At 36.8% G+C, this 72,089-nt stretch overlaps 3 protein-coding genes across 3 annotated transcripts in view; 1 reads left to right on the top strand and 2 right to left on the bottom strand.

Moving 5' to 3' along the window:
- Nucleotides 1–940: 940 nt before the first annotated feature.
- Nucleotides 941–3,513, bottom strand: LOC113698219 (AAA-ATPase At3g50940-like). Its single transcript, XM_027217950.2, has 2 exons — nt 2,341–3,513; nt 941–1,754 (listed from the first exon to the last, which is right to left on the bottom strand). Exons 1-2 carry the CDS (start codon nt 3,358–3,360, stop codon nt 1,110–1,112), a joined length of 1,665 nt encoding a protein of 554 aa, XP_027073751.1. The 5' UTR covers nt 3,361–3,513; the 3' UTR covers nt 941–1,109.
- A 41,482-nt stretch (nt 3,514–44,995) lies between these two features.
- LOC140010650 (uncharacterized) lies at nt 44,996–51,688 on the top strand. Its single transcript, XM_072057957.1, has 2 exons — nt 44,996–46,548; nt 51,640–51,688. Exons 1-2 carry the CDS (start codon nt 44,996–44,998, stop codon nt 51,686–51,688), a joined length of 1,602 nt encoding a protein of 533 aa, XP_071914058.1.
- A 19,834-nt stretch (nt 51,689–71,522) lies between these two features.
- The window catches only part of LOC113699804 (uncharacterized), a 590-nt gene continuing 23 nt past the window's right edge, over nt 71,523–72,089 (bottom strand). The window contains exons 1-2 of the mRNA XM_027220152.1: nt 71,850–72,089; nt 71,523–71,742 (exon numbers count right to left, since the gene is read on the bottom strand). The exon at nt 71,850–72,089 is cut by the window's right edge and continues 23 nt beyond it. Of these exons, the coding sequence (XP_027075953.1) occupies nt 71,523–71,742; nt 71,850–72,089 (460 nt within the window). The remainder of the gene's footprint in view (nt 71,743–71,849) is intronic.

Genomic DNA, 72,089 nt, shown 5'->3' with positions numbered 1-72,089 from the left:
TAGAATATTCCCAAGTTTAACCTCTGCAGCATTAAAGAGTTGATTTCAACAAGCCAGATCGATGGAGTTTGAACTTTGATGTCGATTAAAAAGGTCCAAGGTGCTTCAAATATGAACGTCAAGAATCAAGAAAAATGATGCGGAGATTCACCAGAATTCTTGTTGGAACTTACATTTCCATCTACGAAGCTGAGGTGATGAGAACAGCTTCTTAAAGAAAAAGAAAATCAGTAAATTTCATGAAATGAAGCAGCAAAGGCAAAATCTCAACTAGTATTGCGATTTGACAAAGTAGATTTGTAGTAGACTTTCGGGAAATTATATGGAAATAGGTTTTTTTGTCAAGTATTAAACCACGGCTCTAGTTGTGAAAAGACTGAAGAAAAAATTGAGTACTAAGGAGTCAAGGACTGCAAGTCTCCTGAATACGGAGCCTTTCTCGACTACCTTCTCTGACATGCTTCTTATGGTTTTTTTCTTTTTTTGTTGCAACGGTAGAATTCCTATAAACTAATCTAGCCTAATGGAAGGGGGAGGAGGACTCGATGTGAATAGAGATTCTATTGAATAAAATTAATTAAGACTGCCATATATAGTAACAAATTGGTAGAAGACAAGAATTGAATCCTTAACCTTCCACACCGCCTTGACCACCAGGCCAAAGGCCTAGTGGCTCTTATGGTTTTTTTTCTTAGCCGCTATTTTTGTGACCATTTTGGCGACGGCAAAGTAAAGTTGACTTGAAATTGGAGTGACACCTAAATTAAAAGTTGAGTCAATGTGAGATTAAATTTCCTACGCTATTACAGATTTTGTTAGTTATGTGATTCACAATCGTTGTCATTGAGTAATATGTGGCAATTGTTTTCAAATGCTAATATGTGGGTTGCTATATATACTAATATAGAGAACTAATATCTGGCTTGTCATATAAAGAGAATTTTAATGTACCAAGTAGTTGTAATATACGAAATATTGCTTAAGCTTAGTTTAGCAACAAGAGACATGATAAGCTTGGTTTAGCACCAGGAGACATGATGTGCGAATTTTGTCATACTCCTCTCTACTCAGGTGCTCCCAGCTTTACGTCCCCCCTTTTCCCTTCAAATTCAGGTTAGGGAGAGATTCTCAGCAGAAGATCCTGAATCTATTTTTAGTACATGCGTCTCCTTTTTCTCCTGAAGCAATTGAGTCAAGCGTCTCAAAATAATATCAGCCTCGTTCTCCCTTATCACTTGGTCTTGAACTTCAGCAGGAGACACTTTATTCGTCTTTACCAGCTCTTTAATTGCTTGAAGGCCGATTACACTTGTCTTTCCCTCATTTCCACCTTCTTCCTCCGGCTCTTGGAGAACTGCAGATTTGGGTGCTTGTTGATTACTTTTATGGTTTTCAACTTGGACATTTTTCTTTTTTTCCTCGAGGAACTCAATCAGGCATGCTAGTACAATTTCAGGCTCACCATTCTTCAATAACTGCTCTCCTACTTCTGCAGGAGTCACCTTGGTGACTTTCAGCAGCTGCTCAACAGCCAAGAAGAGTGGATGATCTGTGATTCCAAGGTAATTGGAAGCAAGCAATTTGAAACCGCACAGGGTGCAATACGACATGTGAATATGCACATCCATACGACCAGGGCGCAATAAAGCCGGGTCTAGCTTATCTTTATGATTAGTTGTAAACACTATGATGCGCTCATCCCCACAGCTCGACCATAGTCCATCAATGAAGTTCAGTAATCCAGACAAGGTAACCTGGAAAGATGGTAAGTGAAAAAAGATTCTGCTGTGATAATCTAATTTCTCCATGGCTCTGATAAATATATGCAAGTGTCTAAGTCAGAGCCCAAGAGGCTGACAACGAATTCAGTTAAGTGCATGAGCTTCCTAAATTTTGAAGTTGTAAAGCAAATGACTGCATTCAGATCAGATGCACAAGCACGTTCGAATATACTGTGAATCTCCAAGACTCCAAGACTCCAACCTATGGTGCTTTACTAGCGAGAAAATGGAGACTGGAAATTGGGTACCTGGCATGGAGTTAAGACATACCGTTGTAGACGGAACTTGTTTAAACATTCAAATTAATCGCTTTAAACCGTGGTTATCACTTTCTGCCAACTTGATGATAACATAATATACTTGATAAAGTCTTCTGGTATATGGTATTTGCCAAAGCACTCTAGTTTGTCTACGTGGCAGAGTTCATGAAGCAATGTGAACTCACACAAAGGAGAAAGTCATGCAATGGGCAAAACTAAAACAGTGCCAAGATAAAACACAGTAACACACTGCAACGCTATGTTACTCCAAAACAGCACAGATCACATTGGACACTTACCCAGTTTTCTTGACCATATTGTTGAGGGAACATAGATGCACTTGATGCTTTTTTTGGTCGCTTCTCCGTGAGCTCAATCGAGCAATCAATGTCCTCCACCAGAAGTATCGACTGATTAGCTGTTGAAATCAGATGCCTTCTCAAATCAGAGTTGGTCCTGACATCAGTGAGCTCCAAGTCATAGATATCAAATTTTAAATAATTGGCCATGGCAGCAACCAAACTTGATTTCCCTGTTCCTGGTGGCCCAAACAGCAAATACCCCCTTTTCCATGCCTTCCCAGCTTTCCGATAAAGCTCTTTCCTTCGGACAAAATTCTCAAGATCATCGATAACCATCTTTTTAGCATCTGTATCCATTGCCAACGTGTCAAATGTGGCTGGATGATCAAGATCGACTGATTGCCACGGGTTGCCCCTATGTCCCATCATCCGATCGTTTCCCAACATAAACAATTTCAGTGTCTTCTTTTCAAGTTCAATAGCCTTAGATCTTTCCAAAACATAAGGCAAGTACTCGCCAATAACCTTATCCTTATGCTTCTTGTGAAAGATTAATTCATAATACCAGGGTTTGGATAACATAGTTGAATCATAGCCACCAGGCTGTGAAACGTATCTCGGTCGAATCTGCTTACAGGCCATCCTCCATTTTATCTGGAAGCCGTTAAATTTTTGGGTGAGTTCTTCATCGGTTTCCATGGAAATGTTGATTTTCTTTTCTTTTTGAGGCAGTGTGGCTCGAAACCTTTTAGTGGATGGACTTAGAATGGATCCCAAGTAAACTTCTGCGGCCTTGAAGAGTTGATTTTGGCCAAGACCATCGAATTCATCGATGACTAAGATGACTTCATTGGTGAATGCTGTGAAAAGGCGGTAAACATTGGTGAAGAAAAATTGTCTGAACTCGCGGGGAATGATCTCATTGGCGACGGACCTAATAAGCATGGCGGTGGCAGCTACAGAGGCTGCAGCAGAGATGATTGCTCTGGTTGATGGTATTTTGATGTTTGAAGGCATGGCTGCTGAAAAATTTTTGTCCTTCGGGGAGTTGTTTTTCAGGAGGTTAGACCAATGGGGTTTGATGAGGTTTAAGAGGGCTCGAGGTACTTCAACTATAAAAATCAAGAATCAAGGGAAAATGAAACTCTCAACTGGTACTACTAATGGATAACAAATTGAAGACTTTTGGTAGACTTATGGAAATGGGGTTTTCTCAGCAGATGTTTTTACCAGGACTCTCAAAGTCTGCTTCCCTTTCTGGACGACGTTTCTAATTAGCAACGCCTGTTTCTTCACTCAATTAAAGACTCCAGTCTTCAAGTGACATACCCCTCTTGAGGTTTTGTCCTTCTTTCCAAGAGGCCTTTTTCCCTGCACTACCAATTTGCTGTTTGTCTTGACACTCTACTTTTGTGACGTGAGAAAGAGAGGGAAGGATTCCATTCACCTCTTCATCAACGGAATCCACCTCTTCATCAACGGGGACATCTACCACCAGTCCAAAGAACTGGTGGCTAGACTTGGTGAGACGGGAGATTGAAGTTTTAAACCTTATCTTTCACCAATTATCATAATAAGTGGTTTCTTTAAAAAAATTTATATGGATGTATGGTGTATTTGTTTGATCTGATGGTGATTCAGTTTACTCTTCACGTAAATCTAGTTAAATTTTCTTTAAATAGATTATGATAGAGTAACATATAGATAAAGCGAGGATGATAAAAAAAAAAAATTGATGTGGACATCTACGGCTGGGATAAAGAAATGGAAACCAACGAGGGGCCGGGATGCTTTAAATGCAGGGCACTGACGAGGATTACATTATTGACTTGGAGTTAGGTATGGACGAATGGGTATGGCAGTACATTCTGCTCATTTTACTTTGTTTATTAGGAATTGCCCACAATAGGGACAAATCTTTACGGTCCTTCAGCAGCAACCTTTTGTAAAATGCACATGGATTCGTCCAGTCATTAAAGAAATTAATAGATAATAATGAAATCTTTTCTAAAATCAGGAGAAAAAAATGGAACACACGTGGAATTTGATCAACATCACACAGAATGTATCGTCACCATTTCCCTTGTCTTTTTCCTCCAACACCTCCACAAGTTTGCGATTCTTCAATGCATTATGAGAATCAGAATAATTAAAATTTTTTAATCCTAAATCCAATGGGAATTGTGTAAAATGACTCTAGACGAATACATGGTTTATCATCAAAAGGTTCAAAATGTCTGAGAGGACAAATGGTATTAATTCATTCATCAAACTCAATGGCCTCAAACCAAATATTTACTATTAGTGCTCAAACTTGACATCAAAAAAGCAATGCTACCCCTAAAAAAAAATGATGAATAGACATAAATGTCCATAGGTTCAAGTCGGATGTAGCACACATTTCTCTTCTTTCGCGCAAAGTTTCGGATCTATTCATTTGAAACAATTATATACATGATGATTCTAGATAAAAAGAAATGTTTTCGTATTTCAAATTATTTTTCTAAAAAGCACAACAAAATAATTAGTTTATCATACAATCAAATCTTATAATTTGAATATCCGAGAAATTTCTTTCCGAGATTTTTCAGTATCCAAGATCTTCTCAAGAGTGTTATTTTGCTGCATCCACATATTTCTTCGATTGGTTCTTCTATATAGTGTGATGAATAGCATCTAGAGAAAGAGCATGGAAATGAATTTAAAGAAACTTGGAATATTTTTTCTGTTTTAGTTGCAAATGCTATGAATTAATGAAAGATTTTTTTTTTAATGTGATGAATGCTCAAAACATACATGAAAACTTTGGGGGTCATTTCTTTATAAAACATGAAAAGTACATTTCCGTTAGAAATTTTAAAGATTAAATTGGGGAAGGGGGTATTCTCATCAACTTCAATGTTTTAAAAGGTTCATTTGTTGAAGTGCAATGATGGATGGGATAAAGTGAGAAAAATAAAATGTTAGGGCATGCAAAGCACACCAAACCTTAGTGGAAGCTGATGTGTTTCCTTCTCGAGAAGGTAAGACATCGTACAATTACGGCCAACAAGATTTGGTGAATGTTGCGATTGCTTCATTTCATCCTTGGTCATCAAATAGCAAGTTTCCATTTCCAAGATTTAACAAATAAACTAAACTAAACTATTTTTAAAATATTTTGACAAAAATAAATCCATATTTGACATCCATATTTGTTGTTATAAATCTTCGAGGAAATAGGATCACAGGATTCCACAGGTACTAAACACAACATTCCCTGGCCAATCCAATTCCAATGCCCATATGCGGATATCAATCACATTCATGCTTTTCCATCAAACTCATCGTTTCAAAACACGGTCCTTCTTCATGATACAAAATAACATGGCGGACACTTTACAGCAGTAGAAAAAAGAACGTGTGCTGTATGTATGTTTATTATAACGTAGACTTGTATTTATTCAGTTAATATGAATTAATTAAATTAAAAGACTAATTTTGAGATTCGAAACATTTTCTATTTTTAAGCATAGAAAAAATAAAGTCACATGAATATTGCTTGAAATGAGATCTTTTCATCAAACCTTTTACTATATGATAAGTATAATACAGCTTTGTGGAAGTGAATCACAAAATTCAGCCTTACAATTCCTATACGCGTACATTGTTGCTTAGACAAATTTTTAATTACCTGCCACTTCATGAGCGTCATTGATTATGCGAATCCAAGTAATGAGAAATCAACCTAAAGTGCCATATCACGTGATAGTTACAAATTCATGGCAAATGTACTAAGAAAAAGTCAAAACAAAAAGCCAACAGAATCTTATTTATTTTTTATGGGCACGTTGTTTCATTGAGATTAAAATATATCACTTTGGGTCTCCAAAATAATGCAACCTTTAGAATGCAACAATTGAGGGGCCAATTGTTGCTTAGATTTAGCTATCATTTTCTAATCATTATAAACCTTTACTGATCTTTCCTTATTGCGGCCATAACTTTGAGTCTAGTTTTTATAAAACTATGGGACTGAGCCGTGACCTCGGCTCAGAATCCAAAGGATTAGCACAAAAATACAGTCCAGGATGGCACCCCCAAAAATGAGCCCAAGGTAGTCGACTAATGTGACCTGATTGACATGACTTGATCCAATCTGATATATTAAGAGAAGGGGCAGGGACGCTCGTTAGAAGGACTGTTCCTAAATAGTGCATGGCCAAGATTTGATTTAAAAAAATTGTACGGTTCAAATCAATTCTTATACCTCATTTTTAACAACGTGTGTGGGATCCATAAAAATTTGTTCTAAAGTTACATGTTGTGCATACAACGTTACGCCGTGTGCAAATAAAGTTATACAGTGTGCAAAATGCACAAAATCGCTAGAAACTGCCCGTGATCCGATATATTAGGGTAATAAATGATGCTGAACTAGCCTATCCTACAAAATCAGCCTATATGCTTACTTTCCTACGAAGAGTGACTCTCGCTCTGATATAAATATCCTTCCTCCGCCTTCCCGTTCAAGTAATTGGATAATCCTAAACTCCTTTATTATCAAATTCAAACACACTACTCATAATTGAAAAGTTATACAATTTATTACAACAACACAAAGAATCACAAGAGAGAGAAAGATTATTTTTGCCTAATATCAGTCTTGAAAGCTTGTAATTAATACTGGCAAAAGTCTTTCTTCAAATTTGGAATTACTCCTTATACAGGTGCTAAAAGATGATGCTTTAATAGTTTTCAACGGTCAAGCATAAAATGCTCCAAAAACTAGTCATTTGGAATATTGGACGTTTGACAATTTAAAATCCATCCAACATTTGCGGTTGATAGTAGGTTGAGGAGTTTTGTTTACAAGCAATTGGACGCCTGATTCTTCATAATGTGTCTAATCGACAGAACGAATCAATCAGTTTCAACTATGATCAAATAGCAATGATTCAAAGCACTTCTTTTTACACTATTTTAGATTTCGAATTTTTCGGATAGTAGATAGGAGGTTACTACGTCCGACATGAGTGTCCGTTGGTTTGTCGTAATCTGTCGAACATCCAGCACTGATATTAAGCATCCCACGGTTTATAAAAACTTCAATTTCTTTTGTTTCGAAATTTTGTGCTTCCCAACTTGTTAATAACTTGCCTTTACACACTTTTTTACACAAAATCGTTAAGGCTAATCATTATTTGTTTTGTATAATCATTAAAACTAGGGATCAAGTTCAACATTCTTCTCTTTTTTATGATGACAAATCAAATGATGATTCATCTTGTAAAAAGAAATTGTGGAGAATGAACTCCCCCTCAACATGAGAAACATCATCAATTAAACTCAACATTCTTCTCCCCCTCAATTCAAGAATCATCAATTAAACTCAATATTCATCTCTCCCTTAATTCAAGAATTATCAATTAATCTCCCTTTTTGTCATCAATCAAAAAGAAAAATATCTGATATAGCAAGCCAACACAAATACAGTAAATGCACATCAAGTTATCAGCAATGCAGCAAGCTATTATCAAAAGTATCAACGTCAATGCATTAGCTCATCACCCAGTTAGCAATCATCAAAAGAACTAAGATATTAAGAAGGTACCAAGGTAGCATCAAGTTTGAAACAATTCATTAACACATCAGAAGAAATTAACAAAGGTACTCTGGAATGATCAATGCGTGCAACATCCTAAACTAAAAATGAGCCCCTCTATGATAACATGACTACATGTCCTAACAATATCTAAGATAGCGACTGGTGAAGAGGTCTTCACCGGACAAGTTGAAAGTATTCTTCTTCAGTCTCCTCATCTTTATTAGGATCAGCCAACTGCAACAGTTGGGTGGATGGACCCATAACATCACGAGAGGTACCGAGAGGTCCTTGTTGCTCCATTGGTGAAGGGATCAACTATGTGGGAACTTCTTCTTGCGGGTTACTTATCAATAGAGCCCGCATCCTTTAATATTGTTTTTCTTTTGCTTCAGTTGCATTACCAAGTGTAGACCATGCTCAAGGAAAGTCATGTGATTCTTCAAGTCATGCAAAAGGGCAATGATTTGGTCCAAAGAAGAAGGAGGTGGAGCTGTAGAACTAGGACCAATAGAAGGTGGAAGAGATAGAGTGGAAGTGTGAGGACATTTGGAGGGACAAGTGCAAGGGGAAGGGGAAAGTCGATCATGAGTTCGTTTAGATCGACCGTCAATCATAGCCTCTTTGTGGTACCATGACCCAACAAGGAATTTGAGATTTTTTCTTTTAAAATAGTTTTAGTGAAAAATGGGTGAACTTTTCTTTTGAAGGTTGGCTAATGGAAGGAGTGTTAAAATGTCAGAAAATCGAAATAAAAAATTTTGCATAAAGGAGTTTCCTACAAGAGTCTATGCCAACCTTATTTATAAAACGACATATAATGAATCCAAAATCAATCCTCAAATAGAACTACATTTACTAGTCATGTAAAAAATAGCCTTAAACTACATTTACTAGGTTTGGAGAGAGTAACTAAGGAAGCTAAAACTCACAAAATTATGTCCAAGAAGAGTTTTAAGAATTTGGGGGTTTAGGGCAAATCTCAATTTTTTTTTTTTTTTAAATTTTGGATGGTTTCGAATGAAATTTTATTGAGAAATGAGGTCTTGTAGATAGAGATTTGATTTTTTGAGAGCAATTTGAAGTAATTTTGAGTTTGAAGGGAATAATTGAAGTGAGGATTGGAGCTAGAGTTAGTCTTCCATCATTTGAAACTTTGAATGAAAAGAGAAGAAATGAACTTCCAAGAGCTTAAAAACATGTTTGTTTAGTGTTGGACATCTAACGAAGTAGTTGTGTGTCCGACACCTCCGTTCGACCCTGGAAACTTTGAAAAACATTTTAAAAGCTGTCGAACATTCGTTCATAATTGTTGGACGTCCAATAGATGTCGACACAGAAAAAATTAAGAAATTTTTTTCAAAAAGCTCAAATTTGATCTTAAATAAACAAATTGATTCAAAGGCAATGCTTTTGCAAAAATGTCTACTATTTGATCTTTCGAGTAAACATAATTTATTCAAATTTCTTGTCTTTGATAAAATGATACTTAATATCTATATGCTTGATTTTAGAATATTGAATGGGGTTTCCAGTCAAATTAATGGCACTATTTTTATCACGCAACTTAGGCACACAATCATATATCAAACCAAAATTAAGCAAAGTGTGTTTCACCGTCAACAATTGAGCATAACAAGCCCCAGTGGCAATATACTTGGCTTCCAACGTGGACTGCACTCTATTTCTTACCAAACCATGAAACTAAGCAATTATCAAAAAAATAACATGTACCACTAGTGCTCCTTCTATCTACTCTCCAGCCGACAAAATCCATATCGAAATAGCCAACTAAATCAACATTCTTAGACTTACGAAACCTTAAACCGTATTCCAAAGTTCCTTTCAAATATCTAAAAATTCTTTTGATGGCCATAAGATGGGATTCCTTGAGACATGATTGAAAACGAGCTCAAATACACACAACAAACATACTATCTAACCTACTTGCGATAAGATAAAATAAACTACCAATCATATCTCTATAACACTTTTCATCTATTTTAGTACATTGTCAAGTTTTGTGGACGTGCATACTTTGGAGTTCCCACCTGCCTTGATTCTTCCATCCCAAATAGGTTGAACAATTCCTTTGTGTACTTGGTTTGATTGATGAAAGTTTCCTCTTGAATTTGATGGATTTAGAGTCCAAGGAAGAAGTTCAACTCTCCCATCATACTCATCTCAAATTTCTTTTGCATTAGCATGGAAAAATCCTTGCACAAGCTTTCATTAGTATCACTAAAAATAATATCATCCACATAAATTTGTACAACTAAGAGATCATCCAAGCATGACTTTATAAATAGAGTAGTGTCAACATTTCTTCTATTAAAACTATTTTCAACTAGAAAATCACTTAACTTTTCATACCATACTCTAAGAGTTTGTTTTAAACTATATAAAACTTTAGAAAGTCTAAAAGCATGATTTGGAAATAATTTATTTTCAAACCTTGGTAATTGTTCAACATAAATTTCTTGATCAGTACCATTTAGAAATGCACTTTTAACATCCATTTGAAATAATTTGAAAATTTTGAAGCAAGTAAAAGCAAGAAACATTCTAATTGATTCTAATATATCTACAAAAACATTATATCAATTCCTTTTTCTTGAGCATACCCCTTAGCTACTTATCTATCCTTATTTCTAATAATTTTACCCTTATCATTTAATTTATTTTTAAAAACCCATTTAGTGCCAATTATAGTGTGATCTAGAGGTTTTTCAACTAAAGTTCATACTTTATTTCTTTTAAATTGATTAAGTTCCTTTTGTAAGGTTATAATCCAATTATCATCTTTCAAGGCCTCATTAACATTCTGAGATTTAAATCGTGAGATTAAAGCAAAATTATATAGCAATGGCCTAGTAAAGGAGAGAGATTTTACTCTTCCCGATGGATCACCTATAATAAACTCTTTTGGATGATTTCATGCAAACTTCCAAACTTTAGGAATTTCTTTAGGAGTTTCATCATCCTTCTTTTCGTCTTCTACTTCCATATTTTGTGAATTGTCCTCCTTTGATGTCTTTGCTTCATTTTCAGTGGACAATTCTTCAAGTTTTTGTTGCAAACCTACATCATCATCTCTACAAACATTTTTTGTAGCAATATCATTAGTTTCATCAAATGTAATATGAATAGGTTCCTCAATGACAAGTGTTCTTCTATTATAAAGTCTATAAACTTGTTTATCATTTGAATAATCTAGAAAAATGCCTTCATTCATTTTCTTATCAAACTTATCAAAGTGTTCTTTGATATTCAAAATAAAACATTTAAAATCAAATAGTTTAAAATATCCAACAATTGGTTTTTTACCAAAAGGAAGTTTATAAGAAGTTTTCTTTAAAACAAATTGTAAAAGCACTCTATTCATAGCATAACAAGTCGTATTAACTGCTTCGTCCCAAAAGTATTTTGGTAAATCACATTCATTAATCATGGTTCTAAGAGCTTTCTAAAGAGTTCTAATTTTTCTTTCAACAATATCATTTTGTTGAGGAACCTTAGCAGCCGAAAATTCATATGAAATACCATTATGGTCACAAAATTCAGAAAAATCACAATATTTGAATTAGATTCCATTGTCATTCCTAATTGTGAGAACTTGCAAAATCCCTCATAAAATTTCCTTTTATTTTGAATAAATTACTTTATAATATCTTTACTACTCATTTACTCCCTCAATAGTTGTAATAAATAATAGAATTAAGAGTTTTACCCTTAGTTTTATAGTTAGGATAAAATAGGGTTTTTGCGTATTTTGGTAGTGTGATTAATTGGTGAGGTGTGTGTACTAAATTTGGTGGTTAAGAGTGAGTTTTAGATAAGATAAAATGTGTGATTAGAAGTGTTAATAATAAGTTAGTGAATCATAAGTTAAAACCCTAGTACGCGCGAGTTAAGGAAAAACGGCTCCAACCGACGTGCACCGTTTGCTACCAATTGAATACACCACTTGAACACTACGTTATAACCTTAATCTTCTTGTTTTTAATTGAGCTAATTAGCCTTTAATTAACCCTTAAAGTGGCTGAAAATCTTGACCAAAAGAAAGAGGGATATTTTTTTTTGAGATTTAACCATGCGGCGACACTTGGCAGAAATCCAACCAACTTTGACTAAACCAATTTCCTTTCTTCTTATCTTTCCCTTGGCTTCATTTCTTCTCCATTTTCTTCTTGTTGGCCGAGAGTGAGAGGAAGGAAAAGAGAGAAGAAAGCTTGCAACCTTAACCCTTGAATCAAGCTTGTTTGAGTGAAATCAATAAAACCAAACCGATTAAACTTATCTCTTGGTGCTTGGAAGGCTTGGTGTGCTGAAATTTTGGGAAGATAGTGGTTTGTTTCTCACTGGCAAGAAGCTTTTGGAAGGTATAAGGCTTGAACTTGCTTTTCTCTTGTTTAATCTTGCTAAAGTTAGTGTAGAAGTTCTTAATCTTGGCTTGTTATGGTTGATTTTCTAGTTTTGATGGTAAGGTGGAATTTTCAGCTAGGGTTTGCAATTTTCAGTTTTGATTAATGTTGTTTATCTAGTATATGATGTTGATGAGCTTGGATATGGATTTGGGGTAGTGATTAAAGGCATGAATGTTACTTCTAAGCATTGAAACATCGAATTTCAGCTTAGCAAGAAGAATTCCAGCATTTGTAGTGATTCTGCCCTATTTTTGGACCCAAACTGACCTACATATTCATCTACAATAAAGGCCAAATCAGTTCTTTCTCAAAACATGAAATTTGTAGGGAATTGAGTTAAATTTCTACTCAGAAAATTTCAGCTCAATCGGATCACTGTAGCTTATGAAATGACTAAAATATCCCTGACTGCCCAAATACCCTGTTTAACCGACAGCTTTCTATTTTTTCTGAGATTTCAATTTTTGACCCTGAAAATGCGAGAACTGGGTGTCAATGTCTTCATAGAAAATGTAGGTCTATATCTTAGCTTCGAAACGCCATAAAATTTATCTTGATCCGATATACCTAGTTACAATTACGACCAAAACACTGAAGGATGACAAAACTGCCATTTATCAGTTCTTCTTTAAACTGGTTTCCAGCTTTGGTCCATGGTGATAACTTATTATTTGGTTTGTTTGGTTGGTTTTGAGGCCTTGAATAGATGAATGTTGTTGGTTATCACTTGTCGTTGGATTGGAGGGTTGTTGGCTTATGAATCCAAGTTGGACTTGGATGGGAAAAGTAAGAAAATAGGGGAAATGCTGCCCAAATTTCTATTACTTGCTCTTATGAATATTAGTGAGATGTAAGGTTTGATTTTAGGGTTAGTTGGATTTTAAGTTACATATGTATCCTTGAATGCACTTCAATAGTAGTATATGAGTTGTTTTTTTACCAGGATTTGGTATCAACTAAGATGAAAAGTGTTAGTTTTATCTCGAAAATTTTGAATTACATTTGCTCACGTCAATTTGGGATTGGTTATTCTTAGGGTTTGTCGGTGATCAAGGGCATCATCTGGAAGGAAACTTTTGATGTTATTTTGCTTACACTGTGAGGGTTCTTTGTATATTGTGCTTCCAATGACTATGTGGATTGTTGTGAATGTTTGCTTAAATGTTAAATATTTTCAATGATTATTAAATGAATTTTCGATAGGCAAGTGTGTACTTTATCGCACTCGACCTAAGTTAACATGAAATTTTCAATGATTAAATGCTACTTATGCATGAATGTAAGCTTTTTGGCTGAACTGGGCCCTTGCCCTTCGTTGCCAGCCAACTCGAGCCAGAAGCGGACTCGGTCAGGCGGCTGGTGACCCTGGGACAGTGTTTTGGTATACTCGAGTATGACCATGAAGGTTGGTGGAGAACTGGCCAGTGAATTGGCTAGTGGCGGGAAATGAAATCAATGAATGAATGTCAAGAACCCTGAAGGAGTTTTCACTTGCAAAAAAAAAAAAGAAATGTTTTCTAACATTGGAGGGATAAGGAAAATGGTTGGCGAATGAATGAACGAATGGCTCCACGTGAGCATGTATCCTTTTAATGAGTGTGTTCTCATTTCCTTTAGTTTTTGTTTCCTTACAGGGGATACGAGTGAGGGCGTGAGACTGGTACAGGCTAGCATAGTCTAGTTCTTGAATTTTTGCGATTGTACTCGCGCTAGTGCTTGGTTAGGGTTGAATGCATTTGGAATTCACAACTTTTGTTATATTTGGGATTGTATGAATGTTTGAAATAGAAATGAATGTAAGTATACGTTCCAAGTTTGGGGAACTGCGATTTCACTTATTCTAGCGAGAGTTGGGTAGATGGTCCGCTAAACCTTGGGGTATGCCCTAGGGAGAGGTGGGGTCGTCACATGGCAACTTTTTGCTTCCTTTTTGTTTTAGCTAATTTAAATCCCCCCAAAAACAATTGGTACTTCGTTTAGATTGTTTATAGGTCAAGATTCGTAGCTGAGCAAATTTCTTCTCCTTTTTTTTAATGCAACAGCCAAGTAATTCAGATTCAAGGAAAACTACAGTTTTGCACTTCTTACTTAACCTGATGAAGATGTAGTTCAAGGTTTCCAAAAGAATCCAAATTTTTGTTGCAAGTTATTCAAGATTTGTAGAGTGCAATCCAAGAAGTCATGAAACACATTGAAGTTCCCAAGATTTCCCAAAACAGCTCAAGAAAGTGTTCAAGTTTTCCAAATAAAGTTTCAAGAAGTTCAAGAACCTAGTTTTTTTGGTCTTCAAGAATTTCAAGATTGATATTTGTACAATCAAGAACTTTAAGAAAAACTACAATTTGATCTAAGAAATTCAAGAACAAGGTACCTATAGCTACACAAGTCATGAGTATTAAAAGTTGTGATAGAAACCCTAACTTGTTTCACAGATTTCTTCATAACAAGATACGAATATAAAATTTTTTTTTCAACTGAACCATGGAATTAAACAAACAAATTGACACACTTGGAACTCCAAAAAATGTGAAGAACAACGAAAAAATTAACACCAACAAATTTGGGCAGAAATTAATGACAACCCGAGATGCAACAAGGAACAACACCCTAATTACTCTTCTATAATTAACCACAGATTGACACCAAAAAATGCAGGAACAAACGCGAAAATATATTTTGGAAATTTTTTTAATTCAGATGAATAGTAATGCTATAGTATGATGAACAGTAATGCAATAGGAATCATAAGCAGTAATTGCTATAATACATGAACAGTACCCAAAATTTTTTTTTCTCGACTAAAATCCGAATCGAAAAATAGGAAATTACACAAAAACACAAGAAAAGAAAGGGATATAACCTGGTATTTGTCAACCCGCTCTGATGCCAGATGATACCAACTCCATCTGAGATGAAACCCGTATTTCATAAGCTCCGGATCTAGATGAGCAATACCTAAGGTTTGGCAGTGGAAAACTTAGATCCAATTAATTCTAGGAGTCACAAACATGTTGATACGATTTCAAACCGTAACTATTCGAATTAAAGAACCAAAGTTACAAGATAGATGGCACCACAATTCAATGTGATCTTGAATTGATAAATTGGTTTTGAACACCCAACACTCTCTAAGATGTTCAAGGGAACACTTCCAAGAAGCCAAGAGAAAACTCTCTCTCACACATGTGTTTGCTGAAAAAATACTTGTCTTCCCTTGATGAAAAACATTAATTTAACCCTTTTTATAGGGTTTTAAGACACCAAAATCGACTCAAACTAAGAAGCCCTAATGACAACTCACTGCCTTGTGTCTTCCCAAAGTTGGCTGACTTTAAAGCTCTTAAAAGAACTAGGAAAACCATGACTAAACAACTTAGAATTGACTCACTAACAAAGACTGCCAATCGAACTACAATATAAAACTTATAACAACTGACTAAGCTAGCGCGCCCACGCCTTCTCGGACGCAAGTTTTCTGGCCAATATCTTGATCAACCCGAATGACATTAACAATTGAGGATTCTCCTTGGATAAGACTTTCAATCATCTTAGAACCTCCAATTACCTCTTTGAATAGCACAAATGTAAGTGTTAAGTTGATTGGCCAGCTTGACTTACGAGCTAGTAACGAACCTGGACCCAAATTGAATTGGATCATCTTGAACTTGACGAGCAGCTTGCATGTCCTCATCAATTTCTCACTATATTTTTTGACCAAGTCTTGCTTCCATTTGCCTTTTGAGAGATTGGAGAATTGATTGTTATTATTGCTTGATCCTTCTCTCCTAAATCTCCTTTTGTTGGAAAGGATCTTCATGAAATTTTTGGTAAGTAAAGCAAAGTCGCTTTCATTATATTCACATCTCTCCATCAATGGAGGTCAAATCATTTTCCTCTTGAGAAGTTTTGAGAGTAATGCTTCTCTTTACTTTAGCATCTTCCTCCTCTTGAATCTTAGATTTGAGATGCAATTCATAGGAGATTAGTGAATTAATAAGAAACTCAATAGATATGGTATTTAAATCCTTAATCTCTTCTATAGCCGTAACTTTACTTTCCCAATCTTAAGATAAGGTATTCAAGATTTTTCTATTTTTCACACCCAAAGTATATTCTTTACCTAGTACTTCTTGATCTTCAATAATGTCATTGAATTTATAATACGTTTTTGTCAATATTTTCCTATGGCTCCATTTTGAAAGGCTTATATTTAGTGACAAGTAAGGATTTCTTTTGTTCCCTAACGTTATCACTTCCTTCATAAATTTCTCTCAACTTATCCCACATTTCTTTAGTCATTTTACACCCCTTTACTCTAGTAGATTCATTTGCATCCAAAGTACTGTACAACAGATTCATAATTTTAACATTCAAGGTGAGATTTATTTTATCTTGAGCACTTAATTCACTTCTAGTTTTACCTCTAGTTCTACTGATTTCTCTACTTTCAATGGTAGCCTCATAAGGATCTTCATTCATAATATACCACAATTCAATATCAACTGATTGCAAAAATATTTCAATTCTTTATTTTCAACTAACATAATTGACACCATTAAACATGAAAGATCTAGTAATGGCTTAACACTTTAAAAACAAAGCATTATTAGTGGCCATGATCTACTTCTAAGCCAATTAAACTTAATCTCTATGAGACTAAATTCTGATGTGAATGGTAAGGTTCAAGCAATCTAAGAGAGGGATGAATTAGTTGATTAGAAACTTAAGCATGATTAATACAATATTTGCTTAAATAAATTTACAAAGTTGCCTAGGTTATCAATCAAGCAATTGAGCGCTAACTTAAAGAGATGGTAGAATTAAAGTAACGAAAGCGCTTAAACAAATAGAAAAGAAGCAATAAAAAATAGGGAATAGTAATTGCAAACCATACTAATTTCCAAGTTTTGACTCAAATTTGGAGTTGTATCCACTATTTAGTTTCTTCAATTTGATAAAGCAAATCAATCTTGTACAATGGAAGGGTCTCTTCTTGCTCACAGTAAACTCCTTCTAGTTAAGCCAAGAAGTTTTACAACTTGCCAAATCAACTCTCACAAAACTATAAATTGAATGCATTTACTCATTGTGACGCCCCCATCTCTTCTAGGGCGAATCCTAGAGTATCAGCGGGACGCCTGCCCAACTCTCGTCAGGACTCACGCACTCATTCTAGCTTAATAAAGAACCTCAAGTCAACCATCAACTTATAATTAAGAAATATTTCAAATATACAAGTCCAAAATCTCCCAAGACTACCATTACAATTACAATCCAAAACACCCAAGTATAACAAAATTTACACTTTAAAAGTCTCCAATATCATACAAAAGGTATACTAGCTTCCACCAAAGCTGCTAGTCTAGAATCATCAACTCCCACCTCCAAATCCTGTTAAGGAAAACAAACTTAAAGGGATGAGCTAATGCTCAGCGAGGCCAAGAAAATCAAGTAAGCAAGCAGGTAGCACAATCAATCGAATAGCATACTTGAAAGCAACTTTAACATGAACTTTCATTTAAGTGCACAAGTAGGGAATAAACACACATGGAAGGATACAGGAGCTCTCAGGAGTTATTTCCACGTCTCCACCGATTCAAGTCATTTGGGGTTGACTCTCCGTCAACTCAAGAAGCAACATGACCGTAGCGCCCCACTTGCTTCCTCCATCCAACATAACACCCACTCGGATCCGAAATCAAACAAGCATGAGGTGGTGATATTATTCGAGTATGCCAAGCAAGATCTCAAAAGATCAAACTGTAATATTTCCCAAGGTTCACCAAGCTTCTCGACCAAGCTCTTGCCAGTTCAAGTTACGAGGTTAACCAATGGGTTGGGGCATCCCCACAAGTATAATTAGTTTATGAGACAATGCTCCAATGGACTTAAAATTGTTCATAGCTCTGAGTCGGTATGAGAGGCACCTCCCACCCGAATAGGGTGTGGTACATGCTGCTGCTCAGAGAATCGATCATAGCATTGAGTCGGTATGAGAGGCACCTCCCACCCGAATAGGGTGTGGTACATGCTGCCGCTTAGTGCTCACGAGTTAAAATATGTTTGAGTACAAGTGCAAGTCACAAACATTCATGTAACACGTATCATTTAATCAAGAGAGAGAGAACAAGGGCAGTAAAGTAAATCCTATCCTCGGCAAGTTCACAATTCACATAGCACTTGTATAATTATCATTTCAATGATAGTAATATGAAGCATGCACTTGACACTCACCAGAGGTCAAGAGCAAAGCAATAACAAAAGCAAGAGGTCAGACGAGCTTCTCGGTGTCCCCGTGACCACCTAAGAAATGCACAACCACTGTTAGCTAGGTACTCGACCAAGGCTAATAAGAAAATATCCTCTTACTACCCACGCTCAAAAGCCACTTGTTCAAGTCGGAGTAAAAGAGACTTTCTCTCTTAATCATTGAAATAATACTCAAGGTGAATTCAAAAGTCGCTTTCGAGTCAAGTCATGGCAAGAAATCTTAATTCCAAAAAGAAAGTATCATACTTAACTTTTGGCACAAAAATCGAGAAAAGGAAAGATGGTTTTTATATCTCAAAACTTCTAATCCTATATCCAAATTTTAGAATATAAAGGAGCATTCACGTTTTCAAATCTTATGGAGTCAAAATCCATCAAAACGCTACTCATTTTTCATAGTAAAGGTTGAAGTTAAAAGTTTCAAGTTTCGAATATAAAACTAGTGTAACTCCTCAAGAGTGACTCTAGCTAAAACCTCCATTTTATGATTCAATTTCATGGAAATCCAAGAGCATAAGATTAGGGGGTGAAATCCATTTCCCAAGTGTGAAATGAAGTGCAGATAACCAAGAAAGTTATGCTTGTAACCTAGAAAATGTTTCGAAGTGACTTTGGAGTGTTGTCACTTCACAAGGAAAAAATTCAGTTTTGGTAACCTTTTTTGAAAAATCATAACTTGAGTTCCATAAGTCCAAAATTTGCAAATCTTATATCGTTGGAAAATAGACTTAATGAACTAAAACTTTCTAGAAAACTTTTTCCAGATTCAAATCCGAAATCAGTCAAATCTTAGCTCTAACTCACTGTTTCAACAAGAACAGAGCAAAACAGTCTTTCATTTTTAGTGAACTTTGGAAATTTGGAAAAATTCATAAAAATAGAATTAGCCCTTGAAATTTATACCATGGAAATAACTCTAAGTGTAGTTTCAAATGCAATAAACAGAACTGAATTCGGATGTTTTTACACCAAGATACAACAGTTTCATGAAAGCTGATTTTTAAAACATGGTTCACGAATTTCCAGTTTTGGAACACTTGACACATTCGAAATCAGGTCCTAACTAAGGCTACACAAGTTCAAAATTAGCGTAGTTTATGGTGTTGAAAACTAGGTTGAAAATTCTAAAAACCACTAGAAGAAAATGTTTTAAAATTCGTTTTGTAAGATGAGTGAAAATGAGCTACAAACTGTAGCTGTGGTTGTTTCTCGGTTAAAACAGTAAGGAAAATAAGTCGATTTTGCCGGCTCACTGCAGCTCATAGGAAACGAACTAGCAGGTGCATTTTATACCGTTAGAAAGCTCTCGGAGTCTAGTTTCATATGATGCAACGACACTTGATTTTGCCTCCTAAACAAAAAATTATGGGCTGTTGAGTGTGCACTGGATGGCTACACTGATTAGAAATTTTCCAGGATTGTTTTCTTTCCTTCAACCTAACTTTAACTCAACCAAATGAAATGCTTTTTGGGAGATAATTTACACATATATACACCAATATATAACAAGCATTTTGGCATCAAAATAACCACAAAATTCAAAATTAAAATGAGGGAAATGAACCAGCAAAAATCGGACAGCTTGCTCTTCTTTCTCTTCAAGTTTTCTCTTCAACTTTTACACCCAAAATCAAGTTACAAATCACTAAATAACAACCAAACAAACAATAATTTCTCAAGGCCACTACCTAAGAATCCACCTCAAGACATTTACCTAAAGTCAAGGTTCATGGAACCCATCAACAACCCAAGCTTCATTAGTTAAAACTAACTAAACTAACTAAGAGATGAAAGAAAATGAGAGCTTTGAGAGATTTTACCTTCTTCCAAGAGTAGTGAGCAAGACTACAAGGAAACAAGCTCCAAACCACCAAGAATCTTCCTCCTCCAAGTCTCCTACTAAGCTTGAGTGATGGTCCAAGAAGATGAGCAAGGTTGGAGTGAGTTTTTGGGAGCAAAAAGGAAGAAGATGAAGCTGAAATTTTGGCTAAAAATGGAGAGGGGATGGCCGGCCAAGAGGAAGAAGAAAGAAAGGGTTTGGTGAGCTTTTGGGTGAAGTGATTGAATGAAAAGAAAGAAGTGACATAAAGTTACTTTTGGTGCAAAAGTCAACAAATGAATAGTAGCTCATTAGTGCTCCAAATTGATCACCCTTAGTATACAATTGATCACCCTTAATTCTCCAAGACCACTGCACTCTAGGACCGAATATTACCTCGAAAAAGGTATTTTTACTAATTCTCACTAATCAAGCCGTAGAAAAATTAACTTTAAAGATAAATGTGCTAAAATATAATTTAAGGGAATGTACCATGTAAATGCAATTAAATGGATGAAATAAATTAATTGGAACAAATGAATAAATAAATAATAAAATAAACCAGTGAAATAAATAAATATAAATAAAATAAAAATTCGGGTCCTCACACTCACAATTTAAAAGCTATACAATCTATTACAACTATGCAAAGAATTACAAGAGAGAGAAAGACTATTTTTTACTAAAATCACTCTTGGAAATTTGTAATCAATATTGGCAAAAGTCTCTCTTCAATTCTGGAATTACTTCTTATATAGGTGCTGAAAAATGGTGCCATAAAAGCCTCCAATGGTCAAGCATTAAATGCTCCAAAAATTAGCCTTTAAGACTATCGAACGTCTGACACTTTAAAGTTCGCCCGATAGTTACGTCCAATGGCAGGTTGAAGAGTTTTTGCTTACAATCGATCGAACGTTCGATTCTTCATATTCTGTCTGATCGATAGCATTCGATAGAAGTCAAAGAGTTGTGATATGAGTTTAAATTTGTTGAACGGCCAACAGGAGGATACTGCGTTCGACATGAGCATTTGTTAGTTTGTCATGATCTGTCAGACATCTTGCACTAATGTTGAGCGTTCGATAGTTTACGAAAATTTGCAATTTCTTTTGTTCCGAAATTCTATGCTTCCCAACTTGTTAATCACTATTGGCATGTCAAACCAGCAAAAATAAAAATTCCTACTATAATAATATGAATTCGAGTGTACTAGTGAGTATGTGAGGACTCGCCTTTTTATTTCTTAATTTAGCTATTTTTATAATTAATTGCCCTAGTTATATTTAATAATCCTAGTAATGCATGAATTTTTCTTAAGTTTCGATTTTTCGCGCGTGTCGTAAGTTCACGCATTTCGCGCAAGTACGCGTGTTTCATGTCGGAGCGGCTAAATGGAGATTTAAGAAACTTATACTAGACTACTAAGAGTGAATAATTATAGTGTTAAAGGAAGTACACTGAAGATTTAGTGTACAAGTATAACAAACAAGAGAGAAAACGATGGTACGAAATCCGTGCGCGACAACTATTAAGAGTTGATTTTTTTGCCCAACACTTTGGCTACTATTCCATTCTTTCTCCCCAAGTTTTAGCACACAAACCTCTCTCATCTCTCTCCATTTTTCGGCCAGCAGCCCCAAGGAAGAAGAAGGAAAGAAAACTCCTTCCAATCTTGCATCATTTCACCTCTAAATCTTTACACAACTCACATACCACTTGGAGAGCAGCTTTAGCTTGGAGGAAGGCTTTATTTTGCGGGTTTTCTTGGGAGTTTTTGGTGCAAAATTTCTGGTTTCTTCAAGAGCTAAGAGGTAGCTTACATCCACCTTGAATCTTTCCATTTTTCTTCAAAGTTGGAGCTTTAATGGCAAGGGTTTGAAACCCAAGCATGAAACTAGGTAGAGGACTTGAGGAATCCATTTTATTTGCTTTAATCTTAGGTAGAGGTCTTGAGGTGGCCTCTAGGAAGCTGGCTTGAGGTGTAAATTCTTGAATATGATTGTTATGTGTGTAGATGAGTTGTTTATGGATAGAAAATGAAGAAAAAATCGAAGGAAAGTTGGTGCATGGACTTAGCCGAATCTATCTTGTTATAGCCTTGCCTAAATTTCAAATTTTTGATACTCAAATGACTGTGAAACTAATGTATATATGTTATATATTGTGAGTAGAAAATTTCTACTAAAAATCATTTGATTTGGTTGAGAAAAACTTGAAATTTCGAAATTTGAAGAAATCTGGAAATGAGTTCTGTCTGTCATAATAGTGTACCTTTGATCGAACATAACTCTTTGTTCAAAAGTCGAAATCAAGTACTGTTTGCGGCATTTGAAACTAGACATTCTTAGCTTTAAAACGGTATAAAATCCACTGTCTAGTTCATTTTGTGTGAATTTCAGTGAACTGATAAATTCGGTTGTTCTGTTTAGCCTGTTCATTCAAATGGACATGAGAAGCTGTAACTTGTGGCTTGAATTTGAACTACTTGTGAACCGATTTTGGAAATGATTTCTTCTGATGAAATGTAGCTTTCGGAACTTAGTTTCCAACCATTCATAATTTGAACTTGTATTGAGTGAGATATGGTTCAATTTCCAAACTATGATAAAGCTAGAAATCTGGAAATCTTTCTCTTCTTGCTGGCCGAAGGGTCAAACTTGTTTTGAAATGTTTTGTTTAGAAAACTTTGGTGTCAATTACTTATAAATTGCTCATTGGATGTTTATGGAACCTTAGTTTCAACATTTGAGCTAATTGAGGTTGATTGTGTGGGACAAAACGTTTGAAAAGGAAAGAGAACCACAGACGGCAGATTTGCTTTGAAATTTTCCCGAACTTTGGCTATTTTGTTAACTGTCTTCTCACATGAGTTTTTGCGTGAAATTTGGTAGAGATATAGTTGACATACGAAATATTTAGTATACCAAGTTTGGTGCATTTTTAATACCAGTTCGATGGCTAAATGATACTTCAAAGATAGCTTTTCAAATCTGGAAAATGACTGAACAGTTTGCAAAACGCGACCAACTTTGAACTGATGTATCTCGATACTCGAAACTCCAAATTTAGTTCTGTTTATTGTGTTTGAAACTTTGTTTAGAACGCTTATTGTGTTACAAATTTTAAAGGCTGATTCACTTTCTATGAATTATACTGAATTTCCAAAGTTTGCTGAAAAACCAAGACTGGTTCAAACCTGTCTTCTTGGAACTGAAACTTTGAGCTGAATTATGAATGCTTTCTAGTTGGAATCGTCGAAAAGTGTCTTTCGAGAACTTTTAGTGCTCTGAATTTAGTTTCCAACGTATAAAGTTTTCCATTTTTGGACTTACAAAACTCAAGATACAATTTTTCAAAGTAATATCACTCTAAACTGGAAAATTTCTGTTTTAACCAAATTACTTCTTTAAGAACTTTTCACCTTCCTTTGTGATTGTTGGACTGTTTTAAGTTTGATTTCATGATTTAATACAAGGCCTCTTTGGAATTTTGAACTTTCATTTCAAATCTTGGTCTCTGAAGGTTAAACCTCTCTTGATGCAATTACTTGGTCATATAACTCTCTTGGTTAATGGTACTTCTCTTCGTACTTAAATTAAGGACTTCAACCCCTATTCTTATGGCCTTGATAATTGTACTAGAGTTGACAATTATACAAGTATTTTAAAAGAATGATTTGAAAGGTTTCTTGTGAACTTAAACAAATAGAGATCTTCCAAGTAAATATAACCATCTTCCTCGGTTTTCATGTCAAAACTTAGAGATCTGTTTAATCTTCAATTTGGAGAATCTTGGACATGATTTGACTCGGATTAATGTATTCTTAGATATTTTCAAATGCTACCCTCATGGATTAAGTTATTAAGTGATATTTTTATTCGATTTGAACGCGTTATCTCTTAAGTGAATGTAGCAGGAATACTACTAGACCTTGGTTGAATACCTAGGTGAATTGTACTTGTACATGTCTCAGGTGATTAAGAGAATCTCGAGGAACTCATTTGATCTGCCTTGCTCTTGCTTTACACTTTTGATTTGGTGAGTGTTCCTTATAGGTATACGTGACTTGAACAGTTTTGCTGCATGTTTACTTCATAGTTATTGTGTGCTTAAGTGTTAAGTGCACCCTATAATTACTCATATGTAACTGTCCACCGTTTTAAGGCGAATATGTATTTTATCTCATTCGACCTACTAAAATGACAAATTTCTACCGTTTAACCGTAAATTTTTACCGTTAATCGTTAACTACTACTGTTTACCGATTTACTTGATTACTTGTGCATGTTGTAAGTTATAAGCTAAATTAGATCCTACCCTTAGTTACTAGCCTGCTCGAGCCAGGACTAGGTTCGGTCAGGTAGGTTGGAAGCCTAGGCTACCGTATAGGTATACTCGAGTATTACCACTGGAGAGATAAGGTGATGGCCAGACAAACCGAGGGGATCACTGGAGTTATAAGGTGAAGTGGACCAAAATCATTCCAAGTGAACACCATATCCTTTCAATGTGTGTTTATTTCTGTACAATGATAACTGTTTCATTCTAATGTGCCAATGTGCAACCTTGAACCATATGTGCGTCATGCTCAATTTATTTGATTTATTAGAACTGCTAGTGTGTTTTGGAACCTCACTGGGCTGTTTAGCTCATTCTACGCTTTTGTTTTCCTTAACAGGGTTCAAGACCGAGAGTGCCCGCGAATAGTACTGGATTATTTTCTTTTGAAAACTTTAAGTTGTATTGTAGCATATGACTGTAGTACATATTCTTTTGGGTTGTATTTAAGTTTGAAGGTTAACTAATAAGTATGAAATGTTTTGGAGTACTTTAATTATATATTGAAAATATTTGAAGTATTTCTAACTTTTGAATTTCGGATTGTAGTGAATCCCGGCGAGAATTGGGCAGGTATTCCGCAGATACCCTTGGGAGAAGTGGGGGCGTCACAGAGTACGGTCGTATCCACAAGGATTGGGTGATTTATTTCTTTGTGAAGACCACAAATAAAAAAAAAAGAAAATTATGAGAAATTAACTAAATAACTCACTTGAATAAAAATAAAGACAAGAGCACAAAATTATATAAAACTAAACCAAGAAAAGGCAATACTCTAGTCAAAGGTCTAATCTCCACTTTGGTCAATTTAACTGATCATCGATGCAAAAGTAAAATCAATTATTTATAAATAAATTGTGAGGACCCAAAAAAAAAATTCTTATTTTTATCGAATATTATTGGTTTATTTAAATATTTATTCACCTGTTTCTCCAAATAATTTATTTCAACCATTCTAAATCTATTCATATGGAACAATGTCTTCCTTATATTTTTAAAATGCCCTGTTAGCAAATTTAAGTTTCGGAGATTCGTTTAAGTGAGGAATAATGAGTACATGTGTTTCAAGGTGATATTCTATTCGAGAGTGCATTTATCTTGGGAAATTAAGAATGATCAATAGTATATTAAGAAAAGTTAATTGAGAAATTAAAGGTGAATGAGTTTTAAGTAAGTATATACCGCTTGCGCGTCGATAATTTTCCAAAAGACGCGCTGATAGGAATTAATTGGAGATTTGAGGAATTAATACTGGACTCAGGTGAGAACCTGTAAATTTTCTTATTTTAAAACTCCTATTACGAGCTCATTTAAATATTTATTTGGCCAATTGCCCCGAGTATTATTTTCTAACCTCTTTAGACTTAATTACATGGATTTATAGTTTCGTTATATTTTTAAAGTGACTCGTTTCAAAGTTTAATTTTTGGAAGCTCATTTAGTGAAAATAGCGAATACACGACTGGAGTCAATAATCGATTCGAGGATACAATAAGTTTGAAAATATTAGAGACTTGTAGGATGGACTTAAAATAAGTATTTCTATGCTTAAGTACTCACGTGATAGTTATTAGTACTATCGTTATAGGAAATTCTTGGAAGTTTCGCTTTATCGTGCTTAATTTGGAAATACGCGTTTTTACACGCGCGATTTAATTGAGGGACTTTAGATCTTTATTTTGGGATAATTAAGATTAAATAATATTAATAGGAATATGAGTGCATTAAAGGTTTAGTGCACTAGTGAAATAAATTCGAGAGGAATCGAGCACAAAACGCGCGCATATACGCGCGAAAAAGAGTTGATTTTTGCACCAATTCTAGCCACACAAATGAAGCTTCCTTAGGAAGCCAAATTAGATCAAAACACTCTCTCTCTTCCTCACAAAGTGGCCGGCCATCAGCTGGCAAAAATAACCCAAGGAGTTCTTCATTTTCATCTCTAAATCTTGCACAAATCATCTCCAATTCCTTCCAAATTTCACACACACTTAGTTTAATACTTGGAGATCATCTTAAGCTACAAAAGGGGGAGCTTTTTACGGTTTTCTTGAGATAAGAGAGGGCCGAAATTCTGCCTTGTTCACCAACACAAGTAAGTGACCATCAACCCTCAAATTCTTGGCCTATGGAAGTTGATTTACACTTATGAGCTTAGATATTCATGTGGATGGCTTGTTATTGTTGGAAAATTTTGAATGTGGGCCATATGAACTCCCACTCTTGGATTGATGGCTGATGTGATGCTTGATGATGGATATAATGTTGGTTTAGTGCTCAAATTAGTAGATTAATGGTGCATAGCTAGTATAAACTTCAAGGAGTGCACGCATGTAAAGTTTCCAATTCTGCCCCTATTATGATCGTGCCTCTTTTTGCAGAATTTTGAGGTTTTAATGGCTTATATATGATGTTTATATGTTGTACAGATGGTGTATAAAATTTCATCGAAAAATATTGAGATTTGGTTGGTCAAATGGATTAATCTCGCACAGCTAGCAAACCTGGAAAAAATTTTCCCGTAATGCTCAGACAGTCTTCTTGTTTCATCCATAACTCTGTGCTCTGATGTCAAAATCAAGTGCCGTTAGTGTTATTTGAAACTAGACATTCCCAGCTTTTCAACGGTATAAAATACAACTCCTAATTCCACCCAAGTATCCCGTACCAACCGTTTAAAGATGACTGTCATGTTTCTCTGTTTTCCTAGAACGAAGTTCAGAGGCTACAACTTGAGGCTCGAATTTGAGCTAGTTGTGTGCTGAATTTCAAAACGATTTATTCTGTGAAATTATAGTTTTATGAATTTATTTTCCAACGCCACCAACCATGCTCAATTCATAGTCGAATTGAGTGATTTGTGATCAGAATACGAAACCTGCCCTGTTCTTGAAAACCCTAAATTTTGGGCAGAATTGATGCTAGACTTGGTGTGGACTTGCCAATTGAATTTCTTAGAGTTGAAACACTTACCAAATATACCATGAATGTTCCTTAGGCTTTTCCTACATAAATGAACCATGTTTGAAGGATTTTACTTGGCCAAATGTTTGGAATGGAAAACAAAAAGCTCAAGGCAGTTTTGCCTTAGGATTTTTCGAAACTTTGGTTGTTTTGTTGACTACCTTCCTGAAGGTATTTTTCCATGAAATTTGATAGAGAGATACCCTTTATATAGGAGTATTATATTGCCAAATTTGGTACTAATCCGAGTCCATTTCACTGCTCGACTAAATTACCAAAGTTCATGACTCGAGTTTGGAAAACCCTTGTTTCACAAGGGAATTTTGGTAACTTTGAGTTGCCATATCTTAGTGCTCAAAACTCTGTTTCTCATTCCGCTTCTTTTGTTGTAAACTTGGATTGCGACTCTAATAGAGTTCGAAATTTCAAAGGCTAGTTCCAATCAAGTGAATTTTACCGAATTTTCAAAGTTGGCCAAAAACCAACTTAAATCTGCCTTATGAACCAAAACAGCGACTTTGAGCTTATTTTTGAATGTTTTTCATTTGGAATCTTAGAAAAGTGTATTCTAGGAACTTTTAGTACTTTGGAAGTGGTTTCCAACGGTACCAAGTTTTCCAATTTTTGACATGTGGAATGTGAGATACGATTTTTCAAAATATCGTATCAAAACTGAAATTTTTCGAATTTCAAGGAAATGGAGTTTTTCAAGTATTCCTTATTCCTTCGATAGTACTTGAACATTTATGCTTGACTCACAAGATAAAAAAAACTCGATTGCTCTTGTACTTTAAGAACTCCACTTGAATCTTGATTTACGAGTAATTGAGGTTCATTTTCATGAAATTTCCCTAAATTGTACTAGTGCACAATCTTCCCTGATAATTGGGATGTGTGAATGATAATTCACTATTATTTGCTCAGGCGCACACGAGGACTTTCAAGAGGATCTCACGGTGGAAGCTTGAACCTCCAAGTGACACTTTTGCTATTGACTCACAGTGAGTGTCAAGTGTGTGTATTATGTGATATATCTGCAAAGTGATAAGTATTATATAAATTGAGATTTTGAAACCTTTGAGTCGAATGTGTACTTTATCGCACTCGTCCTCATTTAAACGAAGTAAACTTGAGTTCGTGAAGTGAAGTGCTTACTTGTTTAAGTAACTTGTTAAGTGAATATATGTGAAGTGTTTAAGTGATTATTTATGCCGTGATTGCATAAGTCGTTGGAGTGAACCTCCTCGATACAAAAGTATAAAAGTGGGGGACGCCCAAACTCTCTTACTGGCTAGCCTTGGACTCGAACCAGCATGGGCTTAGTCGAGCTCCTCAGTGAACCATGAGATTTCATAAACTCGACCTATTGAGAGGTCTTGCTTGGCATACTCGCTGAAGTATCACCTCATAAATGTATTGCAGGCCCGGTGTGGTATGTAAGGTTGAGAAGAGGAAGTGTAAGTGATGTTTCTACGGATTAAACCTACCCGGTTGACGGAGTGTCAACGCGTGGAGGTTCGTGATCGTGCAAGTGGAAAATAGCTCCTAAGAGATCCCATATCCTTGAATTGTTTCTGTTTACTTTTCAGTAAAGTGCTCTTTATTGAATGATTATTGTTTTAAATTGATTAATTTGGGAGTGTTACTTGAACTACGTGCTTGCATGTGTATTCTTGGCCTCACGAGCATTTTGCTCACCCTGTAAATTTGTTTTTCTTAACAGGTTTTGGGTTTGGAATGAGATTCGGAGAAATTTCTCTTTTGTGTACTCTTGAAATGGGGTTCCAACTCTTTTGTCTAGACTCTTGGATATTATATATTTTGGGCTGTATTATGGGAAACCCGATATAAGGATTGGATGATTGTTATATTTCGTTAAATTTGAACGCTACCGCACTAATTGTATTTATCTTTTCCGATTGTTGATTCTTAGCACCGCTATAAGCTTGAATGGAAATTGCTTGAGTCCTGGCAAGAGCTAGACAGGCGTCCCGCGGATACCCTTTAGTTCGCCTTAGGGAGAAGTGGGGACGTCACATAAATTGGTTATGGTTGTCAACGAGTTCTGACAACTTGTCTCTCCTTACTGTTTCGATGACCACAACAAGTTCTGTGACTATTTCTCTTGCCAATTAAGTAACCCTAAATAGGCTCTTAAGATTTAACCTATTAACAACATTAATAATTAGAGAAACTACCAGTTTTAACCAACAAACACATAAGCTCGGTTCATTTAAACTAGATTATATATTCCCATGGCATAAATTAGAAAGTTTCTTCTACAATCAAATTATATCACTTGCCACAAATACTAAAACCATCAAACAATTACGGATTTAATATTTTAGATTGCAATAGATTATTCCGACAATTAAATAGTGGCCAATTATTTAATCATATAAAATAATCATAATGATGAATCAACAGGAAATATATAAATACTCATAAATAAATGAAACAAATAAATCAAATTAGATCTCACAGTATTGTTGAACTAATGCTTCAATTATCCTTCAACTAGAAAAGAAACTAGTCGCTCCTTATGGTGGACTCGCGGCCACCAGAAATACTAGGGTTTATTATTATTATTTTTTTGAACAGAAAAAGAAGAAAAAGGGATCAGAGCCAGGCCGAAGGCTTCCGTGCTTCCTTTTTTCCTACCGAGACTAGCCTGACCTTCCAACAAAAGAAAACGTTTCCCTTCAGAAAACTAATTAGAGTCCCTTTTCACCTATGCTTCTTCCAACTTCCAGTAAGGAAGGGATTAAGACTCCTATTCAACTCATACTACTAGACGGAAACAATAGATTATATATTTCGAAAGACACAAATAGTCTTCCAATATGCTAGCAAAGATTCAAATAATGGCCCACTTCAAATCCCGTAAGCATGGATTTCTCATCAAGTGAAGACGTGGTCACACCTTATAAAGTGTTGTATTCTGGAAATTCGACTTTTAATGCACCTTTTACTCCATTTTCACAACAATTTCCTAGAAGTAACACCTAAAATCAAATATCAGTAGAATATAGCAATTTACACCATATTTTAGCAAAATAAATGGGAAATTATTCACAAATTATATGCACAATCAACTACTTAACAAATTCCCTCACACCTAAACAATGCTTGCTCTCAAGCATTCGCTATCCAAGAATCACAGTCAAGATGGCAAATATTTCATAGCACAGTCATACTAACACAAGTATCATGTCTTCTCAACAATTTTATCAAAATCAGGATGCACAAGATTCAACAGCTCTCACACGGATAATAGTGTATACACTCAGCACTCAACTGTTTAAGGGACATTTAGCACTCAAATCAACACCATGAAATGACATTACCATAAGTTTGCTAATATATCATATCTCCACCACTTAAAATGAATTTAATGCAAAAATCAAAGGGTCCTTATAAGGGCTGTAATGGGGCTTGGGTTAAGGGTTAGATAAAAAGGAAAATTTTAGGTATAAATATATCAAAAGAAATATCAATAATACTTTGCATGAAGTCAAACTCCTTTTCCATTCACATGTGCAGCTAGCTTCAAGGCATGTCAATAACTTTCCCAAACTTGGCAAGTGAAAACCTACAAAACAACATAAGTGCACTTCACAACAAAAAATTTTTCTTCTTTTTTTCTTTCAATTTTTCAATTTTTTCTTCTTTTTTTCTCTTTTTTTTTGTATTTTTTTCATTTCTCTCTTTTTTTTTAAAGTGCACAGCATAACTACCACACTTGCCAACCATAAACGTACCTTTGGAACACATTTGAAATTTTCATACAAGAATATTAATGTATTCCTTTGACACAAGGTTCAAACGAAAAAGGTTTAAGGTAACAAAGTTGGCTATTAAACAAAGACAAGGATTGAGACTCAAACATGGTTAACTATGGGTAAGGAAGGCATTTAGAAAGTCAAAAGGGTTAAATCTAATTGCTCTTATCATTTTAATGCATCAAATTCAAGTGTGGTCTCAACATACATAACAAAGCAAGTTCTTGAATGTCAAATCATGTGTGTTATCATTCAACAAAAGAAGATAGAGCAAAATATACTAAATTACTCTTAAAGCCCAAAAGCTCACAAAGTGGTTAAAATTATGTCAAATCTAGTACATCCATCATTCAAATCAATTGCAAGAAAATAACATACTCATGCTAGTAACATTACACTATTTATATTTACATCTTGTCTGTTTTTCGTAAAACACAAGAAACTTCAAAACCATATTAACAATTGAAAATTTTTACAAAAAATTCTCACTAATTTTCATTTGAAATATCCCCTCCCGCACACCTAAATCAAACATTATCCTCAATGGATGAAACTTAAGTGCAAAAAGAAGAAGAAGAAGAAGATGACTTCCCTGATTATTGAGCTAAATACTCGGGAGGGAGTAAGTTCCTTTAAAAATCAATGCAAGTGAAGCACGTAGTGAGTTTCAACTCGGGGTCGCAGTATTGGAGGTTTTGTTGTACGCTGTATAAGAAATAGTCTTCTGTCCATCAATCTTTAAAAGCACCAATTTGCATTTGACATAAAGCATGGGCATGTCTTATAACAGGAAGTCTTCTATCCAAGAATTTGCCTCTAATTCAAATAAAAACTTCACAAAACACACCCCAGACATACAATAAAAAGTTTTTTTTTTCAATAGGAAACAAAATAAACTTATCTTGAAAGCAAAAATATGAAATAAAAATACAAAATGACTAAAAATTAAAACTCTTGGGTTGCCTACCAAGTAGCGTCTTTCTTTAACGTTTTTTACTAGACAATACCACATACTCAATCTGGGTATAACTCAAATTTCTTTGCAACTCTTGACATTTCTTGTAAATCAAAATTGCGATTGATTACAACCTTCAACGTATTTCTACCATTTAATTCAAACTTTTGTTGTATGATAGAGTCAATTACATCTATAACAAAAATAGAATATGCCTCACTAGAACATTTAATGGCATCACAAATATTGAATTTTATGTAAGTCCCAAAGACAACCTAAGAGGGGGGGGTGAATTGGGTTGATTAAAATCTTAACCAAATTTATGCACTTTTTCTTTAATAAAAATTTAGCTTCTTTTCTAGTAATGATCAACCAAGTAGATTAGAAGACAAGAGCAATATTGATAAAAAAAAAACAAGTATAGATAAGCAATGAAAATTTTATTGAACAAAAAAATAAGATAGGGAATCAAACCGATTGTCTACCAAGCTATCCTCAAACTTGAAGACCAAACACTAGGAAGAGCAACTTCTCTTTGATGAAAGAAGATCAACTAGATGTACAATGGAGGGAGCATTTCCTCCTTGCCCTAAGCCTCACTTAGTCAAGCTAAGAAGTTTTACAATCACTCAGAAAACCCTCAACAAAGTTACACTAAAGATCCTTTCAACCACAAAAGAAATGCTCACAAGAAATTCACACCACTTTAAAACAAATCTTGCTTTGGAGACTATTTTCTAGCTAAAATATCTCTTGAGATCTTGTAAACAAAGTGTGCAAAAGTCTCTTCTTGGTTCAGAACAGTTTGTTTTTAAAGGGAACCAGAAATGGGTTTCATCAATGCTTCCAATGGATAGAAGGCAGCTGAAGAGTCAACTAGCCGTTGGGGCTGTCAGACGTCCGACGATCAAATCATCGTCCGAACCAATCGTCCGAAAACAGCCAAGTTGAAGTTCGGACGTCCGAAGAGTTTTTATCGTCCGACAGAACAGCGTCCGATCGTGGTCAGAGAGTTGGCAAGTCATCTTGGAATTTTTCGGACATCCGATGCGGTTGATGTGCGTCCGAGGCAAGCGTCCGATCCTTCCGGACGTCCGATGCTTCCTTACGAGCGTCCGACAGAGCTTCCTTCTTGATATTTTTTATCCTTTCGGACGTCCGACAGATTCCTTTCGGACGTCCGACATGAGTGACCTGTTTTTGCTTCTCCTTTTGGTTGATTTGCATCTCATGACATATTCGTACCTGATTCTTTGGTAGACAGAAACACTTATACTTGAAGAAGGTTAGAATAACAAAATTGTCATACTTAAAAGACAGTATCTTTGATCAGTACAAAACAATGACTAAATTCGTTTATATTATTCCAATCTTGTTTGCCACATCCACAGCAACGTAGTCTGGAGTCAATCGAACATATGCTTTCTTTGTTCCATCAGACCTGATCAAAGTGTTCACTTTCTTGGTCTGTATAAACATTTCAAAGAACTTTTGTGATCATCAAAACCAAGAATAACATTTTATTATTGCACCGTCAAATTTATTTTCAAGGTTCTTGAATAAACATCAATTTTTGTTTTAGATGTCATTAAAAATGGGGTTAATTGCTCTGATTATTGCCGAAAAGAAAAGTGGGAAAACAACATTGCAGTATAAAACTCAGCCCGATAGGCAAGAGAATTTTTTTTTTAAAAAAGGTTTGGCTGTCGGGCTGACTTGCCTGGCAACTATGGAAATTTGTTAAGAAAAGCTGCAGGCTATCAGTTGATAGCCTGCAGCTTAACTTTTTTTTTTTTAATTAAAAACTTATGCTACTAGGCTTGAAGCCCGATAGCCTTTGTGGTTAATTTTTTTTAAGTTCAAACTTAAGAAAAATGTCAAGATATATTTACTAAATTAATTATTTTTATTTTATGTTAAACCCTAAAAAAGGTTTTTAGATAAAAAAATCTCATTCAATTTACAAGAAGATGCATTTTCCAAATCTTTGAAAAATAATCGTTGAAATTATTATGTATAAGATTTGGTTTTATATTTTTTATAAAATATATAGAAAATTGATATTTACCTAAATAAAATATAAAAAATAAGTTATTATTTGACAGTGGATTGTTATAAGAATAAAGGTAAAAATAAATATAATAGCACTTAAAAGTACTTAACAATGTTTAGTCGGCTGACAGCCTGTAGCTTAATTTTTTTTTTTAACTTGTAGGCTGCTGGGCTTACTAACTTTTTTTAAAAACTAAGCCCAACAGCCAACTTAAATTTCTTTTTTTAATTAAAAACTTTTGCTGGCCGTAGTTGGGGTTCGTCTGCACCATTAGCCCAAAATAGCTGCAAGGGAATCTCTTTTCGATCAATGGGGTTCACTTGCTCCTTTTCTTTTCTTTTTTTTTTCCCGGATGGAATAATGCAAGTTTTGCTTTGGCTGATCTTGTCGTCTGAGGATCAACTTATTTGATGTATTTTTGTTGTGTAAATTATCAAATTATTTATTTGTCACATTTTTTGATAGTAAAAGTAACAGAGTCTACCATTTTGTGCCATGAAGATCTACTAGCCAGACTCTTAATTGGCTTGAACGATCTAACTCAAGGATTTCAATATGTGTTTGGATAAAATAAAGTGTTGATAAAATTTTGTGTCTAATCTATAATTTGTGTGTGCATTTATTGTGCATGAATTCTTAACATGAGATCTTTAAGTTTTCACATTTCAATATGCTATTTAGCATTATTTTAAACTTCTATTATTTGAACGAGTACCATTATTTTTAAATTTTACCATTTCACATTATCAAAATTTTCTTCTTTTCTATTGTTTGCCTTTTCATTTTTATATTGCACAATAATTTTATATTTATAAAATTATAGTTTACATTAAAAATTACTTATATACTTAACTACCCACTATTATATTTATTTTTACCTTTATTCTTATAACAACCCACTGCCAAATAGTAATTTATTTGTATATTTTATTTAGGTAAATATCAATTTTCTATATATTTTATAAAAAAAATAAAACGAAATCGTATACATAATAATTTCAACGATTATTTTTCAAAGAGTGGGGAAATGCATCTTGTAGACACCAAATTTTTGGTGTAATTTCTTTTACTTTTTATTCTCATTTGTCGTGGTTGCTTTTTAGTTTTTTAGTTTCTAGTTTTTATTTTATTTTTAAGTTTTAGCGTAGAAAAATCATGAAAAAGAAAAAAAAAAGAAGAGAAGAAGAAGAAGAAAAATCATGAAAAGAAAAAAAGGAAAAAATCATGAAAAAAGAGAAAAAAAAGGAAAATTGTTCACAAAAATACGTTCAAATTCAATCTTTTGGCATTTTGGTTTATTTTTGTTAATTTATTTTGAAAAAAAGAAAAAAGGAAGGAAAAAAAAGAGAAAAATTGAAAAATGAAAAAAAAGGAAAAATGGAAGGTGGCATTTTTGTTGTTTCTAGTTTTTTATTTTATCCAATGTTAATTAAGTTGTTTTTGTTATTATTATTGTTATTATTATCATCATTTTTTGTTTAATCAATAAATTAGTTATTTAAAAAAAAAAATAATTTTTGTCGCGGCATGCACGCTGCAATTTTTTGCAGCTTGCAAAGGACACTCACAGAAGACCATCGGAGGGCTAGATTTTACAGGGGTGACAAGCCCCTCATCCTCATCGTTGAGGTGAGGGTTTAGGAGGTTGGGGGAGATGATATAAAAGGAAAAAGAAAAGCAGCAGCCGAGGGAGGTTTTAGAAGAGAACGGCTGGAAAATCTGGAGTGAGCAAGAGAGAGGAAGCGCGTGAGAGATAGAAAAATAGCAAGGGTCTGGAAAAAGGGGGAAGAAATCAGAGAGAGGGACGGCGGTAGAAAGCAAAAGCTACGGGAAGCTTATGGAGTTGGCGGCTGTGAGGGTTTAGAAATAAAGAAAAACCAAAGGAAGAGGAGGAGGGAGATCTGAATCAAAGTCCGACGGAAAGTGGACAGCTGCAAAACTTTGCTCAAAGAGACCAAAAGAAAAACAGAAACTAGAGAGGATAGTTGACGGCAGGGAGCCGAGAGTGAAACAGAGAGAGAGAGGAAGGCAGGGGAATCAAGAGATTACCACCGAGGGAGGAAGGGAAACGAGAAAGAGCAAGAAGAAAAGGGCTGAAACAAGGCGGAGAAATCAGATCGAAGCTTCAAGTCACAGTTTTGCAACGCTGGGCATTCTGTGGTAGGATCATTTTCATCAGTTCTGAGTTTGGGACGTCTAGCCTACGATCTCTTGTGATTGTTCAACCTTACAAGTGACCAAAGTTAAAGGTAATCCCTTTTCACCTTATATCTTTCACACAAGCTCGGATCTGTCTCAAGCATGTCGAAAAACTCTGCTGCGTTTGTTCATTATTGCTATTTTTCTTTTCAAAGCAGCCCACTGACTGGGTTTTGTTGCATGATTTGCTATCTGAGGTTTGTGTTTGGAAACAAAATCTGATGCTTGATTAGGAAAGGTGGCATGTTTTTTTTCTCGCAGACACTAGAGGTCATGAATTCTTTTCCTGGTGTGTCGCTTGATTTTCATGGTTTGCACTTGTTATATTTATGTGCAGTCGATTCGGTGAGATTTTCTGGGTTCAAATTTAGAGTTTCATGAAAAAAAAATGCAGCATGTTTCTGTTTTAGCTTGCGTGCGGCTAAGATCTGGTGCATAAAAATCTGCTGCAACAAGCTCGAAGCTCTCGGCTTGTTGCAGCAGCGTGGACAGATCCTTTCCTTTTCCTTAGATGCTCAAGTTTTGATCAAAGTTGTATTAGATTCTGAAGTTCATGTTCGAAGATGAAATGCAGCAGTCCCGCACTTTTGGCTGCTGAAGTTTTTTGTGTTGTTTGAAATGTTTGATTTATCCGTTTTGAGAGAGTTTGGGAGCTTAGCAGTAGAGGTCAATAGGTTGCTTAGTCTGTGGTTGTCGAAAGAAAATTTGGCTGCAGTTTCTTTTCCTTCTTGTGTTGTCAATCAGATCAGATTTGCTATCTTAGTTTTTGCAAACAAAATTTCAATGTTTTGATTTGGTCAACAATTTCTGGTTTGATGAATTTGTTTGTATGATGAAATGGATGTAGTTGCTGCTGGAAATTGCCGCAAAGCTTAGAAATAAACATGCAGCAGACATGTGTTTAGTTGTAGAAAGCTTCAAAATGCAGAAATCTTCTACGTTGCATGCATGGAACAATTCAGAAAAATTATACTTTAACCCCTCAAGTTTCACCTTATGTTACTATGACCCAACAAATAGAATAATTTCTTCAATTGGATCCCTGTGATTTTTGCAGTAATGCTACAAAAGCCCACCAATACTCTAAATTCTTGCAATTGGGTCATGAAATAGTTGCATTTTAACTCTTGCTTGACCTTCCTTGGCTCTTGGACTTTCAAAATTCCTAAAATGTCTCAATTGACCTTGTTTGATTAGATTAGTGGTTGCATTTGGGTCCTTGGTTTGCAATTGAGTCCTAAGTTTATTACAATTTGAACAGTTGTTTGGCATTCTATCGTTTGGAAATCTTTGAGACTCTTGAGCGTTTCATTTGGACTTGAATGACTTCATGTGTTTGCAATTAGGTCCCAAAACAACGGCAACGTAACTTCCATGTCTACCTTAGTTCTACCATGGCTCAATTACTTGAATTATTTGATTAACCTTGCCGTTCTAGGATCTTAATTGATGGTTATATGTTTTGGGTTGACTCTTGGATAGATTGGTAAGGGGTTTTAGGATGAGTTCAAAGGGTTTCAAGAGCTTCGTCTAGATTCATGTGGTAATGTGCATTTGTGTGGATTTTAGATGTTTTGATGATTCAATCAATAGTTGGGGGCTTTATTTCATGAATATGGAAATCTTAGGCATTTAAATGCTTCTAATTGTTCAATTCCATGTTTATGTGTTGGATTGCTTGACCCTTGTTTTGTTTTGGACCTTTAAAATTCTTAAATGTTCGATTGACTCGAATGTTTAGGTAAGGGTTATGTTTGAGTTCTTAGTAGATGCTTTACTTGGAAATTGAATAGGTCATGCCTTCTCCTTGATCTTTAAGTACCTTTGACTACATTTAAGTTGTGATTGAGGAATTTTTTGATGGTTTGATGGATGTCATTTCATTTATTTACATTTTATCATTAAATTGGTGCATTAATCTTTTGCTTTGAATGATTTTAGCCTAAGTTGTCCCGATATTTGGTGACTTTAGCCTCATTTAGGTCTTATTCATTTCGTTAATATCACCAACGGAGAAGGTATAATTCCTTTTATTTTTTGTCTCTCCTATGTGAACCAACGTGCTACGTGAGAAATACATGTCTACTTTGCTTTCCTAACTTTCTTTAATTTAATTTCTTTTATTTATGTCATTTACTTTTGCTTTTTATTTAAGTTATTCTTTATGGGGTATGTGTACACCTCTTGGCTTGTAATAGATAGGGTTTGGAGGAGCAATTGATGAAGACCTATTGAAGACGTGTGCCTAACTAACAAATGTAATAGGTTTATTAGTTAGATTGCTTGCTATGTGTTAACTTGCTTTATTAGGTTCTTGCATCTAGTCGAGCATGCTAAATGTTATGTGCTATGTGTTTATAAGTGTTTGGCATGTCTACTTGCTTTTCATAGCCTGAATGAATGTGATGGATGAATGTACGTTTCCGCTAGTCCAACGCTAGTCGGAATTCATAGAATGGGCTAGTCCAACGCTAGACCCTTAGGGATTTCCCCTCGTTAGTACATGTTTGCATGTTCTTTACATGTCATGCATTCTTTTTAGTTTTATCATTTTGCATGCCCCTCGAACCCCTTTTCCCTCCATTTTACGATTTTTGCATTTCATGCTAGTTATAGGGTTCATTTGCTTGAGAGTCCCCTTAAATATGGGATATAGACGAGTGTGGCTTTTTCTAAGCCTTAGCACGCTTGTATTCCCTCTATAAAAGGGCAAATTGAGTCACGATTTAGGTCTCCCCGTACCCAATATGCATGAATTCCCTAGGCTCATGCATTTTTTAAATCCTCTCTACCATTTTATACCCTCATCACACTTTCATTTTTCCTCCCATTTTGCACACGTGCACCTTTATGTTTCTTCACTTGCACACGAACACTTTTATCATCACTTGCACACATGCACTTCATATTATCATTTCACATACCGTACCTTGCCCACTCACGTGCACATTTTCATTTACATATTTATTGTCTTTTATTACTTTTTCAAACTCATGTCCTCACATTGCATACATGCATTCCATTCATTTGCATCTCACTCGCATTATTTGTGACTTCTTCAAATGATCGTTATTGGGCTTCACAATTAATGTGATTGGCACCACTCAACCTTTGAAGAGAAATTTCCCCCAATACCCCTAGGTTTAGGGTTTGCATTCATGTAGTGCATCCAAATGTAATAAATTCTTTGGTTAAAACAAGAAAATCTTTGATTAAATCATACAACTAGCCTTGGCTAGGTCAAAGGGGTACCTTGGATTTTATCCTTGCCTTCCCCTTTGTCAAATGTGACTCCCGAACCTTTTTCGTTGGTTTATGTGGACTAGGAGTCGTTTAAAAGGGGTTTCTTACTACTTTTTCCTATTTTTTCTTTAAAAATTCATTTTTTGGTGACTTGGTACACCTTAACTCATTACCAAGTGGCGACTCCGATTTTTATTTCAAAAACCCTTTTTAAACTATAATTTTGGGTCAAATCGTCGCATTCTCAAACCCCCATTTAGACCCACTTTTCTTTTAAAATAAAAAATTCATTTTTCAATCACAAAAAATACATTTTTAAACCATTTATTTATTTATCAAAAAATGGGACGCGACAGTTGGCGACTCCACTGGGGACATTTAAGAGTTCGAGCAAACTTGATTTAATCAATCTTTTTCTTCTTTTAATCTTTTCATATATCACATTTGGGTGTTTAGGATTGCATTTTTCCTTTTATTAGGATTTTTGCATTTCACGCGTATCCAACTACTCCCTCGCTCACGAATGTATGATTGGTTGATTGAATGTATGTTTACTTGCTTACTTCGCGTTCGCATTGCATTTGGGGGGGGTGTGTCACCTTAGAGCCTCGCGTTGGTTCTTGATCCCTCCCCTCCAAACGAGCACTAGCATACGCGCATACGCTTTAATTATTTTTACTCCTCATTTATTTTTCTTTTAGTGGCTTGTCACGCCACTCCACCCTATTAGGATTTTAGGCGACCCACTTGGACATGTGATCGTATCACGACGTGTGCGTAGCATGATCCGAGGGGTCACTCGATCTTCCGCTTTAAACTTTAGGTTGATGACCTATTAGTTTTTAGTCGAAGGTTGAGGATTTTTTTTAAATTCGCCCAGACGGGTAACCGTAACACGACGTGTGCGTAGCAACGTCTGGGGAATCGCTCGAGCCACCGACAAGGAACCTTGGGAGTGATGACCCTTGGTTTCCAAGTCTGAAGGCTTGGGGACCTGAGCTTGTCGAGTCTAGATGCATTAGTGAACCCCAACCTCATGCATCCATTTTAGAATTGCCTAGGGTAGAGTCGACCTTACCCTATTAGGGACACCATGCACGAGGGGAGGGATCCCACCCTCTTTCCTTATTTCTTTGTTTCTTTTGTATCATCTAATTGTCCAACGTGTTATGTGATTATGTGTTGAACTAACGTTTCCTTGTTTCTTATCTTTTGCATTCACAAACGTTAGGAAATAAGAGGTCTGGCATGACCTCCTTTTAGGACCTACCCTTGTAGATAGGCTATTGCACGTTTGAAAATTGTGGTACATTTTAATAATGCCATACCATTTTAGGCCTACCCTGGCAAATAAAGGGCTCCTTAGGTCACGTCTCATTTCAAATCGCATTTTTCCCTGCTTTGATAAGAATGGCATCATGCATAAGCCTTAGAAAGGGAATGCCACTTAGGGAATCCCACATTAGGGACAAGCCAACCTAAATCCCATGGGTATTTAACCCAATTTTTGGGATTTGCACGTTTAAATTCCTGTTAACCAGAGAAATGGGACCTGTAGGTAAGGTATTTAACTCCGATTTTGGTTTCTAGATGGAAAGCCCTCGCCGAGTGCAACAGATGTTAGTAGTGCCGCCGGAGGTACAAAGATGGCCCACGTTACTCTCACCCAATGAGGTTAACCAAATAGCCGATCGATTAGGACACATCGGGGATTTCAAGGACATTAAGTCCGATGGATATTTGGTAGAAGCTTTGGTGCATCTATGGGACCCCACTTGTTCTGCTTTTAGATTTGGAAAAAGGGAGATGACCATAACAATTGAGAAAGTCGCTGGATTTCTCAATTTGCCGATTCAAGGAACTGCCGTGGTATTGCCGCTAGTATCTAACAAAGCTGAATTTTGCCGTTTCACTGGGCTAAAGGAATCAGTACTACAAGGGGCAGACCAAAATATAGAGGCGAAGTTCTTATTTGATCGATTTTCGCTAAGAGATGGTTTTGAGAGGCATCGAGGGGACTTCTCGTTTACTTCCAAGGAAACGTGGGATCGAAAGAGAGTCTGGGTATACGGTTTAGTCATGACGGGAACCTACTTTTTTCCTAGGAAAGACAAAAAGATAGCCTTCAAGCTCACTAGAATCCTGTATGACTTGTTTCTCGGAATTAATGATAGGCCGTGTTCCATTATTCCTACCATTTTGGCCGACATCTTCATAGCCTGCACTACCTGTCCAGAAAGGGAAAAAGTTCTTTTGTGGTTCAAATTTGATCTTACATATATGGGGAATGGAGCATTTCATGAGACGACCGGCTATTTCATCGAGTCTACCAATGTTCGCATACAACTGGATAACCACACATCACAAGAGGATTAATAGAGACAGTCTGCCGTGCAATGCATCTGAGTTTGTGGATTTCTTGAAGAACGTGACCGATCAAAATATTAGATGGGTGTTGGATTGGACCGATTGTACTAAACCCGTTCTTCGCACTCAGGCATTCGAATTCATTCTCCTACTGGGTACTCAAGGGATTACCGCCTACGTCCCAAAAAAGTTTCTCAGACAATTAGGGCGTACCCAAGAAATACCACCCGTGCTTGACATGAGCGAAGTCACCATTATTTTTAACTGGGGAATGTGCCCAAATCAAATCCCTATGAAAGATCGGATTATTGACGCCTGGGTGACGCTATCTGATGACGTGAGTTTTAGATACATCCCGGAGCTCAAGCAGAAGGGTTTGACGACTTCACAATACGAAGACTGGGTAGGAGGATCCGTTGTGCAAGAAATTCAAGATGAGCCATCTGAGGAAGTGAAAAAGTTGAAAGCCATTATCGAAGCAAAGGATAAGGAAATTCTGCAGTTAAGTAAGTCTGTCGAAACATACAAAGGGATGGCCGAGCAAAGCAAGCAATTGTATGAAAATGAACGAGGAAGGCGTCAAGAGCTGAAAAGGAAATGTGCAGAATTATATGACCAAACTGAATGTGTTAGAAATCCATATGCTAGGGAAACAAAGGACTCTGTATTAGATAGGTTCAGAAGTTTTGGCAATCTTGTACGGAATCGTCTTCGTGACATGATGTAAATATTGGCAAATTTATCAATGAAAATGATTTTTCTTTTGCTCTCATTTTGGATTATTGTCAAAAACAGGTTTGTATTACGGGTCCCATTTCGAAGGTGTTGCATCATGCTAGGCCTACCCTTGGCACAAAAATGGCCCCCCAAATAGGACATGCATCCGAATTGTTTGAATAATTACTAACTCATGTCTTTTTCTTTTTCTCTTTTTGAATAAATTGCAGAAATTCAGTAATCATTGGTTTACCTAAAGCAGTCTTTTGCATTCTCAGGTAAATTTCAAAATAGCTTTTCGGAAAAGCCCCATTATTACGCGATCCCGAAGTAAGGCCCAAAGGAATCATGTAGACATGAGCACTCAGCCAGAATCGTCCGATAAGGCCGTTGCAACTACCCAGCCGGAGGCCGCAAGTCCTGGGGTTCAATTGACTGAATTACTCGCAAAATTTGGGGAAATGGCATCCGAAATGGCCGCTCAAAAGAGGTTAATCGACGAACTCGTTAGTAGCGGAGTGCAACCTGAGCCTGTGCTCGCCACACAACCACAATCTGAACCATTTGTTATTCCTCCCAGCCAAACCACGTTACCATTTGTTATTCCTTCAATGCAAACCACGTTTGAGGGAATTGTCAACCCGCAATATGCTTATACTCAAAATCCTCCTTTCTACCCTCCTTATGGTCAAGGATTTCAGCCTCAAGGCGATCCGACCATGCATTTGAACCCACCAGTTTTTTATCAGACTACCGCGGAGCCCGTGGTGCCGGAGCACACTTTTCAAAATAAGCCAGAAATGGGAGAGTCGTCTGCCCAGATTGATATGAAGTTACTTAAACGCTTGGATCGTTTTGATGAATTTATCCGGAAAAGCCAAGGTTTAAGCAAACAAGGGGTGTTGGATTATGATGATTTGTGCCTGTTTCCGAACGTGCAACTGTCGGTGGGGTTCAAGACCCCTAAATTCAACAAATATGATGGGACAAGCAACCCTAAAACGCACCTGCGCTTGTTTACCAACAAGTTGGGTAAGCCAGTGGATGACGAGAATTTGCCGTTGAGATTATTTCCAGAAAGCTTAGAAGGGGATGCTCTCGATTGGTATTCCAACCTAAAGCCAGAGGAAGTGAAGACCTGGCTCGATCTGTCCAATGCCTTCATTAGAGAATATGAGTATAACTGTGAGCTAGCGCCAACCCGGACTACTCTGGAAGGAACGAAAAGGCGACCATCTGAAGATCATAAGACATATGCCAAAAGATGGAGAAAGATAGCTGCGAAGGTGGAGCCACCGATGACTAAGGATGAAATTATTCGCACATTCATAAAGGCGCATGATCCTCCATATTTCGAAGAAATTTTCCGTATGACTGGTTGTTCTTTTGCTGCAATTGTGAATAAATTGGAAGAGTTTGACGACTTTGTGAGAGCCAGAAAAATTGTTAATGTCTCTGCTCTCAAATCCCAGTTGGATGCTTTACAAGGTCAAGGAAGCAATGTGAAAAAACTGCAGTTCAAAAAGAAAGAGGGGGATGCAACCTTTATTTGGAACCAAAACCCTTCGCCTAGACCCCGATACCAACACAGCCCAATCTACCAACCCCATTACCCTTACTACTCAAACCCGCATCCTGTATATACCACCAACATCCACCACCCTCGACCTCGCCCAAGCTATCCTAATCCATCTTCAGTTCCTTTTCAAATTTCTCAACCAAATCCACCCCAAAACCGACCTCGCTCTCCATATAATCCAAGATTTCCTCCACCAAATAGACCTATTTACAACCATCCTCCACCTCCTGAACCTTACAATCGACCACCTAGCCGTGCATTCACCAATTTAGGCAGGCCTTTAGACCAATTGTATGATCAGTTGAAGGCCGTCGGGAAAATTGGTACAGTACCCCCTCCTACCTACCCATATGGCATGCCCGCGTGGTATAATCCACAAGCTGTCTGTGCTTATCATTCTGGGGCCCCCGGACATGCCACCTTTGATTGCAAGGCGCTTAAGCATAAAATCCAAGATATGGTTGAAGTCGGGGAGATTGTAATCCGGAAAAGGGAGGCGCAAGGGCCGAACGTAAATAGGAACCCTTTACCGGAACATGCCAATATCATTGGGGTTATTCTGGATGATACGGAGTACGTGGAACCAGTCAAAGAATTGGCAAGGGAAGCTGAAGTGTTTGGGGTCACAGACCAATCCTTTGTCATAGAATTGCCATTTGAAGAGGACGAAACGCCCTTTATTTTGGATCTCACGCCAGCTGAGAGTGCGGCTTTGGAGCTAATAATCGTCGAATTCCCGAAACAGGAGCCTGTCCTGAGCCTGCAACAAGTACCATGGAACTACGATGAACCTGTCATACAGATTGGGGAAAAGATAATGGCAAAGAAAGAAGTGTCAGCAGTCACCAGATCGGGGAAGGTTACAAGTCCATTTGAAGTTGCCGTTCCGATTCAAGCAAATAACTCCGAGCCGCCCGTTAAACCAACAATCACCGAGAAAGAAGCCTTGGATTTCCTTAAGAGGCTTCAGAGAAGTGAGTACAATGTAGTTGAGAAGCTGAGCAAGTCGCCTGCCCAGATATCCATGTTGGATCTACTCTTTTCTTCAGACATGCATAGGGATGCGCTGATCGAGGTGTTGACCAAAGCTCAAATCCCTAGGGACATCTCAGTTGATAATTTCTCACACGTAGTTGGGAACGTATTATTCACCAAACAAATCACTTTCTCTGACGAGGAATTGCCGGCGGAAGGCATTGGACATAACAAGGCCCTGTACATAGTTGTGAGGTGCAACGGAAAAATACTGCCGAAGGTATTGATTGACAATGGATCCGCTCTTAATATATGTCCCTGGAGCACCTTGAAAAAGCTAGGATTGCAAGACGTCGAGCTGAGGCCTTCAGGGACCATAGTCCGAGGTTTTGATGGAGCGCAAAGAGAGCCAATAGGAGAAGTTGATTTAGTAGTTGAAATGGGGCCCGCCCAGTTTCAAATAACCTGCCAAGTAATACACTTTTCTAGTGTTTACAACGTTTTGCTTGGCAGGCCATGGATTCACAAGTCTGGGGCTGTGCCTTTTTCATTGCATCAATTGCTGAAATTCGTAGTAAATGACAAGCTGATAACTATATTTGCCGAGGAGGATTGCCTTGTAACCACCGATTCCGAGTCTAAAGAAGAGGGTAGCCGAAGCTCCACAGTGACCCCTCATAGCACATTTGATATTGTCTCCGTCAGTTGGATAACAAAGGAGGAGCAAGCTCTATCAAGGGCCAGTGTCATGATGGCTAAGGAGATGATCCGTGGAGGCTATGAATTTGACAAAGGGCTGGGACGAGATTTGCAAGGAATTTTGAAGCCAGTGGAGATTATTGAGAAAAAGGATTCGTTTGGTTTAGGCTTCCAACCGACTGCTAAGGATATCAGAGAAATGAAGGAGCGCAAGAAAGCGGAGAAAGAAGGAAGGCAAAGGGCTCTTGACATTCCACCCCTGCATTATACTTTCCCACGACCAGCCGAGGTGATCATGTCAGAAATCAACCCAGTTGACGAAATTGAAGCAAGTTTGGCCCAATTGTTCGTTGGGGCAACATTTGAAGATAGTGTTCCAGGCGAAGCTGAATTTCCTGACATCCCCGAAGGATCAATTCCCAATTGGACAGTCGATTTTCTGCCCGTTCGGAAGGAGTTTCGGTAAAATGAAAGGGGTTTATCATTCATGTGAATTCATGAAAATACTTTTGCATCTGTAAATAGCCAATGAAAACAATTTTACTTTTTGACTAATGTTTGCGCATGTAAATATTGTTAAGTTTTCATTTCCATTTGCTTTCAATCAAAGGTTTTATGAAAATGCACAAGTTGTTCCTGTCATGTTGTTTTGTTTATTCATTTGTTTATATTTTTGTCGTATTGCTTGACCATTTGTTTGTTATATGCTAATTTGCTTATTATCCCACATTCGTTAATTCTTTCAGATGGCCAAAAATAAAACTATTTGACCCTTTGGATATCACAGTTCTGGAATACGATAATGGTAATCTCTATATCACTCACGACTTGGAGGTCTGTGAATCCGAGCTCCAAAGCGAGAGTGATAATGAGGAGGTATTCGATTCTTTTGCAAAGGACCTTGAACAATATGAGGAAAAACCAAAACCGAACCTGGAAGAAACAGAAAAGGTTAACATTGGCACTGAGGATGAGGTTAAGGAGGTGCAAATTAGTATTCATTTGAATGAGAGGCAGAAAAAGGAGATGCTTGAATTTTTGACTATGTTCCAAGATGTCTTTGCGTGGTCCTATGATGATATGACTGGCATTTCAACTGATGTGGTAGTGCATAGGTTACCCACAGACCCTTCTTTTCCACCCGTAAAACAAAAACCCAGAAAATTCAAACCAGATATGAGCCTCAAAATAAAAGAGCAAATTGAAAAACAACTCAAAACCAACATTATCATTGTTTCCCATTACCCAATTTGGCTTTCAAATCCGATCCCTGTTCCAAAAAAGAGTGGAGAGGTGCGAGTTTGTATTGACTATAGAGACCTTAATAAAGCCAGTCCTAAAGATGATTTCCCTCTACCAAATATTCACATTCTCTTAGACAATACTGCCGGACATGAGATTGAATCCTTTTGCGATTGTTTTGCTGGCTACCACCAAATTTTGGTGGCAGAAGAGGATAGGGAGAAGACTGCTTTCATTACCCCTTGGGGTACCTTTTGCTACCGAGTCATGCCTTTCGATTTAAAGAATGCTGGAGCAACGTATCAGAGGACCATGACAACCCTATTTCATGATATGATCCACCGGGAGATGGAGGTCTACGTGGATGACATCATAATCAAGTCTAAGAGGGCAGAGGACCATTTGGTTGATTTGAAGAAATTATTCGAAAGATTGCGGAAGTACAATTTGAAGTTAAATCCTGCGAAATGCGCCTTTGGAGCACCTGCAGGTAAGCTGTTGGGATTCATTGTTAGCAAGAAGGGCATAGAAATAGATCCGGCGAAAATCAAAGCAATTCGAGATATGCCAGTGCCGAAAACTCAGAAGGACGTGAAAAGTTTCTTAGGGAAGATCAATTTCATTGGGAGGTTCATTGGCCAACTAACTGCCACATGCGAGCCGTTGTTCAAATTATTGAGAAAGAATGTGCCGTTGTATTGGAGTGAGGAGTGCCAACAGGCTTTTGATAAGATTAAAGATTATTTGTTGCAATCACCAGTCTTAGTGCCGCCCAAACCGGGCCGACCTTTGATTATGTATTTATCTGTACTCGATGGAGCAGTAGGGTGTGTTTTAGGTCAGCACGATGACTCTGGAAGGAAGGAACAAGTCATCTACTATCTAAGCAAGAAGTTCACGCAATACGAGGCTAATTATTCATTCATTGAGAAAAGCTGTTGTGCATTGGCCTGGACGGCTCAAAAGTTGAGACACTACTTGTTGAGCCATACCACTTATCTTATTTCCCGATCTGATCCTTTGAAGTATCTTTTGGAGAAGCCGATGTTAACCGGACGCCTGGCCAAATGGCAGATAATTCTATCAGAGTTCGACATTATTTTCACTTCACAAAAGGCGGTCAAGGGGCAAGCTATAGCTGATCATTTGGCAGAAAATCCAAGGGATGATGATTATCAACCACTTCATACCTATTTCCCTGATGAGAAAGTTTTATTCGTAGGCGCTACAGATGATATAGGTGAGCAAAGCCCTGAATGGAGGCTTTTCTTCGATGGAGCTTCGAATTCTCTCGGAGTTGGGATTGGAGTTGTTCTGGTTTCACCCGAAGGGAAGCATTACCCTGCCGCTGCCAAATTGCAATTTGCCTGCACAAACAACATGGCTGAATATGAAACCTGCATTTTTGGTCTCAAAATGGCTTTAGAAATGGAAATCAAAGAGTTGTTAGCTTTCAGTGATTCAGATTTACTCGTGCACCAAACCTTGAAGCAGTGGATAACCAGAGATTCAAAAATCCTGCCCTACCATTGTAATCTGCTCACTCTGGCCAAACAATTTCGAAATTTGAGAGTTCAGGCATCTTCCACGAGCCCGAAACGCATTTGCCGATGCTTTGGCCACTTTAGTTTCTATGATCCAATATCCTGATGAATTGAGGATCGAGCCAATTCCGATTCAACTTCAAGACAAACCTGCCCACTGTTGGATTGTAGACAAGTCCTCCGATAATGTTCTATGGTATAATGATCTTAAGGAGTTTCTCAAAACTGGGTCTTACCCTCTGCATGCTAATACAAAGGACAAGAGTTTTCTGCGTAGAATGGCTTCAAAATTTTTCTTGAGTGGAGAAGTGTTGTACAAAAGAACCTCAGATTTGAACCTTTTAAGGTGCATTGATGAAGATGAAGCTCAATATATGATGAAAGAAGTGCATAGTGGCGTTTGTGGACCTCACATGAATGGCCATTTGCTAGCGAAGAAAATCATGAGAACCGGATACTTTTGGCTTACTATGGAGCATGATTGTATAGATTTTGTCCGGAGATGTATAAAATGTCAAATGCACGGTGACATTATCCGTGCTCCACCCACTGAGTTGCATAGCATGACCACCCCATGGCCCTGTTCAATGTGGGGTATGGACGTGATTAGTACAATCGATCCTCCCGCTTCAAATGGACATCGATTTATACTGGTGGCGATTGAGTACTTCACTAAATGGGTTGAAGCGGAGTCATTCAAACATGTCACGAAGAAGGTAGTGGCCAATTTCTTGAGAGATCACATCATCTGTCGCTTTGGAGTACCCGAAACACTTATCACGGATAATGCCAAGAATCTGAACAATGACATGGTAGATGGACTATGCGAGCAGTTCAAGATCAGACATCGCAACTCTGCCATTTATAGGCCTCATATGAATGGAGCTGTAGAAGCCGCAAATAAGAATTTGAAGAAGATTATCCGCAAGATGACTGAAAGGCATCGCGATTGGCATGAAAAGTTGCCTTATGCTTTAATGGCCCGGGCTTACAACAAAAAAGTCCATCGACGGGCATTTGAAGAAGGTGATAAAGTACTAAAGCGGATTTTGCCAATGCAAGATGAAGCTAAAGGCAAATTTGCTTCAAATTGGCAAGGGCCGTTCATTGTCCAAAAGGTATTACCTGGCGGAGCTCTTATTCTGGCCGAAATGGATGGACGGACATTTCCTCAACCCATCAACTCAGATATGTGCAAAAAGTTTTTCATTTGATCATGCAAATTTTCTTTAGAAATTCATGCAAATGGCAAAATGCAAGTCGGGCCATCTTCTTTTACACTCAAAACATTTTATCTCTACTTGTCCCCTTTGAGCCATTAGAATTGACAAATTTTCGTTGATAGCCCTTGAGAATTGCAAACCCTACACTGGGGCAAATTTAGTTTTCAAAGAAAAAATGCAAAAGTGAGGAAAATACAATGGAAAATGCAAAAAGAGAAAGTCCGATTAAACTGGGGCAAATTTTCCTCAGTGTCGGAGTTATTTTCAAAAGAGTGCAATCTCAAGTTATTTCACCACTCGTATCAAATCTGCTTTCAAGCCTCAACTTTTCTTGAAAGATACCCCACCGGACCTCATTACAAAAGCCCAAAGTCCTGGCTTTCGTCACTTGCTGCATTTTTACTTGAAAGTTTGCTAATTAATTGGCAAGTGATGTCCATAATGCCTTCACCTAAAATTCATAAGGGAAGTGCATTTTACTGATGCCAACAATCTTTTAACCACATTTCTCAGTTGATCAGGAATGAGGTAGTTCTGCTATTCTATAGGTGAAAACCCGAAAGGGCACCTCGAAAAAAAGAAAAAAAAAGAAAAAAAAGATGAAAAAATGAAAAAATGAAAAGAAAAGGAAGGAAAAAAGAAAAAAAAAGAAAAAACAAAAACAAAAAGGGTGGGGGCAACCTTGGTGAAAACCCGAAAGGGCGCCAAGGCAGGTTTTCTTAACAAGACGAGCTCGAGAAGGAACAGCTGGTGACCTGGTTCATTTAGGTTTTTTCTCATGTTTATGATACTTCTACCAGTATCGAATTCTAAAGCAAAATATCCAAAGTCTTGAATATGATATTCGTTGGCCAACATTTGTATCTTTCTTTACAAATATTCTTTTGCAAAATGTAAATCTCTTAGTTTCTTTCAATTGTTTGCATTCGATGCTTGTGGTTGTCTGCATTCTTTTGCATGTTCAACTTTGCCTGACATAGGAAATCATCTTGCATATATCATTGATTTTTACAAATTTTTCATGCATCATTCTTTCACTATTGGATTCGAATGGATGATAAACCCTAAGGTTTGCGCAAGGATAGGGGATTCCATCATCTATTAAAGTGGGTGAAGAGCAATAGAACTGCTACATAGATTCGGTGACGTGGTAAATACAGCTTCAGAAATTGAAAAGGGTTCCAAATTACGAGTTCGATTAAGGCAGACGCATCAGAAAAGAGGCAAAAGCATCACAAGACTCATGTTTACACGATTCTCAAGGCAAACCGGATCAAATAATGGTGGCAAGTCCATTATTTCTTCTTTTCTTGCAGGAATGTTGCATTTACAAACAACAGCAGCCGCTCTCTTTTTGGCGCCTAAATCAATGACAGGCAAAGCTTCCCAGTAAGCAAGGATCGATGTTATTTGCAAAACTCGATCATAAGAAACAACATCAGCTCTCGCTTCAATCACAAAGATCCAAATTTCCCTCTTGGTGCAAAAGTTGAACCACTCACAAGTAAAAAAAAAAAAAAAAAAAACTCAATTCATTGTTTAAACTTTCCCAGTGAAGTCCCTTTTTAAATTCCTGTTCGGGTTAGTCCCGTTTAAATTCTGTTCGGGTCAGTCCCGTTTTAAATTCTTGTTCGGGCCAGTTCCGTTTTAAATTCCTGTTCGGGTCAGTCCCGTTTAAATTTCTGTTCGGGTCCGTCCCGTTTTAAATTCTGTTCGGGTCAGTCCCGTTTAAATTCTGTTCGGGTCAGTCCCGTTTAAATTTCTGTTCGGGTCAGTCCCCTTTAAATTCTTGTTCGGGTCAGTCCCGTTTAAATTCTGTTCGGGTCAGTCCCGTTTAAATTCTGTTCGGGCCAGTCCCGTTTTAAATTTCTGTTCGGGCCAGTCTCGTTTTAAATTCCTGTTCGGGTCAGTCCCGTTTAAATTCTGTTCGGGTCAGTCCCGTTTAAATTTCTTGTTCGGGTCAGTCCCGTTTAAATTCTTGTTCGGGTCAGTCCCGTTTAAATTCTGTTCGGGTCAGTCCCGTTTAAATTCTTGTTCGGGTCAGTCCCGTTTAAATTATGTTCGGTCCCGTTTAAATTTCTGTCCGGGTCTATCCCATTTACATTTCTGTCTGGGTCTATCCCATTTACATTTCTGTTTGGGTCTATCCCATTTACCTTTCTGTCCGGGTCTATCCCGTGGGTCTATCCCATTTACGTTTCTGTTCGGGTCTATCCCATTTAAATTTCTGTCCGGGTCTATCCCATTTACGTTTCTGTCCGAGTCTATCCCGTGGGTCTATCCCATTTATAGTTCTGCCTGGATCTATCCTATTTAACTTTCTGTCCGGGTCTATCCCATTTACATTTCTGTTCCGGTCAGTTCCGTTTTAAATTCCTGTTCGGGTCAGTCCCGTTTTAAATTTCTGTTCGGGTCAGTCCCGTTTTAAATTCCTGTTTGGGTCAGTCCCGTTTTAAATTTCTGTTCGAGTCAGTCCCGTTTTAGTTTTCTGTTCGGGTCAGTCCCGTGTTAATTTCATTTTTGGGTTAGTCCCATTTTAGAATTCCAGTTCGTTAAAATCATTCGTAGCCGAATAACACAGGTAAGTATTTGGTGTCTACTTCTTTGTCTCAAATTTTTTCAAAACTCAGACAAAGAGGGGCAAACTGTAGACACCAAATTTTTGGTGTAATTTCTTTTACTTTTTATTCTCATTTGTCGTGGTTGCTTTTTAGTTTTTTAGTTTCTAGTTTTTATTTTATTTTTAAGTTTTAGCGTAGAAAAATCATGAAAAAGAAAAAAAAAAGAAGAGAAGAAGAAGAAGAAAAATCATGAAAAGAAAAAAAGGAAAAAATCATGAAAAAAGAGAAAAAAAAAAGGAAAATTGTTCACAAAAATACGTTCAAATTCAATCTTTTGGCATTTTGGTTTATTTTTGTTAATTTATTTTGAAAAAAAAGAAAAAAGGAAGGAAAAAAGAAAAATGATGAAAAATGGAAAAATGAAAGAAAAAGATTGAAAATGGTAACTTTGTTATTTTTTAGTTTGTTTATTTTGATTAAAATTGTTGTTTTATTATTATTTAGTTTTACTATTATTTTTGTTAAATTATTAAGTTGAAAAAAAAAGAAAAAAAAACAAACAAAAAAAAGAAAAAAGAAAAAAACAACAACAACAGTCGCGGCATGCAAGCTGCATTTTTTGCAGCTTTGCAAGGAAGGACTCGGGGAGCCCTTAGCTGCGATATGGAGAGGATGGCTAAGTTGTTTTAGGGCTAGAGGGCTAGTATAAATAGAAAAGAAAAAGGCAGCCGGCAGAGGGGAGTTTTTGGGAGGTTTTTTTTTTACGGCTAAAACTAGGGAGAGCAGGGAGAGTTTAAGGGGTGGAGGAAAGAAGGCTACGAAAAGGAAAGCTAGTGGGCGGCTGGGCTGGAGAATCGGAGGAAGTCTGGGAAAAGATAGGACGCTAGAGGCGAGGGTTCCAGAGTTTGGGCAAGAAACCATGGGAAAGGGGAGAGTTTTGGAGATAGAAGAGTGAACAGCAAAAGGCTTCGGCAGCAAGGGAAGAAGATTTTCCAGAAAATTTTGTTCTCCAGGCTGACTTCCTGCTATCTTTGAGGGCGAGTTTCTCTATGAAGTTGGCTCCTTTTTGGACGTCTTGACTGATCTGGAACACCTATGAAGTGATGGGAGCAGTTCTTATTCAGATCTCCTGGAGGAAAAATCATAAAAAAAAGCCTTCTAATCACGTCCAAAAGTACCTGGATCGCCATTGTTGGAAATTTTTTTACGGCAACTTTCTCAAGCTCATCTCTAGAACTAGCATACATTTTCTGGGCAACATCCCATGTTCAACTGGCCAAGAACCATAATCAGGTAATCATAACTCCATTTCTTGTTCATCCTAACTCTTGAATGAAGTGAAATCCACGAAATCTGTGACTTTGGTGTTTTTTGGGCTGACTTTGATTCTCATTGGTCGATCACGGTTTGGCTTTTGATGAATCTGGTCCCATCATTGTTTTTTTTTGGCAAAATAGGAGGATAAGATGTCCAAGTAAATCTGATTGGGGACTTTCTTTTGTTTTTCTTTTCTTCCTCTCGTTGCTTTGATCTGTCCTGTCTTGCATTTTCATCATCAGAAATTTCATTTACCAAAGTTGGGTAGCTTAATCGATGCTTTGTTATGTTAGAAGGTTGAGGATGGTTCTAAATTGATAAAAAGGATGCCATGATTTCTTTTCCATTGTGCGTTTGGAATTTCATTTTTCACGTGAGTTAAAGCTGCATATTTGCAGCAGTAAAAAGAAGCTTCGGCCTTCTCTTGGCAGTTTTCTTGCCTACATTTGTTCCCCAAGTTTCGGCTGTCCCTTTTGCTGGTTGATCTTGTGTGCAGATAGGAATTGGATAGGTGAAGATGGGTTGGCATGATTGAGTCTAAAACATTTGAATCATGTTCGAACACTTGCTGAAAAAATGAACCTACGAAACTGTTGAACCATTGTGCACGTTTTCCAGAATTTTGTATGATCTTGGCCTAAGTTTGCTGTTTGTTTGAATGGTGGTGGCTATGGCATTTGCTGCTTGGTCTGAATCTATGATGTTGGTTTGGAGATATCAAAGCTGCGCGTTTGAATCAAAATCTGGTTTGCATGATAAAAATGAAAAGATATGCCGTGGCTAGAATCTGCTGAATGCATGTTTTTTTTTAGAATTTTCCATCAGTTTCCTGCTATATTTTGGGTTGTTTGAATCTTGAATTTGTATGTCATGAGGCTTAGACTAGTTTTGGGTGTTTGGTTGAAAGGTCTTGATCAAATTTGGTGCTTTTGAAATATGAAATCTATGGTTGAAAAATGAAAATGCAGCGCACATTCATGTTGTTTGTAGATGTTTTCAACTGCAGAAATTAGCTTCTACGTTGTCTGCATGTTTTTGCATGAAAATGCTTTCAAAAAATTGCATTCTAAGCCCTTAATTTATGTTTAATGTTACTATGGCCCAACTAATTGGATAACTTAATCAATTTAACCCTTCAAGTTTCTCCACGTTCCACAAAAGCCCAAGCATGTTCTAGTTTCTTGCAATAAGATCCTAGGATGATTGCAATGGAACCATTCCTCCACCTTTTCTTTGCCTTCGGACCTTTTGAGGTTCTTAAAAGTGTTTGATTAAGTTTGAATGCTTGGTTAGCGTTCACAATTGAGTCTTTGGCAGCACTAATGTTTCAATTCAATTGCTTGCTTGCCTTCATTGGTTATCATGTTTTGCTAAGGTGATGCTTAATACATGGATTGTGAAACTTGGCGTCTAAATGAGTATGTGGTTGCCTATTTTTCTTGAATTTTCTGAAATAAATTGGTTACTTGACCATTTCTTGCTCATTGGACCTGTAAAGGTCCTAAAAATGTTTTCAAGTAACCTTGATTGGTTGATCAATGATTGCTATTGGGTCTTTAGTCGTTTTGTTATTTTAGAAATTTGATCAATGTTCCACCTTTGTTTGGAATTTATACATTATTTGGTCATTTCTAAGTTGCAAAGTGAGGAAACATTCAATGTTTGATGGATTCCGATTTGTCTCATTACCTTTTTGTTTTGATAGTCTTAGCCCAAGCCACCCTTTTCTTTGGTGACTTTGTCATACTTTACTATTTGTGGTACCTTGACCCTTTTATTATTTTGGAGGGTACATTAGTAACTTCACTACGTTAGAGCTCCAACTCAAGGGAGGTATAACTTCTTTTATCTTTCCTATGTGAACCAACGTGCTACGTGAGAAATACATGTCTACTTTGCTTTCCTAGCTTTTCCTAGCTTTTCCTTAATTCCTTTTACTTATGTCATTTACTTTTGTTTTCATTAAGTTATTCTTTTAATGGGGTATGTGTACACCTCTTGGCTTGTAATAGATAGGGCTTGGAGGAGCATTCGATGAAGACCTGTTGAAGACATGTGCCTAGCTAGCAAATGTAATAGTTAGGGCCTTAATTGCTTTGTGTGACTTGCATACTTAAGTGCTACGTGTTAATTTGCTTTGTTAGAGCCTTGCATCTAGTCGAGCATGCTAAATGTTATGTGCTATGTGTTTATAAGTGTTTGGCATGTCTACTCGCTTTCCATAGCCTGAATGAATGTGATGGATGAATGTACGTTTCCGCTAGTCCAACGCTAGTAGGAATTCATAGAATGGGCTAGTCCAACGCTAGACCCTTAGGGATTTCCCCTCGTTAGTACATGTTTGCATGTTCATTACATGTCATGCATTCTTTTTAGTTTTATCATTTTGCATGTTCCTCGAAACCCTTTTCCCTTCATTTTAGGGCTTTTGCATCTCATGCTAGTTATAGGGTTCATTTGCTTGAGAGTCCCCTTAAATATGGGATATAGACGAGTGTGGCTTTTTTCTAAGCCTTAGCACACTTGTATTCCCTCTATAAAAGGGCAAATTGAGTCACGATTTAGGTCTCCCCGTACCCAATATGCATGAATTCCCTAGACTCATGCATTTTTAAATCCACTCTATCATTTTATACCCCCATCACACTTTCATTTTTTTCCTCCCATTTTGCACACGTGCACCTTTATGTTGCTTCACTTGCACACGAACACTTTTATCATCACTTGCACACATGTACTTCATATTATCATTTCACATACTGTACCTTGTCCACTCACGTGCACATTTTCATTTACATATTTATTATTTTTATTACTTTTTCAAATTCATGTCCTCACATTGCATACATGTATTCCATTCATTTGCATCCCACTCGCATTATTCGTGACTTCTTCAAAGGATCGTTATTGGGTTTCACAATTAATGTGATTGGCACCACTCAACCTTTGAAGAGAAATTTCCCCCAATACCCCTAGGTCTAGGGTTTGCATTCATGTAGTGCATCCAAATGTAATAAATTCTTTGGTTAAAACAAGAAAATCTTTGATTAAATCATGCAACTAGCCTCGGCTAGGTCAAAGGGGTGCCTTGGATTTTATCATTGCCTTCCCTTTTGTCAAATGTGACTCCCGAACCTTTTTCTTTGGTTTACGTGGATTAGGAGTCGTTTAAAAGGGGTTTCTTACTACTTTTTCCTATCTTTTCTTTAAAAAATTCATTTTTTGGTGACTTGGTACACCTTAACTCATTACCAAGTGGCGACTCCAATTTTTATTTCAAAAACCCTTTTTTAAACTATAATTTTGGGTCAAATCGTTGCATTCTCAACCCCCCATTTAGACCCATTTTTTATTTTAAATCACAATTCATTTTCCAATCACAAAAAATACATTTTTTTTAACTATTTATTTATTTATTTTATCAAAAAATGGGGCGCGACACATCTTCTTGTAAATTGAATGAGATTTTTTTTATCTAAAAACTTTTTTAGGGTTTAACATAAAATAAAATAATTAATTTAACAAATTTATCTGGACCTTTTTCTTACGTTTGAACTTAAAAAATAAAAAATTAACAACAAAGGCTACCGGGCTTCAAACTTGATAGCATAAGTTTTTAATTTTAAAAAAAATTAAGCTGCAAGCCTGCAAGTTTTAATTAAAAAAAATTTGACAATAATCAGAGCAATTAGCCTAAAAATGGCCTACCTAACAAAATTGGGGATGGTACAGAAAAATCATCATCCATATCTAATACATAGAAATCTGCAGGAAAAATCAATTTATCAACTTGAATTAGAATATCCTCTAACACCCCATCAGGATATGCATTAGACCTATCAATAAGTTGCATAATGACACTCGTTTCTTTTAAGTGTCCAAGATTCAGAGAATTATAAATGGTACGAGGCATGATATTTATTGCATCTCCTAAATCTATCAATGCTTTTTCGACCTTAACATTTCCTACTTTGCAAAGAATAGTAAATATACTTGGATCCTTATATTTAGGAGGCAATTTCAGTTATAGGACCGCTGAAACATTTTCTCCCATATAAATCTTTTCAAAACCCTTCAATTTTTTCTTAGTGGTGCACAATTCTCTAAAAAATTTTGCATATCAAGGAATTTGTTTAATGGCATCAAGAAGGGGAATATTTACCTCAACTTTGAGAAAAATATCAAAAACTTCTTGCTCTTGCTCCTCCTTCTTGGATTTTGCATATCGACTTGAAAATGGAAGAGAAGGTGTCACCGCGACTGGAGGTTCATCTATGGACTCTTTCCTTAGAAGGGATTGAGTTGGAGATTTCATTGTTTCTTCCTCAACTTGTTTTTCAAGATCATGCTTAGATACTTCTTTTTGATACTCTTGCAATTCTTTGCCACTTCTCAACATAATTGCTCTCACATTTTGCTTGGGTTTGACAATGGTCTGCAAAAGCAATTTCCCTGAAACTTGCAACTCCAATCGACTCACTACAAATGCCAGTTGACTCATTTGATTCTCCAAGTTTTGAATGCTCATTCTTGTCTAATGTTGAAATTGTTGTGTGCTAGTTGTTAATGATTTAACAATTTCTTCAAGAGGTATATCTGGTGTAGAAACTGGTTGTTGATGTGGAATTGATGGCCTTGCTACATAATTGGGGTTGGAGTTAACTCTCTACCCTTGAGTGTACATTTTCGAATGAGGATTATACCCTTATTGGGGAGGGCCTGGAAAGCCTCCAACAGCATTCATATAAGCATTCAGCTCATCTTGAAGTGTAGGACACTTGTCAATTGGATGGTTTAGGGCATAACAAAGTCCACATGTTTTAATTTGTTGCGCTTGTCCTACAACCAATTTTCTACAAGAGTAGTTAGAGAATCCAATTTTTGTTCAATTGAATGAGCACTTACCTTATTAACTTTACAGGGAATATAATCTTGTCTGTCACCAAATTGTTGCGCATTGGCAGCCATACTTGAAATCAGTCTCCTTGCTTCTGTGGGCGTTTTATTCACTAAAGCTCTCTCACTAGCAGCATCAACTATCTTCCTATCCGTTGATAATAATCCCCCATAGAAGTACTGGATAAGAAGCTGGTCCGGAATTTGATGATAAGGGCAACTTCCACATAATTGTTTGAACCTTTCCCAATACTCGTGTAAGGTCTCTCCATTGAACTGTCTGATCCCACATATATCTTTTCTAATACTTGCAGCTCGGGAGGCAGGGAAAATTTTTCAAGAAACTGCTGCTTCATGTCGGTCCACATAGTAATTGATCCAAAGGGCAAATAATAGAGCTAGTCCTTAGCTTTATCAGCTAAAGAAAATGGAGAGGCTCTTAATTTTATTTGCTTCTCAGTGACTCCTTGGGGTTTCATGGTCGAACATACCACGTGAAATTCCTTGAGGTGCTTGTGAGGATTTTCACCTGCAAGTCCACGAAAGAAGGAAGTAAGTAAATGAATCCAGATTTAAATTCAAATGGTACTTCTAAAGCAGGATATGTTATGCAAAGAGGTTGCTGATTTAAATCTGGTGTAGCCAGCTCTCTCAAGGTTCTCTCATTTGCCATGACTTTAATCTCCTCTTTGGATTCACTAGAAGTTTCAACTAAGTTAGATGCCAATTTTACCCAGAGGATGAAGATGACGGCTTTGCTCGTTGTTTAGTTCCCTTTTTCAATTTACGTGTTGTCTTCTCTATCACAAGATCGTATTGCAATTTACCTGTATGAGAAGATCGAAGCATAAACTAGCAACAAAATAAAAAGAAAATAAAAATAAAAGCCAAAGAAAATAAATTAACAAGGGCACCAGTCCTCGGCAACGGCACCAAAATTTGTTGGCGTGTCATGTGACGACCCCACCTCCCCCTAGGGCGAACCAGAGGGTTCGGCGGGCCGCCTGCCCGGCTCTCGCCGGGACTCAGTCGTTCGCTAAAGTTCTCAAATGAATTACAAGAATAAACCTCAAATATACATCACATGGTCCACAAATATACATCCAAGTCTCCAATAATTACATGTCACAAATGCAGCGGAAACTAATTCCCAACTATACATCAAATGATTCCAAATCCAAAACTGTACAAGATATAGGCCATCCATTCACGTGAATAAGCACAACAAGTCCTGCCTTCGCCTTGAGCCCTGTGGAGGGGAATAAAATATTTTTGGGGTGAGCTAGAAACTCAGCGAGTAACCAGAAAATCAGTAATTAAATCGGTTTAACAATATTTCTTTTCAATGATGCCATAAATCAAATGATAAGTCCAGAAACGATTACAGCATTTACAAAGCATTAAATATGGAGTATCAATAATTCAAGAAACATGTACAATGGAAAGCGAGAGTAACATTCATGAAAAGGATACGTTCATTTTTTATAAATAATCCCTCGTTCATCTTTTTATTCGTTCATTTTTTTTTCTTTCCGGACGTTGGCCGGTCTCCACCCATCCGGACGTAACCGGACTCCACCCATCCGGACGTAGCCGGACTACAAGGTAATACTCGAGTATACCAAATTCACCCAGGGTCACCATATCGCCCGACCAAGTCCGCTTCTGGCTCGAGTCGATCGGTAACGAAGGGCAGAGCCCAATTCAGCCAAACGACTTACATTCATGCGCAACTAGCATTTAATCATTAAATCCTTGAAAATTGCACAGTTATTTAGGTCGAGTGCGATGAAGTACACACTCGCCTAGAAAGCCCGTTTTGAAAATCATTCAAAGCACTTAACACGTTATCAATCAATAATACAAGTCATGAAGTCAAGAAAATATAGCAAATAAGGAACACTCACATGCAAGCACGCATGATATGCAAGAAACAGTTCAAAAGTAACTTTGGAAACAGTTTAAAGGTAAATAATGCAAGAAAACGGTACAAAAGTAACTTTGGAAACAGCTCAAAAGTAAATAATGCAGGAAACGGTTCATAAATAACTTCAGAATTAGTTTGAGCTCACTCACCTCCATGGCTCAGAAACCATTCATCATATATCATTGCCTTGCTCAAATCCAAGTCTTAGATCACAAACTCAAAGCAATCAAATCCTTTCAAAGTGCGGACAGCACTTCCACTAAATTTGCTTACTTTTCCAGCCGTCAAGGCTTCATTATTTCCTCAGCCAGTTCCAAAGTCACACAAATAAGTTCATCCAATAGCCATTCAGCAAGCTCCAAGTAGTACTAGTACAAGTCAAACTAGGGAAAAGTCCGGAAATGAAAGTTAAGCTCAAAATCAGAAAAATAGTTTTGACGTCATTTTGCGGTAATGGTACCAAAGGCGCTACGACTGTCGGATGAAGGTTCAAGACCCAACGTTTCGAAGCTAAGAGATAGGGCTACAATATTCTAGAAGGTCACTCAACCCCGTTTCGAGTGTAACCAGGTCAAAAATGCAAGAAACTACACCAGAATCACAAAAACAGATTCACAGAACGCATTCTAGCGGAAACATCATAACTCAGGCTCTCCAAGTCCAAATCCAGAAATTCCAAAACCAGCTGAAAGCTAAGAAATAGGGCTAAATTTCATCAGAAGGCCTCAACAACCAATTCGGAAGTAATTCCAGCCAAAACAACCAATTACAGGCGCAATTCTTACATTCGGGTAAAACCAGAACAGCAATAGTAATTTCGACTTTTCTCATTCCACACTACTCCGATTGACCTGAAATTTTGTAGGCACCTTTAAAATGTCATTCCCTACAACTTTTATGTTTTAAGCCAAGGCCAATTCGGCTTCTAAATAGGAGCTAAAAATTCGGACAGAATGCTCCCTCAAGAACCCTAATTTTCTGAAATTTCTTCCAAAACAGAAATTGATTGCAATTGACCACTTTTTCCACCTCATAGAGTCCTTAAACATTATTTCCAATCATCATACATGACCCCATAATCATATCCATATGAAAATAGAAAAATCCCCAATAATTATAAAACTTCACCAATTCAACCAAATCAAGATATAATCCATAAAACCATCTCTTTAGCCATCACAAGTTACTAGTTCACCATTATTGGAAACAAACAATGAATCTTTACACACCATACCTTGATACCTCACAAAAGATAGTAGCTTAGTGGTTCCTTCTCCAAAATAACTCCACCAGAACCTTGGAATCTCCTTAGTAACCAACTTTTATGGAGTGATTTGCAATACCATCGGTTAAAACTCAAGATTGAAGTAAGAAATTGGAGTGAAAGATGAAGGTTTTTCTCCCTCTCTTGCTCTCCAAGTTTCAGCCATGAGAAGGAAGAAATGGCTTGATTTTTTGTCAAATTTTGGTTTTAGTAAAGTTAAGGTAAGATGGTCAAAAGTCCAAGAGTGAATAGGATAGTGACACTTGTCACCTTTAGGTGTAAAACTTATCTTTTTGTCTCTCCAATACAAATATCTTAACACTTTGTAAAATAATATCACTCAATACAAAATTCCAACAAGTTGTCAAAAATATAATGCATTTACCGCACTAGCGGGTCCCACATCCAAAATACGCCCTTAATTTTCTCAAAAACAAACCAATACTAGAAAAATCATTTTAAAACTATCTTTGCTCATAAACTTTATCTGGGGAATTTTTCTAATCAAGAAAATGTAGAAAAGGCGGGCGTTAAAAAAATAAACCCTAGAAAATTAGAAAATTTCCGGGTTCTCAAACTCATTTTTTCAGGGCGTCACATGTCAAACCAGCAAAATACAAATTCCTACTCTAATAATATGAATTCGAGTATAGTGATGAGTAGGGTCGTATCCACAGGGATTAGGTGATTTATTTCTTTTTGAAGACAATAAATAAAAAAAAAAGCGATTATGAGAAATTAACTAAATAGCTCACTTGAATAAAAATAAAGACAAGAGCACAAAATTATATAAAACTAAACCAAGAAAAGGCAATACTCTAGTCAAAGATCTAATCTCCACTTTGATCCATATAAGTGATCATCGATGCAAAGGTAAAATCAATTATTAATAAATAAACTGGTTATGGTTGTCAATGAGCTCTGACAACCTGCCTCTCCTTACTATTTTGATAACCACAACAAGCTCTGTGACTATTTCTCTTGCCAATTAAGTAACCCTAAACAAGCTTTTAGGATTTAACCTACTGACAGCATTAATAACTAGAGAAGCTACCAGTTCCAACTAACAAACCCATAAGCTCGGTTTATTTAAGTTAGATTATATATTCCCGTGATATAAATTAGAAAGTTTCTTCTACAATCAAATTATATCACTCGCCACAAATACTAAAACCATTAGACAATTACGGATTTGATATTTTAGATGGCAATAGATTATTCCAATAATTAAATAGTGGACAATTATTTAATTGTATAAAATAATCATAATTATGAATGAGCAGGAAATATATAAATACTCATAAATAAATGAAGCAAATAAATCAAATTAGATCTCACAGTATTGTTGAACCAATGCTTCAATTATCCTTCAACTAGAAAAGAAACTAGCCGCTCCTCATGGTGGATTCACGGCCACCAGAAATACTAGGGTTTATTGTTTTTTTTTTTTGGAAGAGAAAAGAAAGAAAAAGGGATCAGAGCCAGGCCGAAGGCTTCCGTGCTTCCTTTTTTCCTACCGAAACTAGCCTGACCTTCCAACAAAAGAAAACGGATCCCTTCAGAAAACTAATTAGAGTCCCTTTTCACTTATGCTTCTTCCAACTTCCAATAAGGAAAGGATTAAGACTCCTATTCAACTCATACTACTAGATGGAAATAATAGATTATATATTTCGAAAGACACAAACAGTCTTCTAATATGCTAGCAAAGATTCAAATGGTGGCCTACTTCAAATCCCGTAAGTATGAATTTCTCATCAAGTGAAGATGTGGCCATGCCTTATAAAGTGTTGTCTTCTGAAAATTCGACTTTTCATGCACCTTTTACTCCATTTTCACAAGAATTTCCTAGAAGTAACACCAAAAATCAGATATCAGTAGAATATAGCAATTAACACCATATTTTAGCAAAATAAAGGGAAAATTATTCACAAGTTGTACGCACAATTAGCGACTTAACAATCACCTGCCTTTACACAATTCTTACACAAAATCATCAATACTAATCATCATTTATTTTGTATAATCATCAAAACTTGTTCAACAGGGTCTTGGGTCATTGCTTATGTTCTGAATCCTTTGACATAATTTCATAAATGTAATATTTCTTATATATATTAATATATTTTGGCACATAACTCATAAGTATAAAGTTGTAGTATTATATATTTAGATATATAATTATATATACCAAAATATGAATATATATATAATTATATATAGATACATATTAAAGGGTCAGGTTTATATCGAATTTGAACCTAATAAGATCTAAACTTGGCTCACATTTATTTCGAACATAATATTTCGGCTCAAACTCAACCCGTCTCAATGAAAGGTTCGGGAAATTTTTTCTCAGATCGAACAAGTCGAGTTTGAGTTGGTCTGACGCCATTGACATTTTTACGTGGGTTGCCAACTGCAAAGGCCATCAAATGTCACTTAATATGTGGCTTCTTTTAAATTTAGTAGGTACTTAGTGCACCCATCTCGTTCAATGGTGGTTTAGTTTTCGTCAGTCTCTAGGGTCCAGTTGGACCTGTCCCCCTTCCTCATCGTCTGATGGTGGTTCCATTTTTGTTGATCCTTAGAGTTTAGTTGGACTTGTCCCCCTTCCCCTATTGTGACAGCCCCACCTCCCCCTAAGGCGAACCAAAGGGTTCGGCGGACCGCCTGCCCAACTCTCGTCGGGATTCAGTCGTTCACTACAATCCTCAATTGAAATACAATATAAATCTCAAATATACATTAAATGTTCCACAAATTTACATACACCATAAACTAAAACCTCAAGGGATACAAGCAATACTAATTTTTGAATAAGACAAAGGTCCTCAGTTCTCACAAATTTTTCCATAAATATACAAATATCCGTTCAAGTCCAATCATTCAAACAATACTAACTATTACACAAGAGGAGTCCGGATTCAAACTATACATGAGATAATCCATCCAATCATATGAATAAGTACTACAAGCTCTTCCTTCGCTTCGAACCCTGTGAAGGGGAATAAAATCGTTTTGGGGTGAGCCAGAAGCTCAGCGAATAACCAGAAAAATCAGTAATCAAATCAGTTTCACAATCATTCGTTTCAATGATGTCATGAATCAAAAATCCAATGTACGTTTATTGCTCTCGTGAGCCAGTGAAATCACTGTACCCAAACACCCAACGCTCAAATTGATCTTTTAACGTTAACGTTGAACAGTAAGAGGGAGCCCTTTGGTGCTCCAACTGAACATGAACAGTAAGACGTGGTGGAGACGTTGGTGTTCAGCACAAGACTCCCCAAGGACTCATTGAAGCCAAATCATATCATGAAGTCACATGCAAGCACGCATGATATACAATCGAGTAAATAATGCAGGAAAACGTTCATAAGTAACTTTGAAAATAGTTTGGGGTCACTCACCTCCACGGCTCAGGAACCATCCATTATATATCATTGCCTTGCCCAAATCCAAGCCCTAGATCACAACTCAAAGCAATCAAACACTCCCAAAGTTCGGACAGCTTTTCCCCTTAATCACGTTACTTTTCCAAACTACAAACATTCGCCAAATCCATAACTATCAATCACAATTGGACATATACAGCCAATTAGGCCACAATATCCTTCAATCAAAGCCAATTAAAAGCTTAAAAGCCAACCATTAGAAAAACCCCCAAATTAAAACCCTAGAAACCGGAATTTCTGCACAACCCAAAAATTTTCTGTAAACAATCATTTCCAACATATACAAGCTCCATTTTATGCCACAACAAACCATCATTCCAAGACCAATGAACCATAATCATATAAAATCAGAAAAATCCACAATAAATCAGAAATTAACCATAAAGTCCTTCAACCCATGAAATCCTCCACAATACCACATATTTAACCACCACAAACCACTAATTAACCAATATTAGAACAAAAGGAAACTTGCTTATCCAACTTACCCCAAATTCAAGAAAACTAACACCTTAGAACTTCCCTTCCAAAAATCACTCCGTCAAAAACTTTAAACCTCCATAGTGAGCCCTTGTATGAAGTATTTTTCAAAACCATCGGTGAAATCGTAAGATTTGGCAAAGATTGAAACTAGAAAAATTGAGAGCTTTTCTCTTTATGAAGCTCGGTCAAGCCAGGTGAAAAATGAAGATATTTTCCAGCCAAAACAAGATATATATGAAAGAAAACAACTGGTCAAAAGTGGCTGCCGGAGCTGCCACGTCACAATCCAGCCGGATTCGAGGCAGAGGCAAAACTCATTTTTTTTTAAAAACTCCAAGGCAATCCGGCCAGGCATCCGGCCGGATTTGGCCCCTTCCCTTTTTGGAAAATTTTTTTTTTCTTTTCCAAGTATAAAAGCTGCGCTCCTCCGCTCATCCAGCAAAGATATATGTAAAATGAAAACCCTCCTTTTTTCGGGGCGTCACAATCTCCCCTCCTTAAAAGAATGTCATCCTCAACATTCCATCTTGTACTAATCAAAACAAGATATCCCGCGAAAGTCAAACGAGCATTTCCAAGCAAACACTAAGGGTCAAACCATACCTACTTGTCCGTTTTCCGTCCTACAAGAAATCACTGATATGTCAAACCAGACCCACAGTCCGACATCCTAAATTTCAAGCCTAGGATACACTACCGGGATCTGAAGGTTAAGCTCTAATACCAACTGTGACAGCCCCACCTCCCCCTAAGGCGAACCAAAGGGTTCGGCAGACCGCCTGCCAAACTCTCGCCGGGACTCAGTCGTTCACTACAGTCCTCAATTGAAACACAATATAAATCTCAAATATACATCAAATGTTTCACAAATTTACATACACCACAAACTAAAACCTCAAGAGATACAAGCAATACTAATTTCCGAATAAGACAAAGGTCCTCAGTTCTCACAAATATACAAATATCCGTTCAAGTCCAATCATTTAAACAATACTAACTATTACACAAGAGGAGTCCGGATTCAAACTATACATGAGATAATCCATCCAATCACATGAATAAGTACTACAAGCCCTTCCTTCGCTTCAAGCCCTGTGCAGGGGAATAAAATCGTTTTGGGGTGAGCCAGAAGGTCATTGAGTAACCAAAAAAATCGGTAATCAAATCAGTTTCACAATCATTCGTTTCAATGATGTCATGAATCAAAAATCCAATGTATGTTTATTGCTCTCGTGAGCCAGTGAAATCACTGTACCCAAACATCCAACGCTCAAATTGATCTTTTAACATTAACGTTGAACAGTAAGAGGGAGCCCTTTGGTGCCCCAACTGAACATGAACAGTAAGACGTGGTGGAGACGTTGGTGTTCAGCACAAGACTCCCCAAGAACTCATTGAAGCCAAATCATATCATGAAGTCACATGCAAGCACGCATGATATACAATCGAGTAAATAATGCAGGAAAACGTTCATAAGTAACTTTGGAAATAGTTTGGGGTCACTCACCTCCACGGCTCAGGAACCATCCATCATATATCATTGCCTTGCCTAAGTCCAAGCCCTAGATCACAACTCAAAGCAATCAAACACTCCCAAAGTTCGGACAGCATTTCCCCTTAATCACGTTACTTTTCCAACCTACAAACATTCGCCAAATCCATAACTATCAATCACAATTGCACATATACATCCAATGAGGCCACAATATCCTTCAATCAAAGCCAATTAGAAACTTAAAAACCAACCATTAGAAAAACCCCCAAATTAAAACCCTACAAACCGGAATTTTCGCACAACCCAGAAATTTTGCGTAAATAATCATATCCAACATATACAAGCTCCATTTTATGCCACAACAAACCATCATTCCAAGACCAATGAACCATAATCATATAAAATCAGAAAAATCCACAATAAATCAGAAATTAACCATAAAGTTCTTCAACCCATGAAATCCTCCACAAACCACTAATTAACCAATATTAGAACAAAAGGAAACTTGCTTATCCAACTTACCTCAAATTCAAGAAAACTAACACCTTAGAGCTTCCCTTCCAAAAATCACTCCGTCAAAAACTTTAAACCTCCTTAGTGAGCCCTTGTATGAAGTATTTTCCAAAACCATCGGTGAAATCGTAAGATTTGGCAAAGATTGAAACTAGAAAAATTGAGAGATTTTCTCTCTATGAAGCTCGGTCAAGCCAGGTGAAAAATGAAGATATTTTTCAGCCAAAACAAGATATATATAAAAGAAAACAACTGGTCAAAAGTGGCTGCCGGAGCTACCACGTCACAATCCAGCCGGATTCGAGGCAGAGGCAAAACTTATTTTTTTTAAAAAACTCCAAGGCAATCCGGCCAGGTATCCGGCCAGAAACTGGCCGGATTTGGCCCCTTCCCTTTTTGCAAAATTTTTTTTTTCTTTTCCAAGTTTAAAAGCTGCGCTTCTCCGCTCATCCAGCAAAGATATATGTAAAATGAAAACCCTCCTTTTTTCGGGGCGTCACAATCTCCCCTCCTTAAAAGAATGTCGTCCTCGACATTCCATCTTGTACTGATCAAAACAAGATATCCCGCGAAAGTCAAACGAGCATTTCCAAGCAAACACTAAGGGTCAAACCATACCTACTTGTCCATTTTCCGTCCTACAAGAAATCACTGATATGTCAAACCAGACCCACAGTTCGGCATCCTAAATTTCAAGCTTAGGGTACACTACAGGGATCTGAAGGCTAAACTCTGATACCAACTGTGACAGCCCCACCTCCCCCTAAGGCGAACCAAAGGGTTCGGCGGACCGCCTGCCCAACTCTCACCGAGACTCAGTCGTTCACTACGGTCCTCAATTGAAACACAATATAAATCTCAAATATACATCAAATGTTTCACAAATTTACATACACCACAAACTAAAACCTCAAGAGATACAAGCAATACTAATTTCCGAATAAGACAAAGGTCCTCAGTTCTCACAAATATACAAATATCCGTTCAAGTCCAATCATTTAAACAATACTAACTATTACACAAGAGGAGTCCGGATTCAAACTATACATGAGATAATTCATCCAATCACATGAATAAGTACTACAAGCCCTTCCTTCGCTTCGAGCCCTGTTCAGGGGAATAAAATCGTTTTGGGGTGAGCCAGAAGCTCAGCGAGTAACCAAAAAAATCGGTAATCAAATCAGTTTCACAATCATTCGTTTCAATGATGTCATGAATCAAAAATCCAATGTATGTTTATTGCTCTCGTGAGCCAGTGAAATCACTGTACCCAAACATCCAACGCTCAAATTGATCTTTTAACGTTAACGTTGAACAGTAAGAGGGAGCCCTTTGGTGCTCCAACTGAACATGAACAGTAAGACGTGGTGGAGACGTTGGTGTTCAGCACAAGACTCCCCAAGGACTCATTGAAGCAAAATCATATCATGAAGTCACATGCAAGCACGCATGATATACAATCGAGTAAATAATGCAGGAAAACGTTCATAAGTAACTTTGGAAATAGTTAGGAGTCACTCACCTCCACGGCTCAGGAACCATCCATTATATATCATTGCCTTGCCCAAGTCCAAGCCCTAGATCACAATTCAAAGCAATCAAACACTCCCAAAGTTCGAACAGCATTTCCCCTTAATCACGTTACTTTTCCAACCTACAAACATTCGCCAAATCCATAACTATCAATCACAATTGCACATATACATCCAATGAGGCCACAATATCCTTCAATCAAAGCCAATTAGAAACTTAAAAACCAACCATTAGAAAAACCCCCAAATTAAAACCCTAGAAATTGGAATTTTCGTACAACCCAGAAATTTTTCGTAAATAATCATATCCAACATATATAAGCTCCATTTTATGCCACAACAAACCATCATTCCAAGACCAATGAACCATAATCATATAAAATCAGAAAAATCCACAATAAATCAGAAATTAACCATAAAGTCCTTCAACCCATGAAATCCTCCACAATACCACATATTTAACCACCACAAACCACTAATTAACCAATATTAGAACAAAAGAAAACTTGCTTATCCAACTTACCTCAAATTCAAGAAAACTAACACCTTAGAGCTTCCCTTCCAAAAATCACTCCGTCAAAAACTTTAAACCTCCTTAGTGAGCCCTTGTATGAATTATTTTCCAAAACCATCGGTGAAATCGTAAGATTTGGCAAAGATTGAAACTAGAAAAATTGAGAGCTTTTCTCTCTATGAAGCTCGGTCAAGCCAGGTGAAAAATAAAGATATTTTCTGCCAAAATAAGATGTATATGAAAGAAAACAACTGGTCAAAAGTGGCTGCCGGAGCTGCCACGTCACAATCCGGCCGGATTCTTGGCCGGATTCGAGACAGAGGTAAAACTCATTTTTTTTAAAAATCTCCAAGGCAATCCGGCCGGATTTGGCCCCTTCCCTTTTTGCAAATTTTTTTTCTTCTTTTCCATGTTTAAAAGTTGCGTTCCTCCGCTCATCCAGCAAAGATATATGTAAAATGAAAACCCTCATTCTTTCGGGGCGTCACACTTATAGCCGATATAAAATTAAAAAAATAAAAGAAAACAACGAAAACCAAATAAAAGAAATAATTCTTTAACCAATTATTAGAAGCAAAACAAAAAAATGAACAACTAATTGAGTGTTGGGGTTCTAAACTAATGCAAATAAAAGGTCCAAGGACGCTTACCAAATCGAAACAATGAGCAATTTATATATTGCTTGGATAGTAAATTATTTATCAAATTTTATTTACATGTATCAACAACACATTTTTCAATCACTTTTTTTTTATCTCACATACATCATATAAAAAAAGTGCTATAATATTTTTTTCAAAATTTTTTTTCCAAATAATCTACTATTCAAACACACTTATAGCAAACTCTACAAACCATGGACCCATTTGGCAGGTGAGTTTTTTGAAAATTTGTCTAAAACTTTACTGTAGTGCACTATAAAAGTCTGTAAAAAACTTTACTGCATAGGTATAAGTTTTTTAAAACTTTACGGTAGCAAAAATTTTTTTTCTTTCAACTAATTGATACAAATAGGCAAATATGTAGATTTTCATATATTTCACAGTAATATGGAATCTCAAATAAGTATGCAAATTATTTGTTTTGTCAAAATAATTAAGGGAAGTTGTGAAAACGTTGCATTCATATAAGTGGCAAGGAATCTGGTAAATATTATAGAGCCAGAAGGCTTCAATTGCTACATGACCAAAGATTCGACAAATAAAAAAAGAGTTATATTATACAAAAAACTAATTTGGGCTATGTGGGAATCAAGTAATCAGCGTGGAAATTAGGACAGGCCACCATATACTCATTTCGGTGCATCCACATGTGATCAGCCATTGCATTTCGTAATTCCTTCCAATCATAGAGTGCTTCTGAAGTGACGTGGAATTGTAGCATTTCAGCTCCCTCGGTACCTCCGACATCCATATTAGAGGCAGCATCCGTCAAGTAGAGGTTATATGGCTGCATCTCCCTAATGAAATTTTGCAGTACATAGCACGCCACTACAATGTTCCTCTGTGCCTCAATAGGATAGTTTTTCATAGGATCTTTCAAAATTTTAAATCTCATTTTCCATACCCCAAAGTCCTCTCTATCACATTCTGAACCGAAGAATGGTGGCGATTAAATAATCCTTTCTGTTCAGTCTGTAATCTCCCTTTTGGATTACTCTTGAAAGGGGCCATGAAACCTGGCATGTGTCTGTACTCTGCATCAACTACGTAATGTTTTCCAACCAGTGGCACGGGAAAGACTACACTAGGATTGGAAATAGCATCCAACAAGACACGACTATCATGAGCACTATCTTCCCAACCA

Source organism: Coffea arabica, chromosome 7c (assembly GCF_036785885.1).
Source record: "Coffea arabica cultivar ET-39 chromosome 7c, Coffea Arabica ET-39 HiFi, whole genome shotgun sequence".
Taxonomy (NCBI): domain Eukaryota; kingdom Viridiplantae; phylum Streptophyta; class Magnoliopsida; order Gentianales; family Rubiaceae; genus Coffea; species Coffea arabica.
Note: the sequence above shows the minus strand (reverse complement) of the source record. Positions and strands in the feature narration are given on the sequence as shown.

Excerpts from the sequence above, each read along its gene's own strand:
- LOC113698219 (XM_027217950.2), bottom strand. The coding sequence starts at position 3,360 with ATGCCTTCAAACATCAAAATACCATCAACCAGAGCAATCATCTCTGCT. Across the intron at positions 1,755-2,340 it reads AATATGGTCAAGAAAACTGG|GTTACCTTGTCTGGATTACT; the intron begins GTAAGTGTCCAA and ends CCATCTTTCCAG.
- LOC140010650 (XM_072057957.1), top strand. The coding sequence starts at position 44,996 with ATGCCCGCGTGGTATAATCCACAAGCTGTCTGTGCTTATCATTCTGGG. Across the intron at positions 46,549-51,639 it reads AAAGCGGAGAAAGAAGGAAG|GAATGTTGCATTTACAAACA; the intron begins GCAAAGGGCTCT and ends CTTTTCTTGCAG.